This window comes from Chenopodium album, chromosome 1 (assembly GCF_948465745.1).
Source record: "Chenopodium album chromosome 1, dcCheAlbu1.1, whole genome shotgun sequence".
Classification (NCBI taxonomy): domain Eukaryota; kingdom Viridiplantae; phylum Streptophyta; class Magnoliopsida; order Caryophyllales; family Amaranthaceae; genus Chenopodium; species Chenopodium album.
This window is the reverse complement of record NC_137834.1, coordinates 31,843,584-31,915,672: the sequence shown is the minus strand read 5'-3', so window position 1 is coordinate 31,915,672 and position 72,089 is coordinate 31,843,584. Positions and strand designations below refer to the sequence as shown.

Below are 72,089 nucleotides of genomic sequence, written 5' to 3'. Positions count from 1 at the left end.
TATATTTTCCTTGAAGTTATTAACGTGTGTATTTTGTTATTAGAAAGAGATACGAGGCATCCAATTAAGTGCTTTAATTGTTTTATTGTTATTATGATATAGAAATCATGTTTAGGTTGTTATTTTTGATTCCTAGTATCATGTTAGGATGTTTTCCTTAATTTGATGTTTAGAATGACAACAATGATTCCTATTATTATGTCTAGGGTAAAAGTTATAATATCAAATATGCTTATTATGATTTCTACGATGCCTTTTATTGTCTTTCCTAATATTCATGTTAATATCATGTTAGTGCTATATATTTGATCTTTGATGTTTAGTGACATGCTAGGGTTTGTTATTAATCTTTTTAGTATCATGCCTAGGATCTTGCTATTGTTGTGCTTTAACATGATTATAATTATTTTTATGATTTATTGATTATAATTATTATTATGATTATTTTTATAATTATTATGATTATGATTATTGTTGCTTGATATATATTTATTGTTATTGCTTGATCACACCTTTTATGCATGTTTAAAGGGAATTTGTACTTGTAATCATGCTTAATAAGATAATTAATAATCTTGTTTAGGTTAATATGATTATAATTCAAGTGATCGCCAATAATAGTTTTATTTGTGCATTAATATTCAATCAACATAGATTAAACATGTTTAGGGTAAACCTATTAATTTCATGTTAGTCAGAAAGCACACATGAATACGAGAAGAATAAAGTAAAGGCCTATTATTAGGGCAGGTTCAATCTCTTTTAGGTTGGATTTGTACCTTAATCTCCGAACTTTCAGTCATGGTTCCAGACCTATTGGAGTTAACGATCTCCTAGATCGTTAAGGGGTGTAACCTTCACCCTGTGAACGGTTTACAAGTTCCTAAAACTTTTTGGCGACTCTTTTACTCTAGCTTCCTTCCCTTTGGACGCCACCATGCTTAAGTGTATGATCACAGTGGAGTTCAAGTTTAGTGTAATGCTTGAACTATTCCCTACAGTTTTTGGCGACTCAGCTGGGGAGGATTTCTATTTTAATTCCTGAAATTTATTTTGGCAATGATTTAGAATAAGTGGATGAGACTCGATAAGTTCTAAGTATTTCATGTGCGTAATTTTGATTAACATTATTGTCATATGCATAAAAAAGGATCTCATTGGAAAGACCATCCGTAATGAGTCAAAAACATAGGATTTTTTTGCACGTAGGAAATTTGAGAAATATCTTTCACAACTAGAATCGAAATAATGCTGCGAAAACAGGAAAATTTAAGAATATGGAAAGCTGCTAAGGCATGTAGGAAATGGCGTCTAGAAAATAGAGCCTGTCGCCGCCCGACAATTCTGTCGCTAGGCAACAGGGCTATATCGCGGCGACAGTCCCTATTGGCTGGCGCTGCATTCTTCCAATACCGAGCCAGAAATATGAGTTCTTATTTCGACCAGTTCTAGCACTGTTAGCTTGATTCTACTTCCTGATTGAGTTTTTCTCACTTTTTTTAAACCCATATGTGTTCTACATATGGACATAACCCTCTCGGAATTCATGCTCCATCTACCTGATTGAACGCTTTGAGCAACAAAGGATACATCCGAGAATGTTGAATTCACCAAACCATGGAAGTGAGTTTAACTCGCGGGGTCCTATCCACACGCGCCAACCCTTCCAAAGGTAAGGCTTCCGCGCGGTGCATCCAGACTCATAACCATGGACCCTCTTTGACTAACCCATATTCTGAACTTTAGAGAACTAGAGCCATGGTTAGGTTGCAAACTCATTGCATCATATTATGACTACTTGACTACTTGTGCATCTCTTACTTGTGCATACTTATTATGTGACTAAACTAACCGTTTGGTTTGACTTGTGTTTGTAAATAAGTCTTAATAAACTAACCAAGGACTAAAGGACTTTGCTTAATTAATTGATTAATTAATTTGAGCTAATAAATATGTCTAAAATCGAGTCATTATTCCTTTGAGTCAACTCGGATTTTTATTCCCGTATACTGCACAAGCGTCAACTTGTTTTGGTCATAGCAGGAGTTCTAGAAAGAAATACGAGTCGTACAAACTATGGATCTGTAGCCCCGAATTTTATCTTTAATTTGGCGTTGGTTTCATCGAAATCAGAGTCACAGATCAAAAGTTAAGACTAAAATACCACAATCTGTCCAGTTTAATGCATATACGTGAGGTCTTAACTTAGTCTTTGTTCGAGTCTAATCACATGGTCTAGTCACATGGTCATGACACGAATTTTAACATGTCACCTACACTCACTATTCGTATCACACACTTTGTGTATACGTCACCATGAGCATGTCTTAGGTTCATGCATGAGTCGGTTTTTACCGTCATTTGAGTTGGGGGTACATTCTATTCCTAATTTTTTCATATCTCTCCATCTCCATCATCTTTCCATTCTCTACATTCTTTCTCCATATCACAATCTTCATTCTTCCTACCTTCCTCCATCCATGCATGTTAAATCGAGTTTGAGTCATGTGATTGACAAACAAAAAAAATGAGGGTAATGATGAAACAAATGCACAAGGCAAGTTTCTCACCAAGATTTCATGCTTTCTTCTTCTTTTTTTTTCAAACCCTTTCCCCAATAAGCCTAGCATAGGAACCCTTCATCCTCCTTGTATTTATTTATTAGAGTTTGATTTTTACCCTTCACTTTTTTAAATAAAATGAGAATTTATTTCCTTGCATATGATCATTGCATTGCATTGCATATGAAAAAAAAAAATCCATGTCGAATTAAGCACAAGGTATACCGATGATTTGAGGCACCCTTTGTAGCCACATCATATTACCTTTCACCCTTCAAATATGCAATCCTTTTTTGGTAAACCACTTTGAGCCTCGTCTAACGATAGACCCTTTATTTTTCAACCCATATCTACCTAACTTTGGGATGGGATGGTGTACAACTTATGCAATTTTCAATTTCATAAAAAACTTGAGTGACTTCAAAAGATTAAAATAGCAAAAAATAAGCAAAAATAAATAAATAAAAGTGTACAAAAGGGCAAGTGTTACAATGTCTTTGATATAAAAATATCTTTGATAAGAACACGTATCGGATTGTGTTTCTTATCGAGTGCTCGGTACCGTGCCTGAGAAACATGAATATTAAGTGAGTGATAGACCGCATGATCGGGATTGCCCACACTTATAAAAATAAAATAAATGCAAAAGCAAAAAAAGAGAGCAAAAATAAAAATAAAAATAAAAATAAATAATTAAAAAAAAAAGAGCTAAAAAAAGAGTGAGAAACCTCAAGCATGAAAATACAAATATTCAAAAGAAAAGTTGCACATTTTGGGGGCTTATCTAGGGTCTTGAGCCTTTTATCTCCTTCTTGTTCAACCTTTAGCCTAACCACGTTACAACCCTTAAAAAGAATTTTTTGAGGTATACACACACTTGTGCGAGGTTCGGCTAGAGCTACATTCGGCCTGATTCCTAACAGATACGTAGGCAACCTCACATCGAGGTGCGGCCATAATAAAAATGCATTCACATTCACATTCACACATCATGATCATATCAAGGGATCTCCTATGCTCATCCCTATCTACTTAGAGCTAGACTTGGGGGCTTGGCCCCTACATCATTAGCTTACCTAGCCTAAAAGTCACCATCATTTGACTCTTCTTGAAATAATATCTTTTTCCACACACTTAGCCCTTGCGGCCTAACTTTAGTATCACCATCACACACATCACAGGTACATGACCAAATATACTTCCCTTAGGAACCCTTTGTCATGAAATCTTAACACAACGTTGAAGCATGCCTTGTCATAACAACATCAATCATCATTGCATCACAAAGTATGAAGTTCTTAGCCTCCGCGCCTAAGTTACCTAAATACTTTCATTATCGATTCAACTAGGATAGTCTAAGATGTTACAATCCTTGTACTATGAGAGACAACGTTAACGGATTAAGCTCATTCAACATGCACCTTAAAAAACTTCGCTTCTTTCTTTTTTCGCGTCTTTCTTTTTCGGGAAAAAGTCGGTACCCTCCACAAAAATGATGGAAAATTTTTGTTTTTTTGCATTTTCGAGTCGCACGATCACAATACAACGCACACATGGGTCATGAGTCACACGTGTCAATTCACCTTGGGTCAACCTCAAGTCAGTCAGTCACGTTGAGTCAACCTCAAGTCAGTTAAGCCTTAGGTCAACCCTTGAAAAAGCACTAGCAAAGTCTTTTGGCAATCTTTTGATTTTTACAGGATACAACCATTCAGCAAAGCTCCTGTTCGCAGCCAACCGAACGATCACAACAAATATTCAAGTATCATTAAAAAGCTCTTTTGTTCAGAGACGCGTGGACATATCATTCAAACCTCTTTGTTCAGAGACGCGTGGACATATTATCAAAGCTCTTTTGTTCAGAGACGCGTGAACATATCCAAAAAAAGCTCTATTGTTCAGAGACGCGTGAACATATCCAAAAAAGCTCTATTGTTCAGAGACGAGTGAACATCCCTCCAAAAGCTCAATTGTTCAGAGACGAGTGAACATCAAAACAGCAAGATGGCGTTCCTTAGCTTGTGGAAAGTTGTCACAACAGCAAATGCAGCACAAATCGGTTACCCCAAAGACGTATGCTCGACGGTGCAAGATACGCGTTTCTTTAACTCTCTTATTTGTTTTAAATAACGCTAGTTTTGAAGGTATCGGCGTTACAAGAATGATTTAGGATCGCAAAACGTTCTGAATCATTCTCCGTCCCTATCAATTGACTTTTGTTTTCGAAACTTGCGTTTCTCACAACTCAGTCAAAGTGGGGGCTTCTGTAGACACCCAAATGTGTCTCCCTAAAACCAAACCCAATGATGAATACCTTTCATGTCATTTGATTATCGAACAAAGAGAAAGTGTGAAAATTCTAGTGATGAGAATGTTTTTATTAAAATATCTCTTCTTTCTGTTTTTGAAAATATTTCTTTTCTTACCTTATTTATGAAAAACGTGCATTCCAATTTATTTTGGTCCATGATAAGAGCCTAATAATAGTTTAGTTGGATGGGTCTTGAAAATATCTTTCCAACGATATATTATAAGCCCAATTCCGATGAATAATGAGGAAGTTAAGGCCAAAATACTAAACTGGCCCGATTTGGTATTTATATGCGGCCCAATGATCTAGAGGAGGGCCTATTACTAATTATCATTCCTAAAGCTATTAGGATTGATTATAGTCTTCCTGAATATTCTACAAGGTTCTCTTAAATCCTAATGGAGTTAGGATTGATAATTATGTTTCAAAGAGTTTGAAATTGAATAAAAATACTCCTTTTTATAATCCTTTTTTTGTACGAGATTGAATATATTCAAATGTTATTTTTGTGCCTCATAATATTTCTCCAAATTTTATTTGGTTGGATGGATCTTGAAATTATATTTCCAATGATATATTATAATATTAAATCCGAGCTATAACTAAAAAGATATGAATGGAATATGAAACTCTATCCAAAACTGACAACCTTCCACTATTTCGGCCATATTTTTTTATCTACAAAATATTTTAATCTGATTCCAATTGCGTTGGAAGTAGACTTCAAGAGCTTTCCAAAGACATATTATATGTCTTATTTACACTTATATATCAAAAGATATGATAAAAACAAAATCCGCAAACACTGTCTTGCAGCGCCGAACGACAGGCCTGTCGCCGGACGACAAGCCAGTCGCCTGGCGATAGGTCATGTGTTTGGCGACAGCGTCGTGTTTTATTCTTTTCGAAACTTTGATTCTTTTTTATCATATTTGGCTGATTTTCTTTATAAATAGCCTCTTAAAACCTCCGTTTTTAAGGACTACTTCTTCTCATCAATCCTCTATCTAATTCTCACCAACTCTCATCAAGAAATTCTTGATTCTCTCTCTCTTTTCTAAACTAGCCTTCCCTCAAATACAAAATTTCGCATTCACAAGATCTAGACACACCTAGCCAAGTTCAAAGTTGTCTTCGCCCTAGACGTGAAAGGTTTGATATTTCTGAGGGTTTGGTCCCAAATATCTATTTCTATTATTTAATTTAATTGCTTTGATTTTCTATTTTCCTTGAATTTATTAACGTGTGTATTTTGTTATTAGAAAGAGATACGAGGCATCAGAGTAAGTGCTTTAATTGTTTTATTGCTATTATGATATAGAAATCATGTTTAGGTTGTTAATTTTTATTCCTAGTATCATGTTAGGTGCTTTCCTTAATTTGATGTTTAGAATGACAACAATGATTCCTAGTATCATGTCTAGGGTAAAATTTATAATATAAAATATGCTTATTATGATTTCTATGATGCCTTTTATTTTCTTTCCTAATATTCATGTTAGTATCATGTTAGGGCTATATATTTGATCTTTGATGTTTAGTGACATGTTAGGGTTTGTTATTAATCTTGTTAGTATCATACCTAGGATCTTGCTATTGTTATGCTTTAACATGATTATGATTATTTTTATGATTTATTGATTATAAATATAATTATGATTATTTTTATATTATGATTATGATTGTTGTTGCTTGATATATATTTATTGTTATTGCTTGATCACACCTTTTATGCATGTTTAAAGGGAATTTGTACTTGTAATCACGCTTAATAAGATAATTAATAATCTTGTTTAGGTTAATATGATTATAATTCAAGTGATCGCCAATAATAGTTTTATTTGTACATTAATATTCAACCAACATAGTTTAAACAGGTTTAGGTTAAACCTATTTATTGCATGTTAGTCAGAAAGCGCACATGAATACGAGAAGAATAAAGTAGAGGCCTATTATTAGGTCAGGTTTAATCTCTTTTAGGTTGGATTTGTACCTTCATCCCCGAACTTCCAGTCATGGTTCCAGACCTATTGGAGTTAACAATCTCCTGGATCGTTAAGGGGTGTAACCTTCACCCTGTGAACGATTTACAATTTCCTAAAACTTGTTGGCGACTCTTTTGCTCTAGCTTCCTTCCCTTTGGACGCCACCATGCTTAAGTGTATGATCACAGTGGGGTTCAAGTTTGGGGTAATGCTTGAAATATTCCCTATAGAGGCCAACCCGTGCAGTCATGGGAGGCTATGAAGAAATTGATTCTCCGTCAATTTTTCACTACCACCACCGAAACGCTACACGAGCAATGGCTCGCGCACCAGCAGATTGGTACGGTGGCCGATTACTGGCGATGCTTCATCGAGCTTCTCGCTCCGATCGATAGAGTTCTAGAGGAGATCGCAAAGGGCCAGTATCTTAATGGATTTAAGGAGGATATAAGGGTGGAGGTCCGGATCCTTGACCCGATTTCATTGGATCGGGCCATGGAACTTTCCATGAAGATTGAGGAGAAGTTGTGGTTGGGCCCTAGGCCCAAATCTGTTGGCCACATGCCAAATTGGCGAACCCCCACTCCGTCATTTCTCTCTAACCCACATAACTAAACCCAGATAGCCACAAACCAAAACACGACCTAATCCATCTCCACCTCATCCACCACCCAACAAAAACCACCTGAATTACTCACCCTTACCAGAAAAACACCGGAGAGATAAGGCGGTTGTCGGATCCGAACTCCAACAAAAACGCGAGCAGGGCTTGTGTTTTCGCTGTGATGAAAAATGGAACCTCAACCACCGTTTTCAGCGACGTGGGTTGAGTGTTCTGCTCACCGCGTTCGAGGACGACAACTGGGAGGACGAAGGCGATTTTGATGCCGGCGATCTCGGGACGGTGGAGGCACAACCTCTACTGGGTAATTAAGATCTTCCGGCAGAGAACACACTCCAGGCGTTTCTCTAAGATCGGTAATGGGAATTACCAGTCCGAAAACCATGCGGATGGCAGGTGTGGTGAACGTCAAGTCTGTGGTTGTAATGGCCGATCCCGGCGCCACCCATAATTTTATTTCTACCATTGCTGCTCAGAAATTAGATATTCATCCATCGGAGTCCAAGAGTTTTGCGGTCACTCTTGGCACCGGTGAAGCGGTGCAGGGTGAAGGAATTTGTAAGGGAGTTTTGTTGGACTTACAAGGTGTATCCATTGTCGAGGATTTCCTCATCCTTCCCTTGGGTAACTCGGACTTAATCCTTGGTATTTAGTGGCTCAAGAAGTTAGGCACCATCGCAACTAACTGGAAAGCACAAGTGATGAAATTCAGTTGGGGGATAATTCGGTCACACTTTGGGGTGATCAATCTTTGGGTCGCTCGGGGATTTCTCTCAAGGCAATGATCAGGTCACTGTAGAAGGAGAAGCAAGGTTTTCTGGTGGAGCTAAACCACCTAGTGGGCCAGGCACAAGGGGATCATAATTCAAGTGACGTTCCTTTGTTTTTACAGAAGACTCTCAGTGACTTCAGTGGGGTTTTTGATATGCCAGGGGGTTTTCCGCCACGGCGTTCAATCGAGCACTCTATTATCTTTAAAGAGGGGTCGAACCCTGTTGATGTCCGTCCTTATATGTACGCGCAAAGTCAAAAGGATGAGATAGAATGGTTGGTCCAGGACATGCTCACGACAGGTATAATTCAACCTTCTTCTAGTCCTTATTCTAGCCCTGTGTTGTTGGTGAAGAACGTGATGGCTCATGACGTTTCTGTGTTGATTATAGAGCTTTAAATAAATGCACTGTCCCTGATAAATTCCCCATCCTATTATTGATGAGATATTAGACGAATTGTATGGTGCTTGTGTGTTTTCGAAGTTGGACTTAAAACCGGGGTATCACCAGATTAGGGTCCGTGACAATGATGTTCTTAAGACCGCATTTCGTACACACGAGGGCCATTATGAATTTTTGATAATGCCCTTTTTTCTAACAAATGCTCCCGCCACTTTTCAGTCTTTGATGAATTCGGTTTTCAAGCCGTTTCTTCGCAAAATTGTGTTGGTCTTTTTTTATGATGTGTTGGTCTATAGCAAGTCTCATGAAGAGCATGTTAAGCACTTGGTAAAGGTGTTGCAGGTGCTGCAAACACACCAACTATATGCCAACCAGAAAAAGTGTGAGTTTAGGCAGGAACGTGTGGCCTATTTGGGTCATATTATCTCATGTCAAGGGGTAGAAGTTGACCAAAACAAAGTTCAGGATATGATAGAATGGCCACAGCCGGGAAATCTGAAGGAACTTTGTGGGTTCTTGGGATTGACCGGATACTACTGAAAATTCATCAAGAATTATGCTCAGATTGCCCATCCTTTGACGAAACAAATAAAGAAGGATAATTATGGGTGGAACCAGGCTGCCACCCACGCTTTTGAGACTCTCAAGAGAGTCATGACTAAGGCTCTTATTCTTGCCATGCCGGATTTCTCTCAACCTTTTATCGTGGAAACTGATGCTTGGGGGTTTGCGCGGTGCTACTTCAAAATGGGCACCCTATTTCTTACTTTAGCATGTTGTTGGGGAGTCGCGCATGGACTAAGCCTATATATGAAAAAGAGTTAATGGCGATCGTGCTTGCGGTTGAGAAGTGGAGCCATTATTTGCTGGGTAGACACTTCATAGTGCGTACCGATCAGAAAAGTCTGAAGTTTTTGTTGGAGCAACGTGAAGTGGATCAAGCCTATCAAAAGTGGGTGGGAAAGTTATTGGGTTACACCTTCAAAATTCAGTTTCAACCCGGGTCTAGCAACATTGTAGTTGATGCCTTATCCTGGGAGTTACTTTCGAATATTGTGCTAATTTGGTTACATCTTGTGGGGTTCCTTGGGCTACGTTTCAGCTTCACATTGACAGGCTCAAGTCGTATTCACCTAATCAAAAATAAAACCTAAATCCACTAACTATGTAGATAGGGAAGAAGGGTCGAACCACAGGGAAACAAGTCAATTTATTCCTAATTAAATAAAAGCAATCTAAATTATCTAGTAACCAAATTGTTGTAAAAGAGTAATTAAACTACTAGAGGTAAAAGTAGGAAGGGAATAAAAAGGGATGTAAATCAATGAAGGGATATGCTAGGGCATAGGTTCACTAATAAACAATATTCCAGGGAAAATCATAATAAGCAATCATCAAGCATCAATTAATCAGATTATAAAGGGCTTTCGCTACGTATTACAATCACAGAGTTAATTTACCGGTATTAAATCTCATCTCTCGAATCTCGATTTAACCATTTATAAATTAGTCCGCCTATTGAAACTAAGCCTAAACATCAATTTTCATCTCTTGAATCTCGAATTAATATTGCTAAACTCATACAATTAAACTTGGTCAAACCTAATTGCATAGCATTAAATCAATCAATAGGAAATTAATCAAGAATTGATAATCAAAAATCACAAATTACCCCTTCATATTATTTATTAGATCCCCATGAACCCTAGAAATAAAACTATTCAAGCATAATTAAATTTAAACTAATCAAAACAATAAAACAAGACATGATGAAAGAATTAAAGAAAATAACTGAAATTAAAAAAGAAGAAATTGCTACCAAAAGAAATCTGGATTAAGGAATGGAGTTAAGAACAAAGTTGAGAGAATTTAAGAGAGAGAAAATAACCTAAGTAGAGAGAGGAAGTCTAAAAGAGAAGGTAATTAAAATTACGTACAAAAACCGTACTTAAACATCCCTAAAACAAATCCTAATTGAAAACTAAAAATCTCGGCCATCAGGTCCTCTAAAAAACACGCGCCCGATCGGGATCGGGCCCGTCTTTTTCTTCATAGCCATCCTGGGCAGCCGCGCCCGATCAAGCTTACGCTCACCCAATCGGGCGCGCCTTCTTGCTGGTGCATTCTTGTGCGCGCCCGCCCGATCGGGCGCAAGCTTGCCCGATCGGGCCCGGCTTCTTCTTCGAGGCTTGGACTTCGATTGAGCTCGATTCTTCGGCCCAATCCGGATTTCCTCTTTGGGTCTTGAATACTCGATCCAAATGCCCCGGTATCTCATACCGAGCCCTTAATCACCGGCTCTAGCCGGTCCTAGGCTTCAAATACGGACGTGTCCTCCTAATGCTCATAGTTGCTTCATGAGAAACCCGGAAAACGCTCCAAATGTGCAATATCCTACAAAACTCAAGCAAAACCACAAAAACACTATAAAACACTAATTAGTAATAGAAGTGGCTCTAAAGAGCAAAAAACACTACTAATTATGACCAAGGGACGAGGGTAAAACAATATATAAATTGGACATATCAAACTCCCCCAAGCCAAACCTTTGCTTGTCCCTAAGCAAAGAGCTCATCAATGAATATATAAAACATGCTTCATCCCAAGTAAACAAAATCAAGCACAAACGATTCAAAGCAAATCTAATGAACATGCTTCAATGTCAATCAATCTCATTCACCTAATCATTCTTCCACCCCAACAATATTCAAGTAGAGCAAACCACATGAGCATATAGAATTCAAGACTAGAATTCACGACCATACGCGTTTTTGGTCGCAATAAATCAGTATCAACGTCGAGTTTATTAAGTGGTCGCGAATAGTATAGTTATTTGCAACCAGTTACGAATCTCGTTGTACTTTGTCAATATTCTCGTCGTCAAAAATACCAAAATTTCGCCAAAAGTAAGGCGGGATTCTTCCCGGGTTTACAATAACAATTACGACCATATGAAATTTATTTACGACTAGTTAGTGGTTGTGTTAGTCAAATAAACTTTATTTTTTAAAAAAATGCTTGAAATGACAATACAACTTCAATTAAAAATAAAAATTAAAGTTGAAAATGAAAATGAAAAAGAAAAGTCAGGAAATAAACCCTTTGTTTCCTTTGTCATTTCATCACCGATTCACCGTCACTTTTTCATTCTCTCTCTTCCAAGTTTGATAATTGTCAAAAGTGATTCTACTTGTTGAGCTTGGATTTTCCTCACTAATCTTAAATTTGATTAGTATTTTAGTAGATTCATAATCCAAAGGCCCAAAATTTGGATATAATTCGCTCAATTGTTCGATTTGTTCCAAGTTGCTAAGTGTTGAACTGTGATTGTGGGGGGAAAACCTTTTGAGGTAAGCCTAATCTTTGCAATTTTATTTTCGTTTAATCATCTTTATATGGGTTTAATTTTCTATTCATTTTTCTGTTTTCATTTCTAAGGTATAATTTTTTCTATGGGTTTAACTGCTTTTTTTAGGTGGTATAGGGTTAGCAAATTTGTCGTTGTTTTGGGTTTTGTTCTAGAAATTATCAGTAGAGATGGAAGAATGGGGTTTTTATAGTGGGAATTTTAGAAAAGAAAGTGAAATTTAATTAAATAATAGTTTGAGGAATCCAAAAGATTACTTCATTTGTTAAATAGTTTGGCCTTGATTTAACCAATTATGTTTTGTAGTGGGAAGAACAAAGAGTAAAATATTAGTAGGAGCAGAGTATATGTGATATGACGTCTTTAAGAAAAATTGAGTTTTTTTTAACAAGAATATGCATCTACATACCTTCAGAATAGGCAAAATTGGATGAATGTCTTTAGAGCTTAACTTTTTCTTGTCTTCTTTGTAAATGATTATGTAGTAAAGTAAAATAGTTGTTCTGCTTCTTTATTTTTATGTAATTTATATGTAGGCCACATACTTTTATACGAAGTATGAGTGATCCCATATAGTGGGTCTTTCGATTTAATCATAAAGAATAGATTGAAAATAAAGTGATTAACTTATAGTAATTCTTATTGTTTATTATTGAATATATGTTGTTAATGTTTCATATGTTTGCCCCACATTAATCGTATGACACTAAACTTTTTGCTCTTGGTTCTTATGATTGGTATTTTTGTCTTATATGCTAATTAATTGGTAAAAAATTTATAGTAATTCTCAATTTGTTGGTTTATTTAACTATATTGTTTACAAGGTGCACATAGTATAGCTATGGATGATATTGGATCTTTCTTGTTTGTCCATTTTCCTTTTAAGTCCATTCCTTTGATTGTTACATATTAAAATCATAATTAAATTGCTAAGTTAAATAGTTATTGGTACCTAGGATTAACTATACTTTATTGTACTATATGCTTATATGTTGTCTTCAACAAATCATGGTAAAAAAATCTTTAAGGGTGATGTAAATTTGTAATTTCATATTATGGCACCTTGTAAACTATGGATGAAACTAGCAGGAGATGATCGTTTGAATAATGAATATGAAGCTGGAGTTGAAAATTTTATTAAATATGCATTTGAGAGGACAGGTGAAAAAGAGAAGATTAAATGTCCTTGTGTAAAATGCAAAAATTCATCATTTGGTTCTCAAAATATGATTAGAGATCATTTGCCGACCTTTGGCATCATCCAAAGTTATACATTTTGGTATCATCACGGGGAGAGGGTGGGTGAGAATTTCTTTGAATCACCAACAAGAAATCATGGTGATGAGTTATTAGAAAGTGATAACGAAGCAGAGATACAAACAATGCTTAGGGATATTTTTCCTAATTGTGATATTCCTGAAAATGATATGTATATGGATTCACCTACTCGTATACCTGAAAATCCAAATAATGATGCAATGAGATTCTATAGATTGTTTGACGATTTTCAAAAACCATTGTATGAAGGCTCAAACTCATCCAGATTGTCTGCAATTGTTAATCTGCTTCACATTAAAACTCTTGGTAGATGGAGTAATGAGTCATTTACTATGTTGCTGCAAATTTTGAAAACTCAGCTACTACCAAAAGAGTCATCCCTTCCTAATTGTTTTTATGATGCTAAAAAGACTGTTAAAGATTTAGGTCTCTCTTATCAAAAGATAGATGCATGTGTTAATGACTGTATGCTCTTTTGGAAAGATGATGAACAATTAGAATGTTGTAAAGTATGTAAGGCTGCTAGGTGGAAGCAAGGTAAGCATAGTGGAGAAACTAGAACAAACAAAAAAGGTAAGAGAATACCCCAGAAGGTACTTCGTTATTTCCCACTAAAGCCTAGACTTCAACGTTTGTTCATGTGTTCTAAGACAGCCTCTAATATGAGATGGCATCATGATAGACATATTGAAATTGGTGTGATTAATCACCCTGCTGATGGTAAAGCATGGCAACATTTTAATGAACAACATGCAACCTTTTCTTCAGAACCTCGTAATGTCAGGTTAGGGTTAATTAGTGATGGATTCAACCCATTTTCTAATATTGCAAATTCATATAGTATTTGGCCTGTTATGCTAGTCCCATATAATTTACCTCCTTGGGTTTGTATGAAACAATCTAATATGATGTTGTCAATGCTTATACCTGGTCCAAGAGGTCCTAGGGATGCAATTGATGTCTATTTACAACCTTTGACAGAAGAGTTGAAAGAGTTATGGGAAGTGGGTGTTGAAACCTATGATGCATCCAAAGGTGAAAACTTCAAATTACATGCAGCTTTACTTTCTACTATTAACGATTTTCCTGCTTATGGAATATTATCTGGATGGAGTACAAAGGGAAAATTGGCTTGTCCTTGTTGTCACAAAAAAACTACTTCTTTGAGGTTGAAAAATTGTTCTAAGCATGTCTATATGCGTCATCGACGTTTTCTGCCCGTTAATCACCCGTGGAGAAGGAAGAAAGATGTTTTTGGGAAAAAGGAAAAAGGAGAGCCACCTAAGCCATTGTCCGGGAATGAAGTGCTTGAGCAAGTAGGAGATGTTGAAGGTGTTTGTTTTTCTAAGGATCCTACTAAGAAAACTAAAGTATGTCACAAAACTAGAGGGGATAATTGGAACAAAAAAAGTATATTTTTTTTCAGTTACCTTACTGGAAAACACTTTTGTTGCGACACAATTTAGATGTAATGCATATTGAAAAGAACATTTGTGATATTATTTTGGGAACCATCATGAATATCAAAGGGAAAACAAAAGATACAACTAACTCTCGTCTTGATATGGAGGCATTGGGTATTATGGAAAAACTTCATCCTATATCTAAGGGTGATAAAACTGAATTGCCTCATGCACCTTATACATTAACTAAGAGTCAAAAAGAGATATTGTGTAAATTTTTAAAAGACCTAAAAGTTCCAGATGGGTTTGCTGCTAATATTTCTCGTTGTGTGAATGTGAAAGAGTGTAAGATTACAGGATTAAAGAGTCATGATTGTCATGTTTTGTTACAAAGTGTACTTCCTCTTGTAATACGTGGCCTTTTGGTAAAAGATGTATCTGAGCCTTTAATTGAGTTATGTCAGTTTTTCAGTGTCTTGTGTGCAAAATCTGTACAATTTGAGCACATTGAAAAAATTAAATCCCAAATTCCTCTGATTCTTTCTAAGTTAGAAGCATGGATGCCACCTTCTTGTTTTGATGTAATGCTGCATTTAAGTGTTCACTTAGTAGATGAGGTAATTCTTGGTGGGCCTGTACAATTTCGTTGGATGTACCCTAGAGAACGATATCTTCATACACTGAAGTTATATGTGCGTAACAAAGCTCGTCCTGAGGGTTCGATAGTAGAGGGTTATCTGGTTGATGAGTGTATGACCTTATGTTCAAGGTACTTAAATGATGTTGAAACAAGGTTTAATCGTCTTGAGAGTAACCATGATCCTGAAAACAGTAGCTTGAAAAAGATTTCTATATTTTCTCACTCGGGAAGATCATTAGGAGCCGCAAAGAATAACAATTTTGATGTGGAAGAAAGGCAACAAGCACACATCTATGCCTTGAAAAATTTTAGCGGAGTTGAACCATTCTTACGGTAAGTGTATCAAATTAAAATTATTAACTTGTTGAATTTGTGTAATTTCTTAATAACTCGATCAATTTGCAATGTAGGGAATATGCTGATATAATATCAAATGAGGGTGTTGAACTATCTGCACAAGAGCAAGATGCAAACTTTGTAGTATGGTTCAGAAAAAAAGTATGTGTCTGTACCAACAGAATTAAATATTTTTTGCCCTTTTATATGTAACTTTTATGATGTTTATCATATATATTTTTTTTGTATGTTTCAAGTTGAGAAGTTACATGAAGAAAACAATAATTGTCCTTATGGGGATGAGCTTTTATCCTTATCTCGTGGTCCTATTCAATATGTTAAATCTTATAGTGGATATGTTACTAATGAGTTTAGGTTTCATACAGTTCAGCGTGATAAATCTTTAGCAACACAAAATAGTGGAGTAGTGGTATTAGGTGATACAGGCGATGGCCACGAAAACTTGGACTTCTATGGTGTGTTGACAGAAGTGATCAAATTGGAGTATTTGGGAGGCAATTATATAGTCTTTTTTCGCTGTGATTGGTTTGATGTGCTAGATTCTAGAAGAGGCATTAATGTGGATAAATTTGGGTATGTTAGTGTTAATAGCCAACGATTCCTGAAAACAAATGAACCCTTTGTGTTAGCAAGTCAAGTATCACAAGCATTTTATGCAGCCGATGTTGTAAACAAAGGTAGTTGGCGAGTTGCAGTTAAGACCAAACCTCGAGCTACTTATGACATGTCAATGGGAGAACAAGTATTTGATGATGATGATGATGCATATCAGGAAGGGGAATCTTTTGTGCTGAATTTTGTTACACATGAATCAGAATACACACATAATGGAATGAACATTGAAGATAGGATTGATGTGGAACCTGAGATCGTTGATGCTTCTACTTTGACATAAAAACGAAAAAGAAACTAATAAAAAAACTAGTTACTTGTGTTTTAATGTGGTTTAGTTATTATATTAGTTAATTTTATTTATTTTGTATTGTATTTCCTTTTGACATTGCTGTTTTTTGTGTTACTTTTTTTTTTTTTGGCTTTATTTTCTTTTCTGTTCAATTTCACACCAGATTATTATGCTTTTTTTTTATTAAAACTAACCCATTAATTTTTTGCATTGTACGATGAAAGTTATCTTTTGTAGGGAAATGGCACCAATTGGGAAGAAGCCTACATATCTTGCACCTGGACAACTTGGTTCATCACGTGGTTCAAGGTTAAAAGCATCTTTTCTTCCTGGAATGTTGAGCAAGACACCTTCTGAAATCACGAGTAAAGATCATCAAGCTCCAAATGCCTCTAAAAATAGGAGGGTTGTGAATCAAAATACCAATGGAACACCTAGAGATGAGGAGATGAATGACGGCAATGACCGTGAAAATCTCATTGAAGCATTGAATTTGGATGTCGATAATGAAGATATGATGCAGAGATGTATTAATAATGCTGCCCTTAGTGACTTAATCGATCAGAATGCTTTGCAAGAGTCTTCACCAAACCAAGAGGAAGGTATTTTATTAACTTTTATCCTACAATTTGTATAGTGTTATTGCATTATAATTGCTTGATTAAAAAAAAATTAATGATAAGTATGTAACTCGGCAACAAGTAAGAGAAATCGAAGACCTGATTCAAAGCCAAGGGGTGTAAACAAGTGCAAGAAAGTAGCAAATTTAAAAGAAGGTGAAAAGTTGGAGGTTGACTTTTATATGAGTGGTCCAGTTGGTGAAAACCATAAAGATTTGTCACGACACATGGGAAAACTTGTTCGAGATCGCACAATATGTCCTGTTAGAGTGCATTCATGGGATGAGATAGATAATGCTACGAAGGAGCATTTGTGGCTGTCAGTTCTGGTAAAGTACTAGTTTATGATTTATATGTAGTATATTCTGTTCCATTAATACTTTTTTTTTTAACTATGATTGAATTAATTCATATAATTGTGTAGAACAAATTTGCTGGTAAGGATTTGAATTAGATCGTAGATCAACTATTGATCATATGAAAAGATTGTGGCAAAATTGGAGAGGCATATTGATGCAAGAGTCAATAATTAAGAAAGGTGGTCTTGAACATGCTTTGAAGCAAACACGTAATGATTTAACTCCAGAAGACAGGGAGTGGCTTGTGAAAGAGCATTTTTCAAGTCCTTCTTTTATAGTAAGTTTGATAATATTTAGCCAATCTTTATAAAAGTGACAATGCTATTTATTTTTAATTTTCTGTTATGTATTAAAGAAAGTTAGCTCAAGAAATTCCAGCAACCGAGAAAAACTTACCATGCCTCATCACACTGGTAGTACACCTTTCAGACAAATTATTTGGGAAGAAATGGTAAGATTAACTTCTACTTATAGCCTTAAATTTTGTACTACTGGATAATAATAATATTGTGACGATCTGATTAACTTTGAAGGGTGGAAAAGAAGGAAAGGATCCACCTCCTATTTCTGCTATTTTCAAGAAGACTAGATCAGGGAAGTCAAGGAACTTAAAAGAGCCTGAAATTGCAAAATATGTATGTCATCTTTGTAGTTTTAAAAGAAACTAACATCATTATATATGTGTGGAACTAGTATATTGATTTTTTTCTAAAAATTTCTGTAGGATGAGATAGTAAGTGTGGAAACAGAAAATCCATCACTCTCACACTTTGACGTTGTTGAAAAATGCTTTGGGCCACAAGATCGTGGTAGTGTAGTTTGTTTTGGCTTTGGTGTAAGACCTAAGGATGTACGAGGCCCTTTACCTACTAGAGCAGATCTCACAGCAAGTCTCCACGAGAAACAGAAAGAGAATAATGATCTTCAAAAGAGAATGGATGAAATGGAAAAAACTCATCAAGAGGAGCGTGAGGCCAACAACAAAAAGATGGACGATTTAGCAAAGAAACTCAATATGTTCATGTCAATGTGTGTGTGTGTGTATATATATATATATATATATATTCTTCTTATCTTCTAAATTTTATTGGCATGTTTTTGGTGAAGTTATCTGCCTTTTTTTTTTATCCTTTTTGTCTATACTTATCTATTGATGATTTTCTTTTTGAACTTGAAACCTCAAGTGATAAATGGTACTAATATAAAAAATTGCATCAGCTTTGTTTATGTTGTGCGCACTTTGAGTATAAAGTTTAATATATGATATGCTAATATATAATATGCTGATTAAGTCAGGGGCTTTTTAGGATAGCTCATTTGTTGTTTGTCTATGATACTCTTGTTCTAGCATGAGGTGGTTCATTCCTAATTTTGCTGTCATTGGGCAAGCTTTGTGGTTTTCTTTTAGCTGTTGCTATTTTATGTTGGTTGTTATTTTATGTTGGTTGCTTGGAGGTGGTTCTAATATGTTTGATTGTCTATCCTAAATATTACCTGTGTTTCAATGGATTGCAGGGATATATAGTAGATATTATTGGAACAACTTTTGAAGACTCGACAAAGCTCAACATGCTCATGGAAGCTTCTATTTTGGTGATTGATCGAATCCACTAATTTTAGTTAGATCAATACTTTTGATATATTCTAACTTTAGTTTATTGGAAATATTCTAAGCACATCGTATATATGATGATTTCTGCTATTTTGGACGATTAAAGAATGTGTATCCTTACTTTTGAATATTTGTAACTGACATTGTGTTAAACTATATATGATATCAATGAGCAAGTTTGGAGTTATTATAAGGGTGTGCTAAATTGCAACTTTATAACTATTTTGATGAGTATATTATTTGTGTAGAAATTATATTTAAAATTTATATATAAAAAAATGATGATAAGAAATCTGGTCGTAATTATAAAATTATTCGTCGTAAGTAATTAACATTAAATTTTCAGAAAAAATAATCGCGACAAGTAATCTGGTCGTGAATGTGTACAATTGTTGTCTATGAGGAAAATGACGACAAGAAATCTGGTCGTAATTATAATATTTATTTGTCGTAAGTAATTAACATTACATTATCATAAACATTAATTACGACAAGTAATTTGGTCGTGAATGTGTACAATAACGACAAGAAATCTGGTCGTAATTATAAAATTTAGCTGTCGTAAGTAATTAGCATAACATTATCGGAAACAATAATTACGACAAGTAATCTGGTCGTGAATGTGTACAATAACGACAAGTTTTGTACCTCGTCGCAAAAAACTTAATTACGACGAGTCTTCAAAACCAGTCGTCAACTTTTCGCGACCAAGCCTATAGCGACGACTGACGACCATACGCGTTTCTCGTTGTAAAAGCCCTTTTACAACCAGATTAAGCTCATTTGCAACTGGAAAACTCGTTGTAGATGAACTATTTTCTAGTAGTGACTAGTGCTCACACACTCAACTCTCATTTATGTGGCGAGTAAAAGATGTACTCGATCGCTCTCCAACCAACCCCTTTATATGTGAACAATGCCCTCCCAACTCACACTCTCGTGTGTTTAAAACAATGTACGCTCAACCTATTAGTCGACTCGAAATATGTCAAATCATAACTTGCATTGATAAACAACACTTTCACATTCAGACAACTCTTATGCACAAAGGTCGGAAGGTCTTTAAAGCTTGTAATGTAAGGCTAGGGTAAAGTGTAGGATAAATTTAGGAAAATGTGAGAGAAAAGCCATGCTTAAGGGAGCCATATCCTAATAAAACCCAAGGTCAAAAACAAGTGATGACCAAACATCTCCAGTCACAACTTAACTCCACAAAAATTTACCAATCAATCATATACACAACACAATCCCAACACTTACATATTCACTCACAAAGTATGATAATAGAGAATAGAGTGAATTAAAACAAACTTTGAACTACTTTCTTTTTTTTTTTCTTACTTTTTTTTTCAAACTTGAACTTTTTTTTTCTTTTTTTTTTCTTGAGCAACCTTCACATTGAACATTTGAAAAAAAAAATTATTTGCTCTGTTTTTTCCTTCTTTTTACCTCATATTGGAAATTTTCATCTTTGAAACACGAAACATCAATATTTTCCAATCATAATATAAAAGAACAATCACTCTTCTTTTATTCCCACATTATGCAAAGAATATGCACACCACAACTCCCTCACCTCGCCAACTAATAGCTCTCCCAAGCCAAGCTTGGGACTAGTAACCAATGGGGCTCATATAGGCTTGTAATGTGGCTAAATAAACAATAAAAAGGGCACAAGCAACAACATGGGTAACAAGAAGGGAACAAATGTATCTAATATCGTCTGAAAGCTACCTAAGAGAACAAATGCCTTCGTCCTCCTCGATGTGCATAATATTGAGCCATACAAACATTACTAATAGTTGCAAACCAATACCCAAATTCCTTGACATACCAGGAACTATCACACATTCCTAACCAAATCAACTAGTCAAGCACTATATTCACAAATAGCTGGCAAAATTGACGCATGTTTAGGAATCCAAACAATTAAACTTCAAATCATGATCAACAAATTCACAAAGCTCATTATCATATACCAAGAATCAAAACAATATTTTCCAAGTATGGGACACAGGGAAGCATGATTTACAATTCATTGGAACGTATTTTTGAATTTTTATATTTTTCAATTTTTTGTATTTTTTTCATAAAGTAAAGCAATAAAAACTACACTAGAAAGCAATAAAATCTATACTAGAAAAACAATAAATAGAGAAAAGAGAGAAAGAGTTACCATATGTACAAGAAATCTCCCCCCAAGCCAAATCAAGCAATGCCCTCATTGACTTGGGAGTGTAGCTAGGAGAAGCTACTCCTCGTCATCATCCGCATCCATCCTCTAGTAGCCTCCTCCATAACTCGAGCCGGCACCTCCATGGCTCGTACCTGCACCACCATAGCCCGAACCACCTGCAAAGTAGTTAGGCTCTACATTTCCCCCCATACCCCCAAAAAGAGCATCGCCCCCATAACCATGGACTGAAGAGTAGTCCACATAAGTACCAAAGGCTCCGGGGGTCGAATACCCTCCTTGGGGGTATTGGAACCAATCTGGAACTAATGCCTCGGGGGGAATAGCCCCTCGCCGTGCATAGTCGTCATACATAGGGTATAAACCCCTCCCGAGGTTCCTCTCTACATAACCTACCCGCCTATCTAAAGTGCCTAACCTAGAGTCTAGGTTTTGCACCATGCCCTCCACTCTCCCTTTCCCTCTCTCTATGCGGTCAAGGTGGCTCCTAAAAGCCAAAAAGTCATAAGGGGCATGGGGGTCGATGTTATAATCGACGAAGGAAGTGGGCATGCCATAGGTGTAGGGTTGGGGTGGTGGTTGGTAGTGTGGTAACTGATGTTGGGGGGAATGGTGGGGTTGTGGTGAAAGGTGAGGTTCTTGAACCTCGCCTTGACCATTTATCTCAAAAGTGTAAGAAGGCTTCCCCTTCTCAAATTTGGTCAAGGCGGGGTTGGGTAGTGTAAATGCTTGGTCTCTCCTACCCTATTCCCGGTGGACTATCCACCAAGTCTCACCGCCCATAGGTTGCACCAAGTTAAGGCCCCCTAAGTATGTTAGGTCCATGAGGGTAGAACCCTCCACTTTCCTATGCCCGGTCGGGTTTCATCCTAGGTGTTTCACATCTATATGGGTCACCAACCCCCCAAAGTAGATAGGTGCCCTAGACCTACCCTCCTCGGCCGCATTGGCCGCCATTTGAAAATGTTGGGCTATCCCATGTGGTATATTTAGTTTTTCAGCGTTAGGAATCATATAGGAAGCCAACAATTCAAGTTCATCTCTCCTAACGTTTGCCGGTTCATGCCTCCTAAAAATTGTGAGGCCGACAAACCTTTGCCAAAACTTTGGGACGGGATGTTGAATCCACGTCCCTTTGGCATGTTGGAGGTTAAGCAAACCCTCCCCGGTGAGTCTCTTATAGACCACGACAATGTGGTCTTGGGAGGGTTTGATAGGTTTGTCCGATTTAAGCTCAAAAAATTTACCAAATTCTTTTAAAGTTAATCGCACATCATTGTTTAGCAATCGGAATTGGACATGAGTGATTAAAGCATTAGTTTTTATAACATTGAAGCTAGAAATAAATTCTATTGTCAAATAATCATAGGTATCATAATGCATTTGGAAAAATTCACTCATTCCTATACTTTTAAACAATTTCTCTACAGGTTTATCAAGACCTAGCGTAGACAATGTAGGATGATGAACAAATCGAGTAGAGATTACCTGCCTCTGGATGAGGTTGAGCATCCTAGCTCGTTGTTCCGTTGAGGTGATAACAACTTCCTCCCATCCCGATATTTGAAGCTCCGGGTCGACCATTGGTTGTTGTTGTTGCCTAAAACTTTCACCCCTTTGTTGTCTAGATCTCTTTGAAGCCATTTGTAGTGAAAAAGTTAGGAATTGAAGCTTTCTCTCTCTAATGGTTTTGAGAAATCTTGAGAGAAAGTGGTAGAAATTTAGTGGAGAATGTAGAGGAAGGTGTAAGGATTAAGAATATGTAAAAAAATTTGAGTTTTGATGAATGAATTTGAGGAGATCTTGAAAAGAAAGTGAGTTTGGAGGTTTGAAAATGGAGGTTTTAGAGAGAGAAAGTGTGAATGAAGAAGAAGAAGTAAGAAAGAAAGAGAAAAGAAAGGAGGGGAGGAAATATAACCCCGGACGAAAATTTAGGCGCGCCCGATCGGGCGAGCCTCACCCAATCGAGCGAATGGTGGTCCTGCTGAAATGTGAAATGCGCGCCCGATCAGGCGACCTCCGCCCGATCGGGCGCGAACTCGAACCTTAAAATTGCCATTTTGCTCGCCCGACATTTCTTTATGTGTCACTCGATTTCTCCAAAATTCCGCCTGATCGGGCGAAATTTCCCTTGATTTTCTTCCTTCCTTGCGCGCCCGATCGAGCATGCCTCGCCCGATCGGGCGAATTAAAGCTCCAATAAAATCCATATTTCGCGCCCAATCGGGACTCCTTGCCCGATCGGGCATGTTTTGCTCGATTTCTGACCCCTAGGTGCGCGCTCGATCGGGCGAGCCTCGCCCTATCGGGCCCGTACCCAATCGGAAGCTTCCTTTTTCTTCAAACTTTTTTCTTGAAAACTCCTTACTTTATGATCTAATACCTGTACAAAAACACTTATGAAAGGTAAAATTTCACTCTCCTCACCTCTCTAAAGAATAAAAATAAAATAAAATAAAATAAAATAAAAACTAGTCTAGAAAGCAAGAAATACGGGTTGCCTCCCGCAAAGCGCTGGTTTATCTAGGTCCCGCACGACCTTCTTACCACATTGAAGCTCACAATGAACCGGAACCGCTTAGGTGAAGTAGTTCAACTGCACCAATCGTAGCCCCCTCATGATATAGCTTGAGTCTTTGGGCATTAACCTTGAACTCGTTACCATGTTCATCGAATACCTACACATAACCGAATTTATTAGCCCTTTTGACAGTAAAAGGACCCGACCACCTTGACTTCAACTTTCCTAGGAATAGTTTAAGTCTAGAGTTGAACAACAACACTTTATCACCCTCTTTGAATTCTCTCAGAAGGATCATCTTGTCGTGCCATCTCTTTGTCTTCTCCTTGTAGACACGAGCACTATCATAGGCCTTCAACCTAAACTCATCGAGTTGGTTAAGTTGAAGTAACCTCTTTTCTCCCGCTAATTTGGCATCCAAATTGAGCTCCTTAATAGCCCAATATGCCTTGTATTCTAATTCGGCCGGGAGATGACATGCTTTACCGTACACGAGTCTATATGGAGTAGTACCTATTGGGGTCTTAAACGCAAATCTGTACGCCCAAAGGGTTTCATCCAACTTATCGCTCCAATCTTTCCTTGATTTTTCCACCACCTTTTCTAGAATGGCCTTGATCTCATGGCTGGAAACTTCAACTTGGCCACTAGTTTGGGGATGGTAGGCTAAACCTGTCCTATGGTAGACACCATACTTTTTGAGGAGGTTGTCTAACTTCCGCTCATGAAAGTGAGATCCTCCGTCACTAATTATAGCTCTAGGCACTCCAAATCTTAGAAAGATAGTCTTCTTAAAAAGTTTGTGGACCATCTTGGCATCATTCGTAGGAGTAGCGATGGCCTCAACCCACTTGGATACATAATCGACGGCGACAAGTATATAGCGGTTCCCTTTTGAAGAAGGGAACAGTCCCATGTAATCAACACCCCAAACATCAAAAATTTCAACTTCCAAAATTCTCGTTTGAGGCATCTCATGCCGCCGCGAAATGTTGCCAATCCTCTGGCAAGAGTCACAAGCCTGCACAAATATGTTAGCATCCTTAAACATAGTAGGCCAATAGAAACCTAAGTCAGTAATCTTGGCCACCGTTTTGGTGGGGCCATAATGTCCTCCATATGGTGAGGTGTGGCAACTAGTAAGCACACCTTGAACTTCCCATTCGGGAACACACCTGCGAAATAATCCATCTGCACACTCACGAAACAAAAAAGGATCATCCCAAAAATAATGTTTAACATCAGAAAGGAATTTCTTTTTCTGTTGGCAGGACAAGTCAGGAGGTAGAGTACCACCCACTAAATAAATAGCAAAGTCAGCATACCATGGGTGTTGCTCTACAACTGCATATAGGTTGTCATCAGGGAAAGAATCATCTATAGGAAGAGAATCCTTACCCTCATCATACCTGCTACGTGATAAGTGGTCTGCCACTACGTTCTCTGCTCCCTTTTTGTCTTTTATCTTGATATTGAAATCTTGGAGCAAAAGAACCCAACGGAGTAGCCTTGGCTTTGATTCCGCCTTAGCTATCAAGTACTTTAACGCTGCATGGTCAGTAAAAACAATGACTTTAGAACCAACAAGATATGATCTAAATTTTTCTAAAGCATATATAACAGCAAGAAACTCCTTCTCCGTAGTGGCATAGTTGACTTGGGCTTCATCCAAAGTTTTGCTTACATAATAAATAGCATGCAAAACTTTGTCCTTTCTCTGTTTGAGCACGGCTCCTAGTGCAAAGTCACTTGCATCACACATAATCTCGAAAGGTAAATTCCAATCGGGAGCACATATGATGGGTGCCGATATCAAAGCCTGCTTAATCCTGTTAAAAGCCTCAAGACACTCGTCAGTAAAAATAAAAGGGGCATCCTTGAGTAAAAGCTGAGTCAGTGGTTTAGAAATTTTAGAAAAGTCTTTCATAAAGCGACGATAAAACCCCGCATGACCCAAGAAACTGGGGGAGGTAATTGTATCCCTTGTTAGATACAATGTGACCTAGAACTACTCCCTCTGTCACCATAAAGTGACATTTCTCCCAGTTTAGTACCAAATTGCATTCTTCACATCGTTTCAAAATTTTAGCGAGATTTATTAGACATGAATCAAATGAAGAACCATACACGCTAAAATCATCCATAAATACTTCCATAATATACTCTATGAAATTAGAAAAGATGTTCATCATACAACGTTGAAAGGTAGCGGGGGCATTACATAAACCAAAGGGCATCCTACGATATGCAAAAGTACCATAATGGCATGTAAAGGTTGTATTTTCCTGATCTTCAGGGTGAATTGGAATTTGGAAAAATCCCGAATACCCATCCAAATAGCAAAAGAACTTATGGTTAGCTAACCTCTCAAGCATTTGATCTATAAAGGGGAGGGGAAAGTGGTCCTTTTTAGTGGCGATATTTAGTCTACGATAATCAATGCACATACGCCACCCTGTTACAGTTCTAGTTGGAATTAATTCATTTTTCTCATTAATGATCACAGTCATCCCACCTTTTTTAGGAACTACCTGCACAGGACTTACCCACTTGGAGTCAAAAATAGGATAGATAATACCTGCATCGAGTAATTTCATAACCTCTTTCTTGACTACTTCCTGCATGTTAGGATTCAATCTTTTCTGGGGTTGAATGCAGGGCTTATATTTATCCTCTAAATGTATCCTGTGCATATAAAAATCAGGGCTAATACTCTTGAGATCATCAATACTGTACCTAATTGCTTTCTTATGGGTTTGAAGGACCCCTAGAAGTTGGGAAGTTTGTAGGTCATTAAGTGCAGTACTGATGATCACGGGGTATAGTTCCTGCTCATCTAGAAAAATGTATTTTAAATGAGAAGGGAGAGGTTTTAGTTCAGGTTTCTTGACCTCTGCAGGTTTCGATTCCTAAACTAAATTTGCTACCTTTAATGTCTCTTTTAACTCTTTTAAGGTAAGAGCTCTTTCAATATCCTGTACTTCATTACCCCAGAAGCTTGCATTATCTGCAGATAAATTCCCACAAAGAATTTCCTCCAGGGGATCCCTTGCAAGAACCTGTGGCAAGTTATCATCACAAATATCGTCCATTATATCAATTACATCAATATAACAACAATTTTCCTCTAGCATAGGCCCTTTCAAAACTTTCCCTATTTTAAAAGTAACATTATCATCACCAACCAAAAGGGTTAGTTTACCATTTTTTACATCAATAATGGCTCCTGTAGTATGGAGGAAAGGCCTACCTAATATAATGGGTATTTATGTATCCTCTGTCATGTCTAAAACAACGAAATCAACAGGGATAAAAAATTTACCAACTCTGACAGGGACATCCTCTAAAATACCTAGGGGGTATTTTACAGAACGATCTGCCATTTGCAAAGTTATATTAGTAACTATTTAATTCTCCCATATTAAGTTTAGCACAGACAGACGATGGCATAACACTAACACTGGCACCCAAATCACACAAAGCTTTATCAATAAAAAAACATTCCCTATATGACAATGGATAGAAAAACTATCGGGATCCTTTAATTTAGTAGGGGATTTATTTTGCAATAAGGCACTACACTCCTCTGTAAAAGCTACAGTTTCTACCTCATTAAAGGCCCTTTTCCTAGTCAGAATGTCTTTCATAAATTTAGCATATGCAGGAACCTGAGTGATTAAATCAGTGAAAGGAACTGTTACCTACAAGTTTTTCACAACCTCTAAGAACTTACCAAATTGTTTATCAAACTTACTCTTCAATTGTCTATTAGGGAACGGTAGTTTGATAACCGAGCTCTGAACATCTCCTCCCTTATCCTGAGATTTACCCTGCAAAGAAACATTAGAAGGGTTAGTGTCTGTTTGTAGCCATGCAGGGTTAGCAGGATTAGCGTTAGGTATAGAGGAATCTGGATCAAGAACTGTTTCATCTTCCTTTGGCATAGGAGGTCCATCATAATGTGAACCACTCCTTAGAGCGATCGCATTGGCATGATCTATGCGATGGATTGGTTGCGATGGTAGAGCTCCCTTGACAAGGGAATAAACGCGTCGTCAATTGTCTATCCCTAGATCAAATACAATTTATACATCCTAAACAAACCTAATACGAGTACAAGGCAAGCATAGGGGTCGAACCACAGAGAACGGTAAACACCACCAAATGTTATCGACAATTAAGCTAGTCCGGAATAGGGGATAAATAAACTAAAGTCTAAAAATACTAAAACAAGAAATAAAACATTAAGGCACCAAGGGAAATGGGTAGGTGAAGTTGACGCTTGACCATACAATAACAAAGTAGCATATCAATGGTAAACTAAACATACATGAATATCGAAGTAAAGGGTCCAATCTAGCCGCCTTCCAGGGTCAATTGGCTTCTCCTAATATAGCCTCTATGTTTCCACATTAGAACCATATATTAGGAGGTACTATTAAATAACAATCGATAGTAATGAATCTCAACTAAGTCAACTTCCGTTACTTGTTAGTAAAGACTCATCTTTGATCAACTAACAATGTGCACTTGCAAGAAAGACCAAAGAATATCAAGCATACAAAGACTTTAATCACCATTAACATAACCCCAACATCACAAGCATGAATCAATTAACAACTACACCATCCCCACACCCTTGGCTAGGTGACTACTCACAAATCATGTTGAAAACAATATCAATCATCAAATCAATAAGCATCAACATGATTAATAAGCAGAGAAGAAAAATAAAAGCAAATAAACAAAATCAAGAACAAAGGTAAAGAGAAAGAGTAAGAAATTGCTCATTAATTGAAGATGAAGGTCTACAAAGGATTGAACAAGCTCCTTCTTCAAAATCCAAGTTCATTAATGAAGAAAACCTCACTTTCTCTCTCTACTAATGAAGACTAACCCTAACCTAACCTAAAACTAAAACTAATTAGAGAGAGGAATAGATAGTTATTGAATTCCACCCTAGTTACCCCAAAATTGGGTATTTATACTAAGGTAATAAAACTAGGAGAAAAAGAGAAAAATAAAAGAAGGAAATAAAATAAAGAAAGAAAAGGAAATAAAAAGAAAATAAAAGAGAAAAGAAAACAAAAGAGAAAAGAAATAAGAAAAGGAAAAGGAAAAGAAATAAAAAATAAAAGAAAAAGAAAAAAAGAAAACCAAAACCCATCAATTCCCCACCCAAAACAATCAGTCCCGATTTCCCTCTTCTTCTCCGTCACATTGGCTGCTCTATCTCCATTGAAACGCACCACCATCACCACCGTTCATCAACTATCATCATCAAATCGAGGTCGTCCATCTTCATTAAAACCCATGTGTGAAGCGGAGCGGTTCGGTCGAACCATGGGTTGGTGCGGCCGAACTACGGGGTTGGTTCGGTCGAACCATGGGTATGTTCGACCACTCCTCTTCGATTAACGAAACCCACAAAGTCTCTGACTCGAACTTCGACCGAACCACCAACGGTTTGCCCGAACCCGATTGAAATCGAATTTGCTCTGATTTGGGGCTGTTGCTGTGCGAATTGGTGATGAAATGGCGCAATTGTTGCTGTAATTGATGCTGGTGGCTTGCGGTTGGTGGTTTGTGATGGCTGGTTTGTTGCGTGAGGGAGGTACAGGGGCTGCTTTATGGTTTCGGTGGTGAGGTGGAGTTAATTGGTGGCTGTTGTTGCTGGTTTGTGGTTGGTGTGAGGGATGCGGGGTGATTGCGGTGGTCAGGTGCGGCTGGTGGTAATTGGTGGTTGAAGGTTGGACTGGTGGCGTTGCGGGGTGATGCGGGCTGTTGTGAGGCTGGGTTGCGGTTTGTTTGTGTTGGTGCTGCTGCGGCTCGTGTGTGTTGGTTGTGATGTGGTCAGGTGGTTTGGTGGTGGCTGGTGCTGCGGGGTGAAGTACGTGGTGGCTGTTGGTGATGGTAAATGGGTTGGTGGTAATTGTTGTTGGCTGATTGGATGGGAAAGAGGAGCAGGGGAATTGTTGTTGCTGATGGTGTGGTGTAGGATAATGAAGGGTGGTGTAGTTTAAGCTGGCAGCAACAGGGCAGCAGCTTTAGAACAAATTTGCACCTCGAATCCCGGACTTTGAACTCGAACACGAGTTTAAAACCCAAAACACCAAACTCGACCTACAACAAAAACACGAGGGCATTATCAAAAGACAAAATAAAAATAAAATAAATAAAATAGAGATAAATAAAATAAAATAGAAAATAAGGGACATAAAACTAAACTAATAAAAATAAAACAAAAACTATACAAGCAAACAAAGTAAAATAAAATACGAAAATAGACTAAAACTAATAAAATAAAGAAAATAAACTAAAACGCTCCAAAATTACCGAATAAACAAGAAACTTTATTAAAAAGAAAACAAGAGAAAGAAAGGGAAAATAAGATAAAATAAACACGAAAATGACTCTAAAACTACTCCCTAAGAGTGACATAAATGTCACTCATCATCCCTGCTGACGGTTTTGTAGGGTAGATGAAAGTTGTGCAATTTGATTATCCATGATTTTATTGTGGGCTAAAATAGAATCAATTTTCGCATCCCTACTCTCCATATGCTTTTGCATGTTAGTAAGCATTACTCTAGTTTCTGTCATAGTAGGGTCAGAAGATGATGAGGGTTGTGCTTGGCTTTTCTGGCCAGAATTTGGATGGTAATATTTTTGCTATGGTGGGGGTTGTTGTTGTGGTTGTTGTGGAGGTGGAGGATTTTGTACATTGGTACTCCGGTACGAAAGATATGGATGGTTCCGGTAACCAGGATTATAAGAGTTGGAATATGGGTTATTCTGTCTATAGGTTTGGAAGGCATTAACTTGTTCCATGGAACTCCTACAATCTTGCTCCCAATGCCCTACAATTCCACAATTTTCACAAAAAGCTTCATTGTGAGGAACAGAAGAAACATTAGCTACAGAGTTAGGAGTAGCAGTAAGATTATCTAATTTTTGACAAATAGACGTTAATTAAGCTTGCAAAAAGGATACGGAATCGACATTATGTTTTCCTTTATTTGCAAACCCTCTCGGATTCCCGTATTGGGAATTGTGTATTTCCATATCTTCGATAACATGTCCGGCATCGTCCACATTTAAATTCATGAATCTCCCACTAGCTGCAGAATCTAGAACTGATCTAGATGAATTTCCAAGTCCATTGTAGAAAGCTTGGATCAATTGCCATTGTGCTAGATTGTGGTGGGGGCATTCTCTCTGTAGATCCATGAACCTCTCCCAAGCCTCATATAAAGTTTCATCGGCCTCTTGAACGAAGTTCTGAATAGCACTCCTTAATACAGTTGTTCTCTCTGCAGGGTAATATTTATTATAGAAATTCAAGGCAAGAGTTTCCCAGTCAGTAATACCAAGTGCAGTTCTATTCAAACCATAAAACCATAATTTATCTTTGCCACATAATGAAAAGGGAAAAAGAATCTCCCTGATTTGGTCCTGCGTGGCCCCGGCTTGTCTAATGGTGTTACAATATTGGTAGAAATCTGCAATGTGGAGATTAGGATCTTCACCCTTAGCTCCATTAAATTGCTTCCTCTCTCTATCATAGCGAAAAATTGGGGGTTTGATTTCAAATTGAGCTTCATCAAGAGCCGGAGTGGGAGTAAGGTGCGGAAAATCTGTGAGCTTCGGCTGCGAGTAGTCACTGAGCTTCTTTTGGGCCGTCATCTCTGATTTTGGATGTGAAGGAATTTCTGTGTCGCTAGAATCAGAGGGAGGGTCTCTTTGATTGTTGTCTTCCTCAGAACCCGCCAGAATTTGTCTATAAAGATTCCTTTGCCTAAGGAACGTGCACTCGATCTCAGGATCGAACGGAATGTAACCTGATCTGGAACACCTAGGCATAAACAAGGAACTAAAAGACAAATATGAGAATTGCCTCAAAGAACTAACGTCCTCTGAGACAAGAGGGGATAATCTAGACTGCAAAAAATAATTAGAAAATAAAAATAAAACCGTTTCCCCGGCAACGGCGCCAAATTTTGGCAAGCTCAAGTCGTATTCACCTAATCAAAAATAAAACCTAAATCCACTAACTATGTAGATAGGGAAGAAGGGTCGAACCATAGGGAAACAAGTCAATTTATTTCTAATTAAATAAAAGCAATCTAAATTATCTAGTAACCAAATTGTTGTAAAAGAGTAATTAAACTACTAGAGGTAAAAGTAGGAAGGGAATAAAAAGGGATGTAAATCAATGAAGGGATATGCTAGGGCATAGGTTCACTAATAAACAATATTCCAGGGCAAATCATAATAAGCAATCATCAAGCATCAATTAATCATATTATAAAGGGCTTTCGCTACGTATTACAATCACAGAGTTAATTTACCGGTATTAAATCTCATCTCTCGAATCTCGACTTAACCATTTATAAATTAGTCCGCCTATTGAAACTAAGCCTAAACATCAATTCTCATCTCTTGAATCTCGAATTAATATTGCTAAACTCATACAATTAAACCTGGCCAAACCTAATTGCATAGCATTAAATTAATCAATAGGAAATTAATCAAGCATTGATAATCAACAATCACAAATTACCCCTTCATATTATTTATTAAATCCCCATAAACCCTAGAAATAAAACTACTCAAGCATAATTAAATCTAAACTAATCAAAACAATAAAACAAGACATGATGAAAGAATTAAAGAAGATAACTGAAATTAAAAGAGAAGAAATTGTTACCAAAAGAAATCTGGATTAAGGAATGGAGTTAAGAACAAAGTTGAGAGAATTTAAGAGAGAGAAAATATCTTAAGTAGAGAGAGAAAGTCTAAAAGATAAGGTAATCAAAATTACATACAAAAACCGTACTTAAACATCCCTCAAACAAATCCTAATTGAAAACTAAAAATCTTGGCCATCAGGTCCTCTAAAGAACACGCGCCCGATCGGGCGAAGGGCCGCTCGATTGGACCCCCCTTTTTCTTCATAGCCTTCCTGGGTAGCCGCGCTCGATCGAGCTTACGCTCACCCGATCGGGCGCGCCTTCTTGCTGGTACATTTTTGTGCGCGCCCGCCCGATCGGGCGCAAGCTTGCCCGATTGGACCCGGCTTCTTCTTCGAGGCTTGGACTTCGATTGGGCTCAATTCTTCGGCCCAATCCGGATTTCCTCTTCGGGTCTTGAATACTCGATCTAAATGCCCCGGTATCACATACCGAGCCCTTAATCACCGGCTCTTACCGGTCTTGGGCTTCAAATAAGGTCGTGTCCTCCTAATGCTCGTAGTTGCTTCATGAGAAACCCGGAAAACGCTCCAAATGTGCAATTTCCTACAAAACTCAAGCAAAACTACAAAAACACTAGAAAACACTAATTAGTAATAGAAGTGGCTCTAAAGAGCCAAAAACACTACTAATTATGACCAAGGGACGTGGGTAAAACACTATATAAATTGGACATATCACACATTCAGCAGGATCCTCTAATCTACAAGCTGACTAGCAGCATTAAGCAAGGGGAAAAGGTTCCCAGAGGGTTCACTCTAGAAAATGAAGTCCTTAAGTACAAGGGGAGGGTGGTTATTCCCAAATTGTGTACTCTCACTTCTGCCCTACTTCGAGAGTATCATGACTCACCTCTTGGGGGTCATGCGAGGGACTTTAAGACATACCAACGATTGTCAGCACACTAATATTGGGTGGGTATGCGCAAGGATGTCGCAAAGTATGTTCAAGCTTGCTTGGTCTGCCAGCAAAATAAGACTTCTACGATCAGTCCTATGGGTCTTTTACATCCCCTTCCCATTCCTGACAAGGTTTTGGAGGACATTTCGATGGACTTCATCAAAGGCCTTCCTAAGTTAGCTGGTTGGGACACCATTTTGGTGGTCGTTGACAAGCTTTCGAAGTATGGACACTTCATACTCCTCAAACATCCCTTTATCGCTCCAATGGTGGCTCAAGTTTTTGTTCGAAAGGTGGTGCGATTGCACGGTGTTCTTTCTACCATTGTCTTTGATAGGGATAAGGTGTTTCTGAGCATTTTTTGGAACGAACTCTTTAGGCTTCAAGGAAAATAGTTAGCTAGGAGTACGGTTTATCACCCTCAGTCTGACGGGCAAACTGAAGTGGTTAATAAGGGCGTGGAATCGTATCTCCGTTGTTTTGTGAATGGAAAACCAAGGTCTTGGTCTACTTGGATTTCATGGGCAGAATATTGTTATAACACTTCTTTTCATGGCCACCAATTTTACTCCTTTCAAGGTGTTGTATGGTCGTGACCCACCTCATCTTATTTGTTATTCTCACTGTAGTACTTCGGTTGCTTCAGTGGAAGATCAGTTAATGGAGTGTGATGTTGTACTGGATGACTTAAAGTTTTATCTCTTAAAGGCCTAGGAAGACATGCGCAACTATGAGACAAGAGCAAGAGAGCAGGACACTTTGAAGTGGGAGATTTAGTGTTCTTGAAACTTCAACCATATCGTCAGCAGTCTGTGGGAAAGAGGTCTAATGAGAAGTTGTCTTCGAGATATTATGGATTGTATCCTATACTCTAGAAGGTTAGGGAGGTGGCCTATAAGTTGATGTTGCCCGAGGGGTCGATAATTCACCCTGTTTTCCATTGTTCCTAGCTGAAAAGATCAGTTGGTAAGGGACATACCCCTTCTCCATTGCCTGCTCAGTTTTCTTATGATTTGGTGTTTGAAGTGCAGCCTGAAAGTGTTCTTGGGGTCAGGAATATCCAACATGGCAATCTTACTCTTGTTGAAGTCCTTATCAAGTGGCAGCACCTCTTTGAGTTGGAAGCAACTTGGGAACCGTTGAAGACATTGATGCTAGGTTTGCTGAGTTCCACCTTAAGGACAAAGGTGAAGCTTGTTAGGGGGGGTATTGCTAGAGATCCATCTAGACCTTTAGTGGTGTTTACTTACGCAAGGAAGAAGCAGGGCCAGGGAAGCAAATCCAATTAAAATTGCAAGGGCAAAATAGTCAAGTGCTTTTGTAATTCTGATAGAGAAAGTTTGTTATAAAGAAAAAAGAATCTTTGATGTGTCCATTTTATATAGTATTTTACCCCCATCCCTTGGTCATAATTAGTAGTGTTTTTGGCTCTGTAGAGCCACTTTTATTACTAATTGGTGTTTTCTAGTGTTTTCGTAGATTTAGTTGATTTTTGTAGGGTTTTGCACTTTTAGAGCATTTTCCAGAGATGGGCGCCAGCTTTGCTCCCCCGCCCGGCCGGGCGCGCCTTCGAGCGAGACCTCTAATGGCCGGGCTGCACTCTAGGCCACTATTTGGACTTCTATTGGGCTCCAATTCTTCGGGCCAATCTGGATTTCCTCTCCGGGTCTTGAATACTCGGTCCAAATTCCCCGGTATCACATAAACCGAGCCCTTAATCACCGGTTCGATGGCTATAACCGGCCCTGGGATATGAAGGATGGTCGTGCATAGGAGGTTTAATCATCGTTTAAGTTTGTTTTAGTTTAGGATTCTTGCTTAATATAAATACTTTTCAGTTAAGTGAGTTTAGCATTCTCTTTTACTCTTTCTTAATTTTTCTCTTAGATTTTCTCTCTCTACTTAGTTTTTAGATTAGTTTTCTCTCTCTAATACTTTGTTCTTAACTCTACTCCAGATTACTTTGGTAACGATTTCTTTTCTCTTAATCTCAGTTATTTATTTATTTATTCATTTGATCATGTCTTGTTTTATTGCTTTGATTAGTTTAGATTTAATTATGTATGAGTAGTTTCCTTTCTAGGGTTTATGGGATTCATAAATAATATGAAGGGGTAATTTATTGTTGTTAATTATTAATGCTAGATTAATTTCCTTTTGAGTGATTTAATGCTCTGTGACTAGATTAGGCCTGATCTTTTATGCATGAGTTTGACAATATTGATTCGAGATTCGAGAGATGAGAATTGATGTTTAGGTCTAGTTTCAATAGGCAGGTTAATTTATAAATGTTTAAGTCGAGATTCGAGAGATGAGATTTAATACCGGTAGATTAATTATGTGATTGTAATACGTAGCGAAAGCCCTTTATGATCTGATTAATGTATGCATTGATGATTGATTATTATGTTTTACCCTGGAATATTATTTATTGGTGAACCTATGCCCTAGGCCTTTATTCATTGTTTTCTCTTTACTCTTAATCTCCGTAGTTTACTTTTATATCCATATGATCAAATTGTTACTTAATAATTTAGATTGCCTTAATTAATTAGGAATAAAAAGACTTGTTTCCTTGTGGATTCGACCCTACTTCCCTATCTGCATTAGTTAGAGGATTTAGTAATTACTTTTGATTAGGTGATACGACTTTAGCCTGTCAAATTTTGGCGGCTTTGCTGGGGAAACAGTTTTATTTTCATTTCTAATTATTTTTGTAGTCTAGGTTATTTCTTTTTGTCTAAAAGAACGTTAGTTCTTTGAGGCAAGTCTCATATTTGCTTTTAGTTCTTTGTTTATGCCCAGGTGTTCCAGATCAGGTTACATCCCATTCGATCCTGAGATCGAACGATCCTTCCATAGACAAAAGAATTTCTACAGGCAAATCCTGGCGGGTTCCGGTGATAATAATAGTCACCGAGACCCTCCAGCTGATTCTAGCGATTCAGAGATATCATCTGATCTAGAATCAGAGATGGCGAAGAAGCTCAGTGATTATTCACAACCAAAGCTTCAGATTTTTAGCACCTTACTCCCACTCTAGCTCTTGATGGGGTACAGTTTGAGATTAAACCCCAATTTATAACGATGATAGAAAGGAAGCAATTTAGTAGAGCTAAGGGTGAAGACCCAAATCTCCATATTGCAGACTACTGTCAGTACTGTAATACCATCAGGCAAGCTGGGGTCACACAAGACCAAATCAGGAATATTCTCTTTCCTTTTTCTTTAAGTGGAAAAGCCAAATTATGGTTTAATAGATTAAATAGAACTGCACTTGGTATAACCGACTGGGAAACTCTTGTTTTAAATTTTTATAACAAATATTATCCTGCAAAGAGAACAGTTGTACTACGGAGTGCTATTCAGAACTTTTCCCAAGAGGCCGATGAAACTTTATATGAGGCTTGGGAGAGGTTCAAGGATTTACAAAGAGAGTGCCCCTACCATAATTTGGCACAATGACAGTTGATCCAAGCCTTTTACAATGGGATTGGAAATTCATCTAGAATAATATTGGATTCTGCAGCTAGTGGGAGGTTTATGAACCTTAATGTTGATGATACACGTCAAGTTATTGAAGATATGGCAATACATAATTCCCAATACGGGAATCCTAGAGGCTTTGCTAACAAGGGGAAGCATAGTGTTGACTCTGTATCCTTTTTACAAGCTCAATTAACCTCTATTTGCCAAAAACTAGATAATCTCAGTACTGCAAATGTAGCTAATGTTTCTGCAATTAATAATAATTCTAATGAGGCTTTCTGTGAAAATTGTGGAATTCTAGGTCATTGGGAGCAAGATTGCAGGAGTTCCGTGGAGAAAGTCAATGCCTTTCAAGCTTATAGGCAGAACAACCCATACTCCAACAACTACAATCCTGGGTACCGGAATCATCCGTACTTTTCCTACCGGAGCACCAATGTTCAAAATCCACCACCTCCACAAGAATCACAGGCACCAAAACAACAACAGCAGAAATATTACCACCCCAATGCTGGCCAGAAGAACCAACCACAACAACCCTCCTCATCTTCCGACCCTGCTTTGGTAGAAATTAGAGTGATGTTGGCTAGTATGCAGAAGCACATGGAGAGTAGAGATGCCCAAATTGATTTGATCCTAGCACATAATAAAATTGTAGATAATCAAATTACGCAAATTTCTGCTACTCTACAAGCCCGTCAACAGGGATCCCTGCCAGCACAGCCGACCAGGCCTACGGATCAAGCCTATGCAATTACTCTAAGGAGTGGTTCAAACTACGAAGGGCCCCCTATGCCCAGAGATGATGAACCTATTTTATTAAATAATGCTAATCTTGATTCAATTAAACCTGACAATGTAGCTAATAGCCCTGCAGAGCTAAAGAGTAGTACTAATATATCTGATTTTACATTGCAGGGTACGACTCTAGGGAATGTATAAGCTCCAGATAAGAGCAGTAATATTCCAAAGCCAGTTATCAAACTTCCATTCCCAAATCGTCACTTGAAAACAAATTTGGATAAGCCGTTTGGTAAGTTTCTGGAGATGGTTAAAGATTTGCATGTAACAGTTCCCTTCACTGAATTAATTACACAAATTCCTGCATATGCAAAATTCATGAAGGAAATATTGACAAGAAAAAGGTCTATTAGTGAGGTAGAGACAGTAGCTTTCACTGCAGAGTGTAGTGCCGTACTTCAAAATAAATCTCCACCTAAACTGAAAGATCCAGGTAGTTTTTCTATCCCTTGTCATATTGGCAATCTAATGATTGATAATGCATTATGTGATTTGGGTGCTAGCGTTAGTGTTATGCCATTGTCTGTGTGTTCCAAGCTAAATATGGGTAAATTAAAAGCTACCAATATCACTCTACAAATGGCCGGTCGTTCTTTTAAATACCCCTTAGGTGTTTTAGAGGATGTTCCTGTTAGAGTAGGTAAATTTTATATACCTGTTGACTTTGTTGTTCTTGATATGGATGAGGATATGCAAACCCCAATTATTTTGGGTAGACCATTCCTTAATACTGCAGGAGCAATTATAGATGTGAGATGTGGCAAATTGACACTATCAATAGGGGATGATAATATTATTTTTAATCTTAATAATACCCCTAAAAGCCCCATGATAGAGGAGAAGTGTTTTAGTGTTGATGTGGTTCAAAATTATTCTAACAAGCCCCTAGCTCTTGTAAAAGATCCCTTGGAGGCGGTATCTTGTGTTGCATCCTTTACAGATGAGATAGACAAATGGCAAAAGGAGGTTGATTCAATAGAAAGAGCCCTCTACACTGTCGGTCTTGGCTTCGAAGATAAGAAGGTGGAATTAAACAAGCAAGTTGTGGAAATTGAACCTACGGTACGTGTTCCGCCAAATCGAGTTGCAAGTGCTAAATGTAGCGACAATCTTAAGCAACCATCAATCAAAAAGGGGTCTCTAGTGTGTAGTATTGACGAACCCCCAGTCCAAGTCAAGGAGGACCCACCAGATAAGGTGAATTGGCATCCCACAGGGTATGTCAGGAAGTCGCGTCCTGGCCTAAATACCACTTGGCCGGGTGAGAAACCACCCGACCAAGCGTTAGGCAAAGGGTCCTAGTTTTTATACTTGGTAAGAAGGTCATGCGGGACCTAGATAAACCAGCGCTTTGCAGGAAGCAACCCGTATTTTAATGCTTTTTAAACTAGTTTTTCTTTTCTTTTTCTTGTGAGAGGAGAGAGGACGGAATCTAATGAGTTTTATGAGTTTTTGTACAGGTTTGAAGGAAAAGAGTTAGCCAAAAATTGAAGAAAAGAAGAAATACAAAAATAGTCCAAGCTAGCCTCGGGCCCGATTGGGCGAAGCTCGCCCGACCGGGCGCGAGAGCAAGGGTTGAAAAATCGTAATTTTTCGCCCGATCGGGCTCGAGACTAAGGGTTCGAATTAACGATTTTTCGCCCGATCGGGCGCGAGATTTGACGTATACGGTGATTTAGATCGCCCGATCGGGCGACGCCCGCCCGACCGGGCACGAGAGGAGAAGATAATTTGGGTAGTAGATCGCCCGACCGGGCACGCAAGCAGCAAAGATATTACGCCCAGATCGCCCGATCGAGCGAAGGTCCGCCCAACCGGGCGCGACACCAGCCGTGTTTCTTTTCTTCTTCTCTCTTCTTTCTTTTTTTCATTTCTATCTCTTTCCTCCATAACTTTCTCTCTCTAAAACCTTAAAACCTCTACCTTCACTCTAAGATATTCTCTTCATTTCTCACCCAAATCCAATAATTTTTACATATTCTTAATCCTCTCTTCATCCTCTACAATCCTACATAAAAAATTTCAAGTTTCAATCAAATAATTTCACACCCGTTTTTCTACTATGGCTTTAAAGAGGGCTCGATCAATTTTTGGGAGGAGTTCTAGTTTGACGGAGGAGTTTGATCCATATTTGCAACTCTCTATTGGCCAACGATCCGAGTTGCTAGCCAGGAGCAAAAGGAACGGCTAGAACACCTTGCCGGGCGGGAGGTAATTCCTTCACGGTGGTTACACCGCCCTACCCTTGAATCTTATGGTTTGTATGATTATGTTAAACGATTTTTGAATGATATAGGAATGAGAAAATTTGTTGACATGCATTATCCTACATACCGTGAATTAACATGTGAATTTTTGTCCTCTTTAAAAGTTGTAAATAGTAGAAATGGACCGAACTTATTTTTTAGGTTGAACAATAGGAATACTAGTTTGACATATGTTGAATTTTGTAAATTATTTGAATTGAATTCTGAATTACCTTTTCAATGGCATGTTGATTATAAAATGGGTGATATTTATCATGCTTTAACTGGTTTACCGACCCCCGACCCCCAACATGCTAGTACGAAACCTATCCATCACCCTATCCCAAAAATCTGGCAAAGATTTGCAGGATTGTGTTTTCTTGGTAGGAACGAGCCTCACAACGCCCAAACCAACGAATTAGCTGTTATTGGACACTATGTGTATGGGTTTGGTAAACTGAACATAGGTAGATACATCATCCACCACCCGAGTAGACATGCCACCGCCAGTACCTAGTCTTGTACCCCTATTCGTATAGGAGGTCTTATCACTAGGATAGAAGTTAAAAAGGTTGGTTTTGTTGAGAGTGGACCCCACCAAATGACTAACTATGGACCGGATACCTATATGGCTGCTAGGTATTTTGAGGAGTTGGGTTGGGTACGACTGGATAGTGAGCAAACCCCCCACTGGTGCATTAGGACTGGGACCGAGCAGCCATTGCCCATCTTTTCCCTACCTAGTCCTGACTTGACCGCCTTTCCCCCAAGGCAAGCGTCCTACACGTACGACCTTTTAGTTGCCCTAGCTAGGGGGCAAGCACCACTAGTACCACCACCAGTCCCACCACCCCAGCCTGAGCCCAAGGTAGCGCTTTCACCACCTCGCATGTCTCACTCTGTCCCCCATGTTGACTCTGACCCAGTTTGGGACCTTCAGAGTATAGGTCAGGCTTTAGGCCGTATTGAGCATTCCCACACCGACCTTAGGAGGATGGTAGGCTCCATTGACCATAGGTTAGGGTATCTTGGGTATCTTGAGAGGAACCAGGGTAGAGCTTTCTACCCTATGTATGATGATTATGCTCGTCGGGGCAACATTCCCGACGATGCCATTTACCTTGACTGGTTTCAGCCTCCACCTCAGGGATACGATAGGGATCCCACTGCCCATGGTATTTATACTGACTATTCTGGTTTCCATGGGTACGGCCAAGACATTCCTTTCGGGGGACCAGCGGGGGGGAGTTTTCATGCTGATTATTTTGGTGGTAGCTCTTCTGGTGCAGGTGGTGCAGGTGGCAGCGGAGGCGGAGGATTCGGCTCCATGGATGAGGATGATGAGGATTAGCCATGCCGGGATAGTTCCCAAGCCAATGAGGACATTGTCTGATTCTGGCTTGGGGGAGATTTTGGATTTGGTATCTTTCTTTTTCTCATCTCTTTTATTTTTGGTGTGTTTTCTTAGTTTAGATTTATAGCTTTCTAGGTTAGTTTTATTGCTTTCTCATAAGAAAAATACAAAAAAAAAATAATTGAAAAATTAAAAAAATTACAAAAATACGTTCCAATGAATTGTAAATCATGCTTCCTTGTGCCCCATATACTTGGAAAATATTGTTTTTATTCTTGGTATATGATGATAAGCATTGTGGATTTGTTGATCATGATTTGAAGTTTGATTGCTTAGATGTCCTAACATGCGTCAATTTTGCCCAACTGCTTGTGAATATAGTGCTTGACTAGTTGATTTGGTTAGGAATGTGTGATAGTTCCTGGTATGTCAATGAATTTGAGTATTGATTTGCAACTATAAGTAATGTTTCTATGACTCATTATTATGCACATTGTGGAGGACGAAGGCATTTGTTCTTTTAGGTAGCCTCCAGATGATTGTAGATACATTTGTTCCCTTCTTGCTACCCATGTTGTTGCCTTGAATTTTTTGTTGTTTATTAGCCACATTACAAGCCTATTTTGCCCCATTGGTTACTAGTCCCAAGCTTGGCTTGGGGGAGCTATTAGTGAGTAAGGTAAGGGAGTTTGTAGTGTGCTTATTATTTGCACAATTTCGGTGGGTTTTGAGAAGTTATTTTGTTCTTGATTGTAGTTTATTTTTGATGAGCTTGAATGTTTAATCTTCTTGAAAAAATAAAGTATGATGTTATGAAAAAAAAAGAGAAGTTCAAAGAAAAAAATGAAAAAAAAAGTGAGTGAACTTCAAAAGAAAAAAAAGAGCAAAAAGGAAAAAATTGTTCAATGTTCAAATGTTCCAGTTGGAGGTTAATCAAAGGAAAGAAAAAAATTGAGTTTCAATTAAAAATTCAAGTTTGGAAAATAAAGTTTGTTATTTCACTCTAATTCTTCATTATTATATCTTTATGAGTGAAATTTGTAAGTGGTGGGATTGTTGTTTATGTTTGGAGTTATTTTTGGTGGATTCTTGTTGGAATTGGTTATGTTGGAGATGTTGATCATTATTTATTTTGATCATGGGTGTTATTAGGATTTGCTCCCTTCAAGCATAGCTTTTCTCTCACTAATTCCCAAATGTTTCCTACCCTTTACCCTAGCCTTACATTACAAGCTTTAAAGACCTTCCGACCTTTGTGCATAGAGTTGTATGGATATGAAAGTGTTGTTTATCAATGCAAGTTATGATTTGACATATTTCGAGTCGACTAGTAGGTTGAGTGTACATCTTTTTATACACACGAGAGTGTGAGTTGGGGGAGGGGGCATTGTTCACATTAAAGGGGTTGGTTGGAGAGCGATCGAGTACATCTTTTACTCGCCACATAAATGAGAGTTGAGTGTGTGACCACTAGTCTTGAATTCTATATGCTCTTGTGGTTTTCTCTATTTGACAATTGTTAGGGAGGAAGAGTAATTGGATGGATGAGATTGGTTGATGTTGAAGCATGTTTATTAGATTTACCTTGAATTGTTTGTGCTTGATTTTTACTTTTTGGGGTAAAGCATATTTATTTATTCATTGATGAGATCTTTGCTTAGGGACAAGCAAAGGTTTGGCTTGGGGGAGTTTGATGTGTCCATTTTATATAGTATTTTACCCCCGTCCCTTGGTCATAATTAGTAGTGTTTTTGGCTCTTTAGAGCCACTTTTATTACTAATTGGTGTTTTCTAGTGTTTTCATAGATTTGGTTGATTTTTGTAGGGATTTGCACTTTTGGAGCATTTTCCCGAGATATTATGGAGTAACTATGAGCATTGGAGATGCACGACCATCCTTCATAGCCCAGGGCCGGTTAGAGCCATCGAACCGGTGATTAAGGGCTCGGTTTATGTGATACCGGGGCATTTGGACCGAGTATTCAAGATCCGAAGAGGAAATCCGGATTGGCCCGAAGAATTGGAGCCCAATCGAAGTCCAAATAGTGGCCCAAGAGTGCCGCCCGACCATTAGAGGTCCCGCCCGAAGGCGCGCCCGGTCGGGCGGGGGAGCAAAGCTGGCGCCCGAACTCGCACCCGGCCGGGCGCGAGAGACATACCTGGGAGTAAAAAAGGCGGGCCCGATGGGCGCGTGTCATTATTAGGAGGTTTAATCGTCGTTTAAGTTTGTTTTAGTTTAGGATTCTTGCTTAATATAAATACTTTTCCGTTAAGCGAGTTTAGTATTCTCTTTTACTCTTTCTTAATTTTTCTCTTATATTTTCTCTCTCTACTTAGTTTTTAGATTAGTTTTCTCTCTCTAATACTTTGTTCTTAACTCTACTCTTAATTCCAGATTACTTTGGTAACGATTTCTTTTCTCTTAATCTCAGTTATTTATTCCTTTGATCATGTCTTGTTTTATTGCTTTGATTAGTTTAGATTTAATTATGTGTGAGTAGTTTCCTTTCTAGGGTTTGCAGGGATCCATAAATAATATGAAGGGGTAATTTATTGTTGTTAATTATTAATGCTAGATTAATTTCCTATTGATTGATTTAATGCTCTGTGACTAGATTAGGCCTGATCTTTTATGCATGAGTTAGACAATATTGATTCGAGATTCGAGAGATGAGAATTGATGTTTAGGTCTAGTTTCAATAGGCAGGTTAATTTATAAATGGTTAAGTCGAGATGAGATTTAATACCGGTAGATTAATTATGTGATTATAATACGTAGCGAAAGCCCTTTATGATCTGATTAATGTATGCATTGATGATTGATTATTATGTTTTACCCTGGAATGTTATTTATTGGTGAACATGTGCCCTAGGCCTTTATTCATTGTTTTTTCTTTACTCTTAATCTCTGTAGTTTAGTTTTATATCTATATTATCAAATTGTTACTTAATAATTTAGATTGCCTTAATTAATTAGGAAAAAAAAAGACTTGTTTCCCTGTGGATTCGACCCTACTTCCCTATCTGCATTAGTTAGAGGATTTAGGAATTACTTTTGATTAGGTGATACGACTTTAGCCTGTCAATCTTTAAGCAAGAGATTAGCTGGCTAAGTTTATTTAAGGGGGAAGAATAAGTTGTAATAATTATGTAGAAAATTATTGTTAAGCTTGCTTAGTTTTACAGAGCTTCTTTCCTCTCGAAAGAAAGGTGTATTGATTGAATTTTGCTAATCCTTAATACAATCTTTCCTTCTTCTTCCTCTATATTCTGTTGTTAGTCTTTGAGTTTCCTTGCAGGTTAGGCTGATTCGCAGCAGGTTACTTGGGAGGTTACTTAAACAGGTTTACTAGAGGGGGTTACTGATGTGGCACCTTGCCGCATCGTGCGTCATAAACGAGTTGTACCAACATATATTGTGCAACAAAAAAAATTATCATTTAAAGAAATAAAATAAAATTGCATACGTTATGAAGAGAGTTGGTTTACTTCTACTTTAAATAGATAATTTTCCTCTTCAAACCGGGTTCCAGCTTAAATTCAGGTCATATGCAGCTTGATCTATCAGGAATCAACACCATCTCAAAGTATTACTAAATCAAACCAGAATTAATTCACGCCGACTACTTTAGGTTGAACTCTATGACATGTAAACCTTTAAATGAGATTTAAAAAGACATTATTGTCACTAGCCAGGGCCATTTCTGAGATTTCGGGGGCCCATGGGCGAAAGAAGAAATCGGGGCCCTAATGCATGTAGTACGAAGTATTTATTTTATTTTATTTTATTAATATTGAAGAAGAAATTTTTTTAATTTTTTTTTTATATATGTATATATACTTTAATATGAACAAATTATCATCCTTAAGAAAAAGTTTTGAACAAATAATCTAGTTTTGACTATAGTTAAAAAAAACACTTTTAATAAATTATACTCAATGGAAAAATAAATACTTCTATATACTACTACAAGTCTACAACTATATTGTTTGTAAAAGAAAGAAGGTATAAAAGAAGCTTTATGATCGATTTTCTCTTATGAATGAAATGGATCATTCTTCATAATCTAAAATCTAAATCCATAAATAATATTTTATTTTATTTTTTTAGGAACATAGCAATAGATATTTTATTATAATATAACAATAATTTAGGCTATAGTAGTTTATATATATACTATGCAAGTAGTAATTTGTCGAACCACTGACTTATGTGTATATTAAATACTTACAAACTTGTACCAACCACCAAGCTACAAAGGACAAGAGATACTAGTATTGATAAATTTATACTTTAATGAGGCCCTCTTTGAAGATGAGGCCCTCTCTATCCGTGGGCCCTGGGCGGGTGGCCCGGCTGCCCTAGGTCAGCGACGGGCCTGTCACTAGCTTATGAAGCTAAAATAAACTAGATTAAATTATTGTAATTACATTATGAAGCTAAAATAAAGTAGATTAAACAACCATTATTGTCATTATTTTATGAAGTTAAAATAAACTAGATTTAAAACGACATTATTATTATTAACTTATGATGCTAATATAAACGTGCTTAAAAACAACATTATTGTTATTATCTTATAAAGCTTATATAAACGTAATTAAAAACAACATGATTGTTATTACCTTACGAAAACGACATTATTATTGTTAATAAAATTGACATTATTTTTATTACCTTATGAACCTAAAATAAACGAGAAAGAAGGTGGTTTATTATTCCCCCTTCAAATAAAAGTCTGCTCTTCTTAGAGTCCTTGACAAACAAAAACTGCTCAAATAATTTCAATTTAAACCCCAAAAACAAGCAGAGTGAGAAGGGGAAGAAGAGGGGAGAGAAGCCCTTAAAACCCTAATTCAATTCTCTCTCCATCATTCTCAACCTCTCGTTTTCAATTGATTTGTGCATTTTCTTCTCCTAAACCCTAATTTAACTGTTCTTCATCTTAATTTCTTCACCATCAACTTCAATTCCATCAAATTGACGTTACAATTTGCTTCGACTCCATAAATTATTTGAAATTACAGTCGCTAATTCACAAAATACTTCAAATTAAGGTTTCAGAAGAAGCTTAAAAATAGATTAATGGAAGGATTGCCGCAGAACACACCAAGAACGGTGGAGGAAGTTTTCAACGATTTCAAAGGAAGACGCGCTGGTTTGATCAAGGCGCTCACCTCTGGTCTAATTCTCTCTTCTACATTTAATCTCTCTATATTTGACATCTTTTATAGTATAATTTCTTTGTTTTGATAATTAATTATAATTGTTTTTTTTTTTTTTTTTTTAATTTTTAAATTTTCAGACGTTGACAAATTTTATCAGCAATGCGATCCTGGTAAGCCGGTTTACTCACTCTAACGTTTGCGCTTTATAATTCTTTTTTTTTTTTTTTTTATTTATTAATATTTAATATATTATAAGATTCAATTTTTAATTTTTGTTTGTATAATAAGGCAGTTGGACTCTCTACTTTACTTGATTTCGTGTTCTGGTTCTGAATTGTTGTTGCTTAATGTCAGGAAGGCATTTTTGTGAAGTTTTTATTGAGTTTTTGCTCAAAATTTACGCTCTAAATACACTCTCTCAGTGTTTAAAATTTTCGCTCTAAATATACTCCCTCAGTGTTTAAAATTTTCGCTCTAAATATACTCCCTCCATGTTTAAAATTCCTTTGTGTTTAAAATATACGCTCAGAAATATACTAACCTTCCTTAAACAACGTGAGAGTCGAAACGTTTTATTTATTTAAACTCGGAAGGACTACATTATTATGAAGTAGTTGTCTGACAGTGATATTTATGTGTTACTGGATCATCATGTCTACGGTCTTGAGACCAATTAGGATAAGTAACAAAAGCAGTGTTAATTTGTTAATTAATTATAACTGCCGACTTCGTTACAGACTAATATATACTTAAGTAGATATCCTGACCTTCCACAGCTTGCAAAATGTGTGTTTCTGTTCACTTTAGTTGGCAACTTGGCATACACAGAGTCTCAAGTGGTTTATTTCTGAAATTGGTGTCTCGAGTGTTGTCATGTATTTGTGTAATTTGTATAAAAATTGAGATTATCCATTATAATTAGTTCATTGGTATCTAGGCTTCTTGAGATCATTGTTTTTTTTGTCCACTTTCATTCTTGCTTATATTTTATCTACAGTGATGGATGTCTTAATTTCTGGATAGTTCTTGAAAAAAAAAACTGGCATTGAACGTGATTTTTGCATTGAATTGAAAGAGGTGTAGCGAATGTTTGTTGGTGAAGGAGAGTGGCAGAGAGAAATCAATGCTCATCATGTGATATGAATTTGTTGCTGCTTGCCAGGCTTTATTTTGGCTGCCTCCAACAGCTTAGTTGATTGGCAAGTGTTATCGAACATTACATGCAACTTCAATTGGTCAATTCATGAAGAGTCAAGGAGTTTATCATGTTGAATAGTAGCTGCTAATATTTTTTTTAGCACTGGTCTAGTTAATATCCATATTCATTAATTTAGTCTACATTAAAAAAAAAAATGTCTATCCATTTAACCACATCGTTGGCTAAGGTTTGCTTTGAACTAGACCTGCCAAATGGGTTGGTCAAGTTAGATTAGAATAAAATATTTGGGTTTGGCTTGAACACTTATCAAGGCAATAAAAAATAGTACGATATTGGTTTGACTCAATGGTTTAAGGGATTTGAATGTGCTAATCCTTTAATCGTATATTTGGTCATACTACTTCTGTTCTCGAAAATTCGATTCATTTATTGTAGATTCTTGCCTCTAGGAATACATGAAAAAAGTGATTGGGTGTAAGAAAACAACTAATTAAATAAAGAGAGATGGTTTAAAAAATGGGTGGGTGTAACTGAATAAGAAAAGTATGGATAAATAAGATAAAAAGTATAAAAAAATGTTTAATTATTGAGTGGTAGGAAGGGTGCACCAGGATAAGAGATATTCCAAAGAAGAATGAAGTAGACGTGAGTTAAACTTTTTGAAAGAACTCAAAATTGTAAAGTAAGTTGAACTTTCTACTTTCTAGAATAAGGGATAATAAAATGTAAACACTGTAAGCCAGATATACCAAGTTTCAATGATTATGTTGACAATTATGACCAAATTAAAATATACCATCTACATTCAACACAAACCACTATTAAAACCGACTATCCATTTAGCTAATTGTAATTTTATTAATATATACTCCCTCTTTTGGTGTTTAAATATTGCAACAATAAGGATTTAAACACATCTCAATGCACAAATTGAATCTTAAACATCTATAAATATCCACAAGTAAATTTTATAAGAATTAGATATTATGAAACTATTAATTGAGACGATTCGAACAGGATCCCACATAATCACAATAAATTATCAAATGATGCTGGGTGAATGTTCAATAACTCAATTGTTGCAATAATTGAACTCAAGATGAGTTTAATGTAATGGTTTTCAGGTTAGTTAGGTAAAAATAGGTTTTTTGGGTTGGATAGATTTGAGTCAAAATATTTAATGCAATGTTTTTGGGTTTGTTGTGGGTCTAGTGGATTCAGGGATAGCATGTGCAGTCCCAAATCCCACCCCCACCCCTCCCCCCCCTAAAATAATTATGAAATTCGAATTTTACTAAGAAAACCAAATGTTTTAATTGTATAAATTGTTTGTTGGCTAATAGCTGGCACTAGTCTTGTGTTGGAATTTGTATTCCTTTTCTTTCCATGATTCATTATGGAGTTACCTTTTCAATTTTTGTTCTTTTCATTCCCCCCCTTTTTTTTCCTAAAGATTAAGATTCAATTGTTTGGTTTTCATCATTTGTTTTGTACTATTCTTTTCCAATGTGAGAAAATGATACCATTTCCCTCTTTGTTAGACCTGTGATTGTTAATGCTAATGCGTATTTGTCACTCCATATATGTCTAGGTATAAACATTTTGGTTACACATTATTATTTTTAATTTTTTTTTTCTATGTATGTGAGGTGTCGTTAAGTTATTTGAAAATTTATCCACACAAATTAATCATCCATAGAATTTTATTTTATTTTATTTTTATTTTATTTATTTTAAAAGGTTTGAATCATTCTTATATTTTGAAAATTTGTGTTTCACTGTTTTCATGGACAATTCTACATCTTGCCTTTTTATTTCTTGTATCATAGGTTCGCTATATTACTCATTACTGCTATCCCTACACCTCATAATCCTATATTATCAGGTTTAGGGTTTGGGTTAAGTTGAATTTTTACAGGTCTATGTGGATCACCTTGTTGATTTTGCAAGTTTCTCAATAGCACAGGAAATTATAGCATATTGATCTGTAGACCATACCTTGTTCAACCATGATTAGTGTTTTTGGTTGATGCTTCACAAATTTCTTGTTAGAGGTTCTTGTGTCTTTGAATTTTGTATGGATGGCATTTTTGCTTGCAAATATTTTCTTCTACAATAGCTTGTTCACTTGTGAGCATAGAATGCTGGTCTTTTTTACATTTTGTGGTATTGAATGGGGGCAGTTGAAGTGCCTTTTTTTCTTTTTTGTGGGTGGAGTGGGATATATGTACTGTGTTAGTTTGTTAGAGATGGATGATTAAGGTGCAAGCAAAGTATATATTCCATTTCTTATAAAATATTGATAAATTTTATTATGATTGTGTTTGAACCATCAACATATGGCATATTGTTCTTTTTGAGAATGAAAGATTTACTATGTCCTTAATTTGAAGAATTTAGTGAATAAATTATTGTGTGTATGTGTTGGAAGAGGTTTTGGGGGGGGGGGGGGGAGAGGGGAAGGAAATTTGTTGGGTAGTTATATAGTAGTGTTCCATGTAAGAGTCTGCCCACATTTTTTAAAAAATAATTAAGTAATGATCTGGTTGTAGTGCTGAAACAGTGAAATGTGTCGGTCATTTTGGGTATGACTTGCTAATGACATTCAATGCTGTATTCTTTTTCTAATGCTGTAGTAACTCATGGGATAAAGACCTCATGTCATAAATGTTTTTATTAAAGTTGCAGAGTTCTTGAATTGAAAGATTTAATGCTAATTCAAGGAAGATATTACTGATAAACTGCTTTAATACAAAATTTAAAAAAGTGAGCTTTGATTGGGGTTTACTTTGAATCAGACAAGTGGTCTGTGCTAGATGGTCAATAATTAACCCAGTTATAAATAACCCCTTTTTCCCTAGATATTAGGCCACTTTTCCACATATGGGCTCCCTAGAGGATAGGTCACTTTCTTATGTAGCTATTATAGGTCAAATTTAAATCTTCTGATGTTATCCTTGGCCCTTAGTTGAATCCCAAATGTAAAAAAATTATGTATGTGAGGCATCATTAAGTTATTTTAACATTTACTAAACACAGCTACATGGGAAGATGATGCATGGTTTGAAAGGCAGTAAGGACAAGTAGTTTACATGCTTTGTACTTTTTACTTCAGGCTTTAGTATGTACATTTCTTTTTTCTTTTGTTTGTTTTTGGATGGGAGATTTTTTTTTTTTTTTTTTTTTTGTGTTGGGGGGGGGGGGGGGGGATGAACAAGAACATATGTTCTCAGTTGATTGTGTCTCTATCGTTATATTCTAGCCATTATAGCTTGTATTTCTTCTGGTTAGGCCACTGGATTTGATCCTACAAGTTTTAAGGCTAAAATGGTTGCAAGAAGCCTTCATGGTAATTTTGATTGCTACACTTTTGATATCCCTCATATGCTTTTCTGTTGGATGTTTTTTAATATTTAATATCAAAGAAGCTCAGTAAGCTATCACCTTTTATCTTGATTGATGTACTTGGGATGCGTTTTTTACTTAATGATATCATTTATTCACCTGTTGTGTTTACCTGAAAGGCATTGTTGTTTTTGACTTGCAGAGAAGGAGAACTTGTGTTTGTATGGACTTCCAAATGAAACATGGGAAGTCAATCTACCTGTGGAAGAGGTACCTCCCGAGCTTCCTGAGCCAGCACTAGGTATTAATTTCGCTAGGGATGGCATGCAGGAAAAGGATTGGTTATCATTGGTTGCTGTTCACAGTGATTCATGGCTACTTGCTGTAGCCTTTTATTTTGGTGCTCGCTTTGGTTTCACCAAGAATGAAAGGTAGTTTTTATCTAATTTAATTTACTTGGAATTTTATGATTTGATGTGAAAGAGATTGACTTGATAAAATCAGGCTTCATTTTTCTTTTTGTCTGTTTATTTTTTAACTCCATAGATCATCTTTAGACCATTTGACTTGTCAACTAGAACATAAAATGTTCCTAATTTTTTTATTGGGTTCAATTAGTTAATTTCAGTATCTTATATTCTTAATTAATGGGTCATGATAAGAGCTATTATTAGTTTCCACTGAGTCAAGCAAGCTACAAGTGTGAGTGCCTTTGCAACAGAATGGAAGGAGCTGTAATCTTATCTCGGCAACACTTCCAGGTTTATCTCTATGTCATTTCCAACTCTGGCTGTCACCCTATTCTATAGGATACTGAAAGTGACATTTACAGTGTGTTTGGAAAAGAAGGGGAGGGAGGAGAAGGGGTGGGAGGGGAAGGGGAGGGGAGGGAAGAATGAAGAGTTTTCCTTCCAAATCTATCCCTTGTTGGAGAGATCAATTTGTTGCAATTTGATCCCACCATTTCTTTTCCCTCCAATTCTCTCCCATCCTCATTTGTTATCCAAATGAGAGATTATCTATCCCTTAATTTCTCTTCCCTTCCTCTCCCTCTATTTCCTTCAATCCAAACAAAGTGTTAAGGATAGTGATGTTAGTGGCGCAGATAAGTGGAGATCCTTGCAGCATCCCCTCCATTTAGGTGGGTAAGGGTGAATATTTGGTGGGTGATGGGGGTAAAAATTTTACCTGCCATGGGTAGAGGGGCGGGTGTGGGTTTTAGGGTGAAACCGTCCCATACCTAACCCATATTGCCTCGTACCCGCCTTTTTAAAGACTACTAGTTATATGTGTATACCTTATTCTATATAAATTAAAAATATTCTTATAAATACTAAAATTAAATACAAGTATAAAAATAAGGCCCTATTTTCTTCACCTTACTTTTATTGAATTGTAATTATTGTTGCTGAACTGGAATTATTTTTATTTGATTTAGATTATTGTTGCTCAACACAAATTGTTTTTTCTAGAATTACATTATATTTTGCTGGACTTAACTTATTTTTACTGATTCTTTATTGTATTTGATCTTTAAAGTTACTGACTTTTACAGATTATAAGTTTAAAGTAATTTAACGGAAATATTTGTTGAATTGAACGTAAATATTTTAGCTATTGTTTGAATAGGATCAAGTGAAAAGGGCCCAAGTCAATATACTTCAACTATATTATTAAATTATGTTTATACTTTGACTTAATTATATGTGTTGAGTTTATAACTTGGTATGTGTATTTACGGTGGATAAAGTAGGTGGAAGGATTGGTAAGGTGGGTATAGGCCAGGGTGGATAGTCAAATGGGTGGTGTGGCAGGGATAAATTTTGTACCTGCCTTAGTTTTGAAAAGTGCTCCTTAAGCGTGCCTAGGCACAAGGCATATTGAGTTGCAATGGTTGGCACCATAGCGTTGTGAAGCGCAGACTGACAAAAGTTGTGTGTCTATGCGCTTGTTTCTAGGCTGCTGCTTGCGCCTTATGTTGTAAGGCGTTAATGGCTAATGTGTATGAGAAGAAGAAGAAAAATTGCATCAAACTGGAAGTAGGGGGAATTCTTTTTATTAATAACATCTCTTTTTTATTTATTATTTTTTTTATTTGGTGGGGAGGGTGGGGTCAGGCAAGGGAGTGGGAGTGGAAGGGTTAGTCCAATTCATGGTCTTGTGCATACTGCTATGATAGTCCAGCTTTGATGTGAAGACTGACTGGAAATTTCCGAAGTTTAGATGTTAGCAAGGACTGTCTATTTATTTAGCTGAGGCTATATGGTCAACTGGAAGTGGAAATTGATGGTCAGCTTTGGGCTGCCTAGTATGGAGAAAGGATTACCTGATATCAGTCTCTGCCTTCTGGTCTTTCAGCGTTACTTCTGTCACAGAAGTTCTGGGGACTGATGCAAATAGGATATTCTTTGTACTTCCATTATGCCTTAATTGTTATCCCCTCCGTTTTTGAATACTTGCAGTAACTATTCATGCATTTGACCACATTAATTTACTACTCTTAAGGTAATATATAAAAAAGTGTTAATGTTTAATTCAAAGTATGTTTTTGTTGGATAATCCTCAATGAAAAGTTTTCAAATTTAAAATTTGTATAATCTTTTTTTTTTTTTTTTTTTTTTTTTTTTTTTTTTTTTTTTTTTTTTTTTTTTGTCATACGTAATTTCATTTATGTAGGGTCAAACTTGTGAACTAATAAATGTGCAAGTCACACTGTAGCAAGCATTATAAATGGAGGGATTCCATACTTTTGTTGTCTGACATGTTTCTTGCTATTTTACGGACAGACAATTACTTTGGGTTTGGTTTGATTTGGCCTAGGATTTGTTCTTCAATTAAAACTCACTAATCAGAACTTATGTCAACTAAATTGAAATCAGTCTGAATTTAATATTGTTGTTTATTGACATGCGGTAGCTCCAATAAAAACTAACTGAAACTTCACTGATTTTTTTTTTGAACAAGATTAAGTTTATCTTTGTATGGTGAAAGAATTAATCCATGTTCTGTATCAGGCAGCATTAGTATCTTGATTATTGATGAGACAATATATATATATATATATATATATATTGATGAGACAATATATATATATATATATATATATATTCTCTGTTTTTTATTACATGCAACAAGTTGATGTTAATATAATAAATTCATCTAAAGTTAACTTGTTGAATGTATTGAGAAACAGAGGAAGTATATTTGGGGTTTGTTTGTAGATTTAATCTGTTGCGGGATTTGGTAACAGGAAGAAGCTATTTCAGATGATAAATGATTTGCCAACTGTCTTTGAAATTCTGAACGGAAATGCTAAGCAACCAAAGGATCATTCTGGTCCTCATAACAGCAGCAGCAAGAATAAATCTGGTGGAAAGGTTGCAATTTATTTCTTGTCAATTTAATTGAAAAACTTGCAGGATACATTGTACTCTAAAATAACTTCTCTTGCTTTCAATTCTAGCCTGCACGACAGCCCGAGAACCACATTAAGCCTGTGAAAATGCCTACACCACCGAAGGAAGTTGAGAGCGGCGGGGAAGAAGAAGAGGAAGATGATGAACAGGGAGCAACCCTGTGTGGAGCATGTGGCGACAACTATGCTTCTGATGAATTTTGGATTTGCTGTGATGTTTGTGAAAAGTGGTTCCATGGTAAATGTGTAAGAATCACACCTGCTAAAGCTGAGCATATCAAGCAGTACAAGTGCCCTGGCTGCAGTAGCAAGAGAGCTCGTGTTTGAGAACTTCTATTAGGAAGAAGCAACTAGCCGAGCAAATTGGTCAATTCAAGGTTTGGTACAGCTTCATTGATCGAATCAAAAGTCACAATCTTGTAGACTTATTTTCCATTTGCTGTTAAGAACAGGCAGGTCAGCAGCAACCTATTTGATTGAGTGAAATTAGGTTTATGTTTCTGGATGAATTATGAATTTGTTTGACTTTTTAATTTTAAATTTCTTGAATTGTTAGGAATTGTTTCCATTTATGGATTGCTGGCAAGTTGACTCGCAACAGTTCATGTGTTATGTTTAATGCCCAGTTTTTTTTTATTTCTTTTATTTTTTTATTTTAAAAAAAGGTTGTCTGCTGTGTCTTCGTCTTTCTCTCATCAATTATTTTTCTTAACTCTGTTTGTCTTTCTCATATGCTGGTATATTTTTGTGATCCAAGGATTGGTCAATTTTAGTATATACTATCTCCGTTAATAGTTATGTGCTACTTTTGCCATTTTTGTCCGCTAAGCATTATGTGTAACAAAAAAATTTCTTTCTGTTTTAGTAAAAAAAAAAACTAGTCAAATGTCAATTTTACCTTCATTAAAAAATTTAAAACACAATTTACTAATTATAATCAGATTTAATAAATTACTAATTTCTCACATGGTGTTCACCACAACCAACCCAATCTAATTCATAAATTCTTAATCTTCAACTCAAGAAATCTAAAGCCATCTACCTTCATCTTCATTCATGTACATCTTCATCTTCCCTCATATTTTCTCTCTCCTCTTTCAATATCATTATTTCTCTTCATCTTTTGTAGATCTTTTTTCTCTCTCTTCAACTTTCAAAAAATTTGTAGTGGGTTTCATGGATTTGAGATCTTCTTTCTCTTTCTTCAACTTTCAAGAACTTTAATTCGTGATGGGTTTGTGGGATTTTCTCGGTTTTTCGTCGGATCCGGGTTTTGTTTTTGTGGGGGTGGGTTTTTCTGGGTTTTGATTTTCGTTGGGGGTGAGATTTTTGGTTTTTGGTTTTCGTGGGGGTGGGTTTTTCTGGGTTTTGATTTTCGTGGGGTGGGTTTTTCTGGGATTTAATTTTCGTGGGGGTGGGATTTTCTAGGTGTTGTCTTCCGTTGGTAGTGGTGGTGGTTATGTGGGGGTAGGTAGTGGTGGTAATTTCATGAGGGTTGGTAGTGGTGGTGGTTTCGTGGGGTTGGTAGTGGAGTTGGTTTCGCGGGTTGTTGAAGGCGGTGGTGGTCTTGGTGAAGGCGGTGTTGGTGGTGTTAGACTGTTGACTGGTCTTGGTGGTAGCAATGTGTGGTGTGGTGTTTACTGGTATTGGTGGTGGCAGTGGATGGTGTTGGCTGGTCTTGGTGGTGGCAGTGGGTGGTGTTGGCTGGTCTTGGTGGTGACAGTGGGTGGTTGATTAATTATCCAAACATTCTCTCTCCACTTTAATTACATACCCCTAAAATACATTAATTACCATTATCAAATTTTGCATCGTGAACCGTAAAGTCCCCTAAAGTTGCACAAAACTATTAACAGAGGTAGTATATGACATTTTTAGCTGCTTGGTCTTGATACTGTAACACCCCAATAATTCTCTCTTTAAACCTGTGAGGACCCTGAACAATAGTCAAGAGAATTACTGGCGTGCTAACGCCACGTGTTCAAACGTTAAGGTTTTATCAGAAAATAGCAGCGGAAAAACTAACTCAATTATAAATAAGTTTCAAAACCAATAACCAAAACCAAATTAAATGATACAAGCTGGAACCATTAAGGCCCTTATTCAAAACCCAACAAAAGTAATAAATAAATAAAACCAGAGTTTAAATAAATTCAAACTTATGAAAAGAAATAAACTGCGAATAATAACCAACTCTCAACTCAAAATCCCACAACCTGATGCGAGTGCTGCATGTGTAAGAACCTGTGGTTAATCTGCTCCCTAATATTACAAGTGTAAAAATTGGATCGTCACAGGGTCATTGAAAGGCGAAGGCCATGACCAAAGAAAGACACACACAAAAGCACGTAATCAGCAAAGCTGAGTACATACAAGCTGCGAAATAAATTAAGAAATACCTAACATGCTACTAATAATCAAGCATAAGCATCATTAAATTATAGACTCAGCACATGACTCAACCATCAAATTTATTAAGACTTCGCTAGTTAATATTAAGTAACTCATTTATTTTTTTCATTGGATTTAGCAATAGACAAGGTTGTCCAACCCATGTCCCATTTGGAACATCAATAAAAGAAAAACCCCATGCCTCCTTTTGAAAACATCAATATACATCCAACGACCACGGGCGCGACTCCGTGACCATAGTTAGTATGAGATCTCACCTAACTCCTAGTTTTAAAAAATATTTAAAATAGAGACTCGTAGATCAAACGGCCTCGAGAAAAGTGCACGGCTAATACCCCGTGTACCCCAACCCCTGATTGTCATTACTCCAGATGTGCACCAATCCAGAATTTTATTGCTCATCCATCTTGCACTTTACGTGATTTACAGGTTTAGACTTGGTGATGACTCATATGCAATCAATACAATCAATCCAATATCAATTCAATCAAATAAAACAACTTTCCAATTTCAATTCTTGATTAGTGACAAGCAACATTTATTATTTATTCCCTTAACTACCTCGTGTATAAACACCTTGAGTGCATAAAGCACCCCAAAACCTTAACCTCGTCTTATAAGACTTGAATTCTTCCTTTACTCATCCTATTTACATAATCATGAATGAGTAATAAATTAACTATTACACCAATCACATATCTTTGCCTCTAAGCGCACCATGCATAATTAGAGCACAAATAATATTTGCAATATAAAATAGTGCACGTCATACGAAATTCACAATGTATAACCAAACAATTTAACTAGTCATCCCTATACATGATACTAAGTTCTCGATCCGTCCTTAAACATGCACCTAAAAGCAAGGTTTCGTAACTCGTATGTACCTTGAATAAACGAATTGGTATGCCACTTTACTATCTAGAAATCACCTTCAATAAACTCCTCTCCTAAACCAAACAACAACATCTCAATTTACAGCAATACTAACTTACTTTTAAAACCTTCAAAATCCAATTAATAAACAACATTAAACCTTCCCTTTAATTAAAATCAAAAGTTTATTTATAGTTCTTTAAATTTCCTTCATGAAAATCTTAAAATACACCTTTTTTCATAAAATTACAGCAAGTTTAAAACTTTATAAAAATCTGAAAATTATTTTAAAATACTTAATTAATCTCTCTTTTAATGGGTAATCAAACCCCTTTCATTAAAATCACAACACTACTTCTTTAAATAAAATTCCAACAATATATATTTGATTAAAACTCCTTAAAACTTCCTTTAAAACATGTTTTTATACTTAATTAATCATTAGAAATGCAATGGGAACAAAAGCCCCAATTGTAATTAGTCATAAGAACCCTAAAACCTCAATTTCAATAAATTAAAACCCTAGGTTTTATAATTACAAAATCTGAAAATTTACAACACAATTATAAATCTGAAATTATAAGTTTAAAACATCAAAAACATGATTTTGATACTAAAAATATAAACTTTATACTATAAAATCAAAACATAAACCAAAATTAATAATTTAAGCAAAATAAGAAAATCAAAGGGAAGCGAGAAGGGAGCAGCCACGAGTGGTGCTGCTGGCGGCTGGTCGGTCGCCGGCTGACTGGTGGTCGGCGTCAGGTGGGCGGCGCTGGCGGCGGCAAGCAGCGCCGGTGGTGAACAGTAGCAGTGGTAGCAGCGTGAAGGAGAAATAAGGGGAAAGAAAGAAAGGAAAAATAAAAAAGAAAAGGAAAAAAAAGAGAAGGAAAAGTAAAAATAAAAATAAAAATAAAATAAGGGAGAAAGAAAATAAGACTAACCTTTTTGTGTGGGAAAAATTTGGGGATTTATGAAGTATTTATAGGAGAGAGTGTTGTAGGGTAAGTAGGAAGATTGGACTCATAAAATAATGGGTCAACTAAAAAAATAAAATGGACTAGGCTTTGCTTATTTGGACATAAATTGTAGAATAAAGGTGATAAAATAATTTTTGACCCAAATTAATAATTTGAAACTTTTGAAATCAATTTTCGGGAAAAATACAAATAAATATTATAAATAAATATAATTTCATTTATAATATATTTAAAAATACGGGGGATTACAATCTACCCCTCTTAAAAGAAGTTTTGCCCTCGAAACTTAACTTGAAAACCATAAATTTTCCAAAACCATTCAAACTTTTGTGTTTTGTAATCCTGTAAATTGCTTGATCCTCAACATGCACACTCAACAAACTAAAATTTATGCTTAATAAACTCGTACTTGGCCAAAGTTTACATACTTTATTTGCATGTAAATACAATAATAGTGCATATTAATAAGCAAAATCATGCAACCTCAAGCAATAAATAGCATAATTGAGGTAAAAAGCGTGAAATTACATCGCATTCTACCCCCCTTAAAAGAAAAGAGTTACGCCCCCGTAACTCACCTCAATAAATAACATCACCAAGCATTTCATTATAATTACGTAGGTTGTAGTTCTCCTCTCAATCATCTCCCAATCCTCTACGAAACACTCGTAGTTTAACTCACGTATTCACACTTTAATACTTATTAACTAGCTCACTAGTGCTCTTTTAATTTCCCAATTAAACTTACTCAATTCCTTCAGATCATAAGCTTATTCTCAAAAATTCCCAAGTAATAACCTTTTACAAAAAAAACAAGAAAGTCATAACTCAATTCTCAATTCAATATTTCATTATCACAACATGTTTCGTCCATTCTTCAAGTAAAATAAACTCTCATTGGGTGTAAGGTTTGGAGGTTAGTCAAATTAAAGAAAGAAATATCCTATTAATAACCCCCCAAACAATAAATAATATCATTAAATAACTATAAATCAAACTCAAATATTATTTGAAAAGGATCATCACATTTTAAAATTAAGACATATGAATGTTAGTTTAAGTTGGGTAGTGTTGCATGAGAATTTTTTTTCCCTCTCCCACCAACTCTATTAACATGACTTTTTTTTTTTTTTTTTTTTTTTTTTATTTACACGAGAATGAACATGATTTAATATTAGAATGAACATTTCTTAATATGAGAATGAACATTTATTGAAATATAAAATTCAAATTCAAATCAAGACATGAAATCTAATTTATCTAAATAACAGGATTGAGCAACAATAAGCGAATAACGTTGGTAAACATCAAATTCAAATAAACATCTATAAATTATGACCACACTTTTAAATAGGAATGAGCATGTACTTATTTCAAAATGAACATTTATTAACATACAAAACATTCAATCTATAAAAACGTCTCTAGTTTCTTAATAATATCTTGAACTTGCATCTATAAGTGGATAAGCAAGAATTTGATTTGAACATCAACTTTATAAAAATAATTGTCATTGTATTTAAATCAGCAGATTAACTTCAGTTATTTTATTTGTCGAATTACCTCAAAAAGAATGCTAATCTCAAAATGAACATTATACTACATACATATTTCATACGATTTAAAATTCAAGTTGAATAATTATGTAAAATATTTTAAAGTAAAGAAAAATACTTTTAGAAAACTGTATGTTATGCTTGAACTGTTGAGCACATCACATAAAAATAAAAATAAAAATAAAAATAAAAAACTAACACCATCCATTTATTGAATAAATCATAATATAACCAAAATATTTTAACTTTTCCCCCTCTAAAAGAATTTGACAACAACCCTTCATTTTCTCTTTTCTCTAATTATTGCAGCTTGAAATGTAACTAAGTATGGTTATAGAGATAAATTGCAAAAAACAAACACTAAAATTTAATTAAAATAAATTATATATATAAAAAAAACTAAAAGTAAAAATGAGTACTAAAATTATTCAAAAGAAAACAAAGCAATGACTATGGAAGACCTAATAACCCTCTGCCAATGCTAATTTTTTCTTATACTAACGTTATTGTTTATTATTATAGAAAATTCGAGTATTTTTTAGCAAATTTGATGAGAGAGAAAATGGATAGAGATTTCTAATTTTAGGAGAGAGAAAATGATATGTCTATTTTTTTAGTATCTGATTATAGTTTTTGTGGTAGTTACTATGGTTTAGTAGGGGTGTGAATATTTTATCTAAGTGTGTCGTTATAGTGGGGGTGTAGGGAATTGTAGCTGCTCCAAGGTGTAGGTATGAATAACTATCTATTCCTATATAGCAAAATCACAAAATGTGGCATAAACAAAAACACAAACTTGTAAAAAAAGCCGGTTTTCCATAAACTCATTTTAAATCGGTCCATATTAAGCAAGTGTGGGTGTGTGAGTTTAGGCTGACAAGTGTGAGTAACTCATTTTTTACTCGATGTAATGCATCAGCTTATGGAAACAATTCCATTTTTTCTCTCCTTTCTTTTTCTCTCATCCCCTCCCAAATTAAACTGTACCCCACTTTTAAAAACTCTTTCTCCTGAATTTTTCCTCTCTCCTCTCCATTGCTGTGTACTTCTTTCTTCCATTTTCTTTAGTGATCCAAGCAATTTTTTTTCTTCCATTTGCATTATCATCTTGATTTCCAACTTCAAATTTGTTATTTCAATTTTTACATTTTTCTAAAACCAAATTTGAGTATTTTTTTTTCTTCTTCTTCAGTTTTAGATTATAATGGTGAATGTTAAGCTTATAAGAAGAAGGCAATTGCATTTTTAATAATTTCTACTTATCCAAATAAACAACGAAATTGAACTTAATTATATTGTTTGAATTTATTTCTAATCTGTTTTTTTTAATAATCTTTTTGTTCATATTTTTTAATTAGTTTCGTCCTTTAAGAAACTACAAATCTGGGGCTAGACTTTGACAGACCTTATTAACTTCTAGTTATGTTGGCTTCGATGATTTTTGCTATGGAGGCTATCTACAAGTATTTTTTTTGTGAGTTATAGGGTAACTTATTATGTGATTTTATAGGGTCACTTTTGTGCATAAAAGAGTTACTTCACCCTTTTGTGGGTAGAAAGGGTGACTTCTATGCATGAAAATGATAACTTTTGTGGGTAGAAAGGGTAACATTTATGCATAAAAGGGTAACTTTAATTTTGTGGATAGAAAGGGTAACGTTTATACATGAAAAGGGTAACTTTTGTGAGTAAAAAGTGTAACGTTTATCAGGAACTCAAGTTATCTTTTTAGAGGGGAGTAATACTATAGTTTATATGGGTCACTTTTATGCATAAAAAGGGTAACATCTACACATACATAGGGTAATGTTTTTGTAGAAAAAGGGTAATATCTGAGCATACAAAAGGATAACATTTAATTTGTGCGTACAAAGGATCACCTTTATTTATAAAAAAGGGTAACATTTGTGTATTCAAAGGGTAACTTTTTTGCATACAACTTGAATCTTTTTCAAGTCTAATTTGTGTTAATTTTTATTAATTATGGATCGGTTATAGAATATGTATGTTGATTAATTAGAAGGTTGATTGTATGAAAACTACCTTAAGTTTCATTTGATTTGGATGTTTGTGCTCAATTTGAATCAATTTATTTACGAGAAACCACTTGATTTTCTATCCTACATTGTCAATTGCTTCTTCTGCATTGTCAATTGCTATTCATCTCCTAAACTCTTCTTCTTCTTCTTCTTCTTCTTCTTCTTCTTCTTCTTCTTCTTCTTCTTCTTCTTCTTCTTCTTCTTCTTCTATAATCGATCGATTTAAAAACAAAAGAATTTGAGTTCTCAAAATCACCTAACAATGGAGTATCAATTTGCCTTTGATTTTGTAGAAATTCGTGGATCAGGTTACTGCAATTTGAGGTATTGAAGTTCGCAGATGAATTCTCCATTGATGATCAAAGCCTTAAGGTACTTGAATTCGCGTTATCTGTCTTTGGTTTCTCACTTTCTCTTTCCTCAATTGTTGTTATGCAATTTATAACTTCGAGCTCTTTGATTTTTGCGTGTTTTGTTATAGAAATTTTTAAAAAAGTAAATTAGCTCACATGAGTACGTGCTGCCGATTTACAATAACTTTATCGTAAACCAAGGGTATGTAAAAGTTTAATAAACAAAAATGAGACAATAAACCAAAGTAGTAAAATTACATGTATCAGTGATGTTTTCGACATAAAAAAAGAAGGTATCATACAATTGCGATACATGGTTGGAGTATTGAGAATGAACAAATTATGTAAACCTCCTCATTTGTATATTCGTGAAGAAAAGCATAATAGTCCAAATATAAAATATATCACTACTGATAGTCTAGTATAAAGGTTTACAACAACTTTTCTGTGTGGTTGATCACGACGTATGGTCGAAGTTATTTGTATGGGTTATTTATTCAGTGATTACTTGTATGAGTTAATTTTGTATGGATTACTTACTCAGGGGTTACTTATTTAAGAGTTACTTGTAGGGCTTACTTACTCAGTCGGTTAGCGCGTTTTCTACAGAAATATTAATTCACACCCAGGGTGTACGGTGCACCCAACTAAATTTGAGTTAGTTTTTTCTCTTCATTTGATAATTAAATGAAAAACAATCATCAAAATGAAATCAAAATGCTTATGGGTGTACCGTACATCCGGGTGTATATAACAATCTCCCCGTTTTCTATGTGAGAATAACCCTGACCGACTAAGTAACCCTTGTAATTACTCCTAACCAAACAAGAAACTCCTGACCAAGCGAATAACCTCTTATAAGTAATTTCGGCCACAGAGTATGGTCAGCCACATACAAAGACTTATGTAAGGCTTAACTTTAACAACAAGGATACATTTTTTCCTATATTATCATAGTCACCTTCTTGATGGGCTCCTATTCTCCCAAACTCTAGAATTTTTACATTTAATCCCTTGAAATCATATCTTGTGTTATACATCCAGTGTAAGGCTACTTAGAGTAAACACAATGGTTGTGGTCAACCATTGTGGTTATAGGTTACTTCATTAATTTCTCCATCTTCCACCTCATCTATAACCACTCTTATACCCATTTAATAACCAATGTATCCCAATAGTTAACCACAACTTTTTGTTATACATTTTCTTTTTCCTACTTTTTCCCAATCCCACCACACAATATCTCTCTTAAATCCTATCATATATAGCTAATGAACTTGGTAATAATCAATCAAAACTAATAATTATTATTAGCATACTATAGACACCCATTTGTGTCTCCCCAAAAACCAAACCCAGTGATGAGTACCTTTCACGTCGAATCATAATCGAATGAAGTGAAAGTGTGGAAAGTCTAGTGTTGCGGATAGTTTTTTATTTCTTTTCTTTCTCTCTGTTTTTGAAAAACCTCTTTTAAGAAAACAGCCAATCCATTTCAATTAGGTATATAGCAAGGGTCCAATAATAGTGTAGTTGGATGGGGTTTGAAAAGAGCTTTCCAACGATATATTATAAGCCCAATTCCGATAAATAATGAGGAAGTTATGGCCAAATTACTAAACTGGGCCCGGTTTAATCTTTATATGCGGCCCAATGATCTAGAGTAGGGCCTAATATTGATTCATCATTCCTAATGCAATTAGAATTGAATCTAGTCTTCTAGATTCTTCTAGAAGGTTCTTTTCATTCCTAATTTAATTAGCATTGATAAATTGACTTTGGTTGACTTTTTAGAGTTTTAATCAAATAAAAGAAGTGTTTTTAAGGAAAATACGATTTTGCCCTTCTGTACGGCTAAATTTTATCAAAATTAACAAAACGCGTGAAAACGGCTATTAGCGCCTGACGCCAGTTATTAGCACCTGCCACCTGGCACTAGCCTTTAGCGCCTGACGCTAACCTTCAGCTCCTGACGCTAATGTCCAGCGTCTGACGCCAATAGTGTTTTATTCTTGTTGAAACTCTGATTCGTTTTTCTATCCGTTTGGCTGATTTTCTCTATAAAGAGCCTCCTAAAACCTCCGTTTTGAATCAACAACTATCAATTCTCTAATTTTCTTATTCTCTCTAGTTTTCAATAATTCTCTCTCTTTAGCTTTTTACATACAAAATTCCGCATTCCCAAGATCTAGACACACCCAGTCAAGTTCGAAGTTGCCTTCGCCCTAGACGTGAAATGTTTTAATTTATGAGGGTTTGGTCCCAAATCTCTATTTCAATTGTTTAATTTAATTGTTTGATTTATTATTCTCCTTGAAGTTACTAACGTGTGTATTTTGTTATTAGAAAGAGATACGAGACATTCTAGTAAGTGCTTTAATTGATTTTATTGATATTATGATATAGAAATCATGTCTAGGTTGTTATTATGATTCCTAGTATCATGTTAGAATGTTTGATGTTTTGAATAACAACAATGATTCCTAGTATTATGTTTAGGGAAAAAGTTATAATATCAAATATACTTATTATGATTCCTGCGATACTTCCTATATTCTTTCGTAATATTCATGTCAGTATTATGTTAGGGCTATATATTTGATCTTTGACGTTTAATGACATGCTAGGGTTTGTTATTAATCTTGTTAGTATCATGCCTAGGATCTTATGCTTTAACATGATTATTATAATTATGATTATGATTATGATTATTGTTGTGTTGAATTAAATAATTTAACGTAATTTGTTAATTAGCGAATTGTTTCACGTAATTTGTTAATAAGCGAATTGTTTTACATAATTTGTTAATTTACGAATTATTTAATGTTATTTGTTAATTGACGGATAACTTATATATAATTGATTATTATTATTATGTTGCTTGATTATATTTGTTGTTATGGCTTGATCACATCTTTTATGCATGTTTAAAAGGAATTGGTACTTATAATCACGCTTAATAAGATAATTAATAATCCTATTTAGGGTTAATTTGATTATAATTCAAGTGATCGCCAATAATAGATTTATTTGTGCATTAATATTCAACCAACATAGATAAACAGATTTAGGGTTAACCTATTGATTGCATGTTAGTCAGAAAGCGCGCATGAATACGATCAGAATAAAGTAAAGGCCTATTATTAGGGCAGTTTCAATTTCTTTTAGGTTGGATTTGTACCTTCATCCCCGAACTACCAGTCATGGTTCCAGACTTATTGGAGTTGACGATCTCCCGGATTGTTAAGGGGTGTAATCTTCACCCCGTGAACGGTTTACAAGTTCCTAAAACTTGTTGGCGACTCTTTTGCTCTAGCTTCCTTTCTTTTGGACGCCACCCTAATTTAGTGTATGATCACAGTGGGGTTCAAGTTTGGGGCAATGCTTGAAATATATTCCCTACAGTTTTTTGGCGACTCCACTGGGGAGGATTTCTATTTTAATTCCTGAAATTTATTTCGGCAATGATTTAGAATGAGTGGATGAGACTCGAAAAGTTCTAAGTATTCATATGCGTAATTTTGATTAACATTATTGTCATATGCATAAAAAAGATCTCATCGGAAAGACCATCCGTAATGAGTTAAAAACATAGGATTTTTACACATAGGAAATTTGAGGAATATCTTTCACAACTAGGATCCAAATAATGCTGCGCGAAATTGAAAATTTTTATTGAGCACACAAAGCTGCTGAGGCATGTAGGAACTAGCGTCAGAAAACAGAGTCTAGCGCCGATGATTTAACTCTGGCGCCAGGCAAAAACTTCTGTAGCCAGGCGCCAAAGCCAAATCGCGGTGCAGCCTCTGTTTGCTGGCGCCAAGTTCTTCCAATACCGAGCCAAAAATATGCGTTCTAATTTTGACCAGTTTTTAGCACTGTTTGCTTGATCCTACTTCCTGATTGAGTTTTTCTCACTTTTCTGAAACCCATAAGTGTTCTACATATGGACATAACCCTCTGGGAATTCATGCTTCATCTACTTAATTGAACGCTCTGTGCAACAAAGGGTACATCCGAGAATGTTGAATTCACCAAACCATGGAAGCGAGTTTGTAACTCACGGTGTCCCATCCACTCGCGCCAACCCTTTAAAAGGTAAGGCTTCCGCGCGGTGCATCCAGACAATTAACCATGGACCCTCTTTGACTAACCGATATCCCGAACTTTAGAGAACTAGAACCATGGTTAGATTGCAAACTCATTGCATCATGTTGTGACTACTTGACTACTTGTGCATACTTATTATGTGACTAAACTAACCATTTGGTTTGACTTGTGTTTGTAAATAAGTTTTAATAAACTAATTAATGACTAAAGGACTTTTCTTAATTAATTAATTAATTAATTTGAGCTAATAAATATGTCTAAAATCGAGTCATAGTCCCTTTAAGTCAACCCGGATTTTTATTCCCGTATATTGCACAAGCGTCAACTTATTTTGGTCATATCCGGATTTCTAGGAAGAACTACGAGTCGTGCAACCTATGGATCTGTAGCCCCGAGTTTTATCTTTAATTTGGCGTTGGTTTCATACCAATCAGAGTCATAGATAAAAAGGTATGACTAAAAGACCGCAGCCTGTCCGGTTTAATGCATATACGTGAAGTCTTAACTTAGTCTTTGTTTGAGTCTAGTCACATAGTCTAGCCACATGGTCATGACACGAGTCTTAAAATGTCACCTACACTCACTAGTATTAGCACACACTTTGAGTATATGTCACCATGACCATGTCTTAGGTTCATGCATGAGTCGGTTTTTTTTCCGTCATTTGAGTTGGGGGTACATTCTATTCCTAAATTTTTCACATCTCTCCACCTACATCACCTTTCCATTTTCTACATGATCCCTTCATATCACAACCTTCATTCTTCTTGCCTTCTTCCATCTATGCATGTTGAATAGAGTTGAGTCAAATAATTAACAATGAATATCCCTAATTTCCCTTTCCACAACACTTGGTCAAGAAAAGAAGGTCGATTAATCAAGGACAACGTATTTGTTCAAAATCTACTTTTTGATAAACCAGTGAGTCGGAAAAGAAAATCTAAGAAGATAATGGCAAGTTAAGAAGAAGTTAATGAATTCAAGAAGCAGTTGACTGACGTGACTGAGACATTGAAGGCTTTAACCCTCAAAATCAATGACCCTGTGAAGCAACAACAAATGGAGTTCATATAAGAGAGCTTGAACAAGATATCCAATGACTACAAGTTTCAGGGCATTAGTTCACAAGGGGTCTTGGTGGAGAAGGAGCTTCTTCCGCAAAAGTTCAATGTCACTGACATCCCTAAATTCAAGGCAACAGATAATCCTCATCTTCACTAAAGAGACTTTGAAACCATAATGAACATTAAGGGGATAGATAGGAAAGTCTTTCATTCCTTGTTTTCTTTATCTCTTGAAACCGTTTGTCAACAATGGTTCTTTTCCCTTGACAAAGAGAAAACCTCAACTTGGGAGTCGATAACAAACGCTTTCATAGATAGATATAAGTGTAACATTCAAGACGAAACAGACCACAGACAACTTGAGATGTTAAAACAAAAAGAAAACGAAGGGTTCACTTCTTTCTTCAACAAATGGAGGGAAACTTCTGCTAACATGGTTAAGGTTCCTACCGAAAAAGATTGTATAAGGATGTTCATAAAAAACCTTCAAGAAAAATATGCAAAGCACTTAAAATATCAACACAACTTGAATACTTTCAAGGCTGTGTATAATATAGGCATTGACATTGAAGATGACCTTCTGAAAGATAATAGTGCGAGAGGAAAGAAGAACGACCATCCTTCTTCTTCCCCTCCCATTAACGAAGTACATGCTATGAACGCTTCTAAATCACGAATCCAAAGGTCGAAAAGAGTGTTCACTCCACTTGGTATAAGTTATGAAACAACTTTCGAAAAGCTACACCACAAAGGACTAGTCATGCCCATAGGGCCTATCAAAGATCCAGTTCCAGAAGCCAGGCCACCTAAATGGGATCCTAATAAACATTGCAAATATCACCAAGGAAAGGGTCACGACACTGAGGAGTGTTGGAAACTCAAAGAAGCTATTCAAGATCTGATCGATGACAATAAAACTTCCGAGATTCTAGCCATCGCAGATGATCAAACATCCTTCGATCCTTCACTCCTTATCACACCTGTAGGCGAGCCCATGATCGAGACAACTTATATAACTTCTCTTGATAAAGTGGCCATGATTAACGAGGATGAAAGTCTTTTCTTAGATAATACCAGGGAAAACTCGTCAAGTCTAAAAGAGGACGTTCGAAAACTGCAAGATGTCATTGCCATGCTCTTGAATGTGGTAGAAGGACTAGCAAATTGGAAGATGGTTATCAAACAAAATTATCACCAAGGATTTAATGAAGAACTCAATGCTCCTAAGCCACGGGCGAAACAGACCATTGAAGAATACACACCAATAGGAATGACTTACCATGAAGCTTTTGATTGTCTTCACGATCAAGGACTCATTCACCCCATTGGTCCCAGTCAAGACCCTCCGCCTGAAAAGCGGTATCCCAGTTGGGACCCAAAATCTTATTGCTGATATCATAGAGGTCGTGATCACACCACCGAGGTATATCTTGCTCTCAAAGATCGTGTTCAAGACCTCAATAATTCAAATCTCCTTCACGTTCCTCTATGCGACAAGAAGGCCAAGATTAGTAACGATAACAACAATGGCTGGAAAGGAAAGAAGAACGACTATCCTTCTTCTTCCGAAAACACCTACTCTAGTAACAGTGTTGGTACTTTCGACCTTAATGAAATCTTAGCCATGGATAATCGAGGATTTAGAAAGCAACTAAGAAAGGATTTCACCCCTATTGGAATTAGCTACGATGATGCTTTCGATCGAATCCATGCAAAGGGACTCATTACTCCTATTGGACCCATTCAAGATCCCCCACTTGAGAAGAGATTGCCTAGTTGGAACCCAAATGTACGCTGTAAATACCATCAAGGTAAGGGTCATACTACTGAGAGCTGTTGGAAGCTAAAGGAAGCAATCCAATATTTGATCGACAATAACGGGCTTCCAATACCTCCAGTTGGCAAGACCACCAAGTGATGATAAGCACAAAACAAGAGGCGAGCTGCAACGACAAGATTTCATGACCTCTTTTTTCTATATCTTTTTCATTTTTTCCTTTCCCCAATAAGTCTAGCATAGGCACCTTTCTTTTCTTAGATTCATTTTGTAGATTTTTTTCCTTTTTCCTTCTAATAAAATGAGCATTTATTTCCTTGCATATGATCATTGCATTGCCAAAAAAAAAAAATCATTGCCAAACTAAGCACAAGGTATACCAATGATTTGAGGCACTCCTTATAGCCACATTATATTGCCTTTCACCTCTGTAATTTACAATTCTTTCTTCATAAACCACTTTGAGCCTCATCTAACCATAGATCTTTAAGTTTTCAACCTACATCTACCTAACCTTGGGATAGGATGGTGTGCAACTTATGCAATTTTCAATTTCATAAAAAGCTTGAGTGACTTCAAAAGATTAAAATATCAAAAATAGAAAAAAATAAATAAAAGTGTATAAAAGGGTAAGTGTTCCAATATCTTTGATATGAAAATGTCTTTGATAAGAACACGTCTCAGATTGCGTCTCCTATCGAGTGCTCGGTACCGTGCCTGAGAAACATGAATGCCAAGTGAGTGATAGACCGCATGATCGGGATTGCCCACACTTATCAAAAGGTTCAAAATAAAAAAAATGCAAAAGCAAAAAAAAGAAGAGAGCAAAAAAAAAAAAAAAAAAAAAAGAGAGCTAAACCTCAAGCATGAAAATACAAAGATTCAAAAGCAAGGTTGCACACCTTGGAGGCTTATCTAGGGTGTTGAGCCTTCTATCCCCTTCTTCTTCAACCTTTAGCCTAACCACGTTACAACCCTTAAAAAGACCTTTTCGAGGTATACACACACTTGTGCGAGGTTCGGCTAGAGCTACGTTCGGCCTGATTCCTAACGGATACGTAGGCAACCTCACAACGAGGTGCGGCCGTAATAAACATGCATTCATATTCACATTCACATTCACACATCATGGTCATATCAAGGGATCTCCAATGCTCATCCCTATCTACTTAGAGCTAGACTTGGGGGCTTGATCCTTACATTATTAGCTTACCTAGCCTAAAGAGTCACCATCATTTGACTCTTCTTGAAATAATATTTTTCCTCACACTTAGCCCTTGCGGCCTAACCTTTAGAATCACTTTCACACACATCACAGATACATGACCAAATATACTTTGCTTAGGAACCCTTTGTCATGAAATCTTAACACAACGTTGAAGCATGCCTTGTCATGTCAAAATCGCTCATCAATCATCATTGCATCACAAAGTATGAAGTACTTAGCCTCCGCGCCTAAGTTACCTAAATACTTTCATTATCGAGTCAACTAGGATAGTCTAAGATGTTACAATCCTTGTACTGTGAGAGACAACATTTGATTAAGCTCATTCAACATGCACCTTCAAAAACTTCGCTTCTTTCTTTTTTCGGGAGAAAGTCGGTACCCTCCACAAAAATGACGGAATTTTTTGTTTTTCTGCATTTCGAGTCATGTACATATCAAGTTTCATGAGTCAACACTACACACACACGAGTCACATCGGGTCGAGTTTGACTCGAGTTAATCACAACGAGTCAAGTTTATACCTTGAGTCGTGTCAAGTCAATGAGTCAAGCGACATTAAACCTTAGGTCAACCCTAAAATAATTAAAGAGATTAGCAAAGTCCTATAGTCAAAGATAAATACAGGTGCATCCCAGTGGCAGCAAGAGAAGAATAGGGAAGACCCGATTCAAGCGCCAGACGACAACATCTAGCGTCTAGCAACATATTTTAGCGCCTGGCGACAGAGCCAAATCGCAGCGCTAGAGGCATTGCAGCGGCGACAGAACGCTCAACCACTCAGAGCAGTTATTTCAACCTCTTTCAGCAATTTCGGGTTCCTTGGTACGCCAGTTAGCCCCTATAAGCAATTTGACATGATTAAGTAGTCGACTTGATTACAATCGCAATAAGTGATCGACCTGACGAAGATCGTCTCACTTAGCTGAAAGCGCTTAAACATTGGCTCATCGCAACACACCGACGTACTGGTTCATAAACAGTAGAGACACCGACATACTAGTTCATAAACAGCAGAGGCACTGACATAATGGTTCACAAGCAGAAAAAGCGCCGACGTGCTGGCATAGCGGAAGCAAAGTTCAAGCGAGCTTTAAAGATCGACAAGCGTTGGTCTTCGGAAGTTTTCTTCGGAATATTATCGCAACAAACAT

At 36.4% G+C, this 72,089-nt stretch overlaps 3 protein-coding genes and 2 non-coding genes across 5 annotated transcripts; 4 read left to right on the top strand and 1 right to left on the bottom strand.

Annotated features, from left to right (window-relative positions):
• Positions 1-13,076: 13,076 nt before the first annotated feature.
• LOC145630842 (uncharacterized) lies at positions 13,077-16,594 on the top strand. Its single transcript, XM_081682989.1, has 4 exons — positions 13,077-14,669; positions 14,786-15,675; positions 15,753-15,840; positions 15,944-16,594. Exons 1-4 carry the CDS (start codon positions 13,077-13,079, stop codon positions 16,592-16,594), a joined length of 3,222 nt encoding a protein of 1,073 aa, XP_081539115.1.
• A 1,142-nt stretch (positions 16,595-17,736) lies between these two features.
• LOC145630830 (uncharacterized) lies at positions 17,737-19,196 on the top strand. The gene is made up of 5 exons (XM_081682981.1): positions 17,737-17,859; positions 17,938-18,033; positions 18,116-18,217; positions 18,307-18,615; positions 19,098-19,196. Exons 1-5 carry the CDS (start codon positions 17,737-17,739, stop codon positions 19,194-19,196), a joined length of 729 nt encoding a protein of 242 aa, XP_081539107.1.
• An 11,908-nt stretch (positions 19,197-31,104) lies between these two features.
• Positions 31,105-31,211, top strand: LOC145565538 (small nucleolar RNA R71). Its single transcript, XR_014095050.1, has one exon. It is a non-coding gene; the product is annotated as a small nucleolar RNA R71 (small nucleolar RNA).
• Positions 31,212-36,910: 5,699 nt separating this feature from the next.
• Positions 36,911-37,017, bottom strand: LOC145565607 (small nucleolar RNA R71). Its single transcript, XR_014095062.1, has one exon. It is a non-coding gene; the product is annotated as a small nucleolar RNA R71 (small nucleolar RNA).
• Positions 37,018-46,202: 9,185 nt separating this feature from the next.
• LOC145643177 (PHD finger protein Alfin1-like) lies at positions 46,203-55,257 on the top strand. The gene is made up of 5 exons (XM_081694334.1): positions 46,203-46,635; positions 46,759-46,791; positions 51,328-51,556; positions 54,376-54,502; positions 54,589-55,257. Exons 1-5 carry the CDS (start codon positions 46,539-46,541, stop codon positions 54,865-54,867), a joined length of 765 nt encoding a protein of 254 aa, XP_081550460.1. The 5' UTR covers positions 46,203-46,538; the 3' UTR covers positions 54,868-55,257.
• The last annotated feature ends 16,832 nt before the right edge of the window (positions 55,258-72,089 follow it).

Coding starts and splice junctions, on each gene's coding strand:
- LOC145630842 (XM_081682989.1), top strand. CDS start 13,077: ATGGCACCTTGTAAACTATGGATGAAACTAGCAGGAGATGATCGTTTG. Junction 14,670..14,785: donor ATCCTACTAAGAAAACTAAA/GTATGTCACAAA, acceptor CATATTGAAAAG/AACATTTGTGATATTATTTT. Junction 15,841..15,943: donor TAGTATGGTTCAGAAAAAAA/GTATGTGTCTGT, acceptor CAAGTTGAGAAG/TTACATGAAGAAAACAATAA.
- LOC145630830 (XM_081682981.1), top strand. CDS start 17,737: ATGCAAGAGTCAATAATTAAGAAAGGTGGTCTTGAACATGCTTTGAAG. Junction 17,860..17,937: donor TTTCAAGTCCTTCTTTTATA/GTAAGTTTGATA, acceptor TATGTATTAAAG/AAAGTTAGCTCAAGAAATTC. Junction 18,616..19,097: donor ATATGTTCATGTCAATGTGT/GTGTGTGTGTAT, acceptor AATGGATTGCAG/GGATATATAGTAGATATTAT.
- LOC145643177 (XM_081694334.1), top strand. CDS start 46,539: ATGGAAGGATTGCCGCAGAACACACCAAGAACGGTGGAGGAAGTTTTC. Junction 46,636..46,758: donor GATCAAGGCGCTCACCTCTG/GTCTAATTCTCT, acceptor TTAAATTTTCAG/ACGTTGACAAATTTTATCAG. Junction 51,557..54,375: donor GGTTTCACCAAGAATGAAAG/GTAGTTTTTATC, acceptor ATTTGGTAACAG/GAAGAAGCTATTTCAGATGA.